The sequence below is a fragment of the Sceloporus undulatus genome, unplaced genomic scaffold (assembly GCF_019175285.1).
Source record: "Sceloporus undulatus isolate JIND9_A2432 ecotype Alabama unplaced genomic scaffold, SceUnd_v1.1 scaffold_16, whole genome shotgun sequence".
Taxonomy (NCBI): domain Eukaryota; kingdom Metazoa; phylum Chordata; class Lepidosauria; order Squamata; family Phrynosomatidae; genus Sceloporus; species Sceloporus undulatus.
Window position 1 is genome coordinate 2933444 of NW_024802938.1, and position 57551 is coordinate 2990994.

The following is a 57551-nucleotide window of genomic DNA, read 5'->3' on the forward strand; positions in this document are numbered from 1 at the left end:
CCAGGGGGTCGAGGGAGGGCTTTTTTAATAAAGGTTTTACAATGGCCAATTTTAGTTCAGATGGAAATTGCCCTTCCCTCAAGGATGTATTAATAATCCGGCGTAACAATAAAGTTACCACCGGTCCCCCCCTCGGCCGCTAGCCATGAGGGACAGGGATCGAGAGAGCAAGTTGTCTTCCGAACACTTCCGAGGATCTTGTCCACATCATCGGTACTTACCAACTCAAACCGATCCAGTTTAATGGAGTCCACGGAGGCTCTGGACGCCTCTACCCTAGGTTCTGCTTGAATGTCGGCATTAAGAAAATAAAATGAAATTTTAATTTTAAAATGGGGGGCTCTCCTCCCTCCCACTGAGTTTTACCCCACTCCCATCATCTCTTAAAGCATTTTAAAGGGAAACAGATGAATGCCACAGCCTGTTTCTGCCAAAATACAGTGGGCCCTTTCCGGACCCCCCCCCCCCCACATATACCAAAATCAATGGCGGCGTGCGTGCCTGGTCTGCCCTCCGCTGCTGCAGGAAAGGCCTGGCGGTGGCGAGGAGGCGTGGAGCGCAGCAGAGCCAGCACCCTTCAAGGCCTCCCACACTGTCACCCGGCCTCCTTGCTGTCGCCACCACCACCACCACGGAAGGGCCGCGTGTCGGTGCTGGGGGGCCTCTTGGCCTCCAACGCTAGTATCTGGCCCTTCCGCAGCGGCGGAGGCATCAAGGCCGGATGCCGCCGCTGGAGGCCTTGAAGGCCTCCGCAGCAGCTCTGCCTCCTTGCAGCCATGGGAAAGGCCCAGTGGCAGTGCTGTTGAGGCCAAGAGGCCTCCAACACCACCATCGGGCCCTTCCACGGCGGCAGCAAAGAGGCCAAGGCTTGGCCTCCACCACCGCCACCCGGCTTTTCCCGCGGCGGCGGCACTAAAAGGTAAGTAAGAGGGAGGGAGGGGAGGGAGGAGAGGAGGGCAGACCAGGGACTTTTGTCCCCAATGGCAGCACGCGTGCACGCGTGCTGCCATTGGAGACAACTTCCGGGTTTGCCATCTGCGTATGCTCAGATCTGCAGATGGCAAATCCATGTATAAGAAGGGCTGACTGTACAGATGGTTGAGGTGTCACCTGGTGTAGTCTGCACCCCACCCCCCCATAACTCCTTAGTGACACCACTGGTCCTCAGAGCTATTAGGCTTTATATGAAACATGGTAACTCTATCATATTTATTTATGAATTATATATTCCTCCTGCTCAACATGGATTTGTGTGGAAAGAGATCTTAGGCTGATTGTGACAATATTTTTTTTATATTATGGGCTTTATAGGATTGAAAATTTATAAGTAAAATTAAAACCAAGGTTACTACAATGCTATCTCTTGTCGTTCAAATGTAGAGGACTAGTAACATACAATAGATGTGATGTGGAAAAGAGAGAAAGGTCCAAAACACACTGCAGAAATAATACAGTTTGAGAGCACTTTAACTGCCCTGGCTAAATGCTAGGGAATTCCAGGAACAGTAGTTTTGTGGGACATTTAGCCTTCTCTGTCAGAGAACTCTGGTGCCCCAATAAACTACAGTTCCAGGATTCTGTAGCACTGAGCCAGGGAAGTTAAAGCCATCTCAAACTGGATTATTTAAGTATTTAAGACCAAAGTCTCAGGATGTTGAAAGGAAAGATGATTTTATTATTGAAAATGAGCCAACACATTTTGGCCTGCAAATATTTTTATGGTCTTCCTCAGGGCATTACAAATTTAAAATCAATCTGTAGGGGTTCAAAAACGAGTGTCTCCAAAGCTTGTGGCATGCATGAAATAATCTTTTCTTTTCAACATCCCGAGGCTGTGTCACTTTTTAACATAAAATACTTTTCCAAGTCAATATACAGTCAGCTTTCTTTCATAATTTTTTTAAAGATATGTAATTGCCTTTTAAAATTAGGTAATTGCGTTTTCAATCTTATTTGTTTCAAGATGTTCTCTTCCCTCTGTTGTGTCTTTGGAGAGAGGGAAAAATGTTAATTCTCAATTTTCTGAAATGGGTCTACTCAATCTAAGTCCAAAAGATAATTTAGTTTTATAGGTAATGCTATCATCAGCATTACTGTGTACACAGTTTAGTTCTACAGGTAATGCTTTCCTCAGCATTGTTCTGGGCAGCTTTGGGAACAACAAAGCTTGAGAATCAGCTTATTAATGGAAATAAGTAAATCCCTTTTAAAATCTCACGGATAACACTTCAGAATTGTTTCCAAAACTTTGAGTGAAAATCTCAGCCTGTCCCCCATTTTGGAAATCTATTTTTCAAACCGGTGCTTGGTATTTTTTAATGTTCCTTTGCAAGGCCACACATGTGCCTTTGATGATAAGTAACCTCTATGCAATGAAAAAAGTATTTGATTGAAACATGAGAGAACTGTCCCCTAAAATGACAAACTGAAATGGTGTGTACATTTTTGTCCTTTAAGTGTTTTAACTGCCATACTGACAGGCATGACACTTGCTTAATAGTTACTGTGTGTGAAATATCCTTGGTTAGACATTGTACAATGCCTATATCAACTCTGTCATCTTTTAGACCTTTCTGGCATAGTTTTCTTTATTCTACTGACACTCAGTGTGAAAAGGACCTTGAAACACTAAAGTAGCAGGAGCATGCTGATATGCATATGAAATTGTATTGAACATTGACAGACTGTCTAACGGATCTGTTAATTGGAAATGAATAGGCATGCAACTGTACTGAAGGTTTCACTTCTTGGGCTGCATGAATGACACATTTGAAGCTAACTAATCTTCAGTGACTGAACCCATTCCAAACTTGTTATTATGGCACTTGGCTGTCCTAGGAAAATTAAAATTTTGCCCCATATCAATCTCTTATTTTTATGCTGGTCAGTATGACAAAGACAGAAACAAACACAGATCTGGAGCAATTATTTAAGAAGCTCAAGGAGAAAAGTGCCAAGGATGGATTAATGCTGAACATTAAAAAAAAACAACAACCAAAATTATGACCATAGAAGATCCACAAGAATTCACTCTAGACAACGAGAAAATTGAACTACTGTAGTCAAAAAGTTCCCATATCTTGGTTCACATATTGATCAAAATGGATGAGGATCATCCAAACCATTGTATTCCGCATTATTATGTATGGATGCGAGAGCTGGACAGTGAAAAAAAGCAGATAGGAAGAAAGTGAACTAATTTGAGACACTGTCCTAGAGAAGAGTGCTGAGGGTACTGTGGTTGGCCAAGAAGACAAACAAGCCGGAACTCTCTCTGGAAGCCAAGATGGCTGTTGTACTTGGCCACATCATGAGGAAAAATGAATCTTTGGCCCTATACAGACAGGCCAAAATAAAGCTGCTTCAGGTCACTTTGGAGGTATGGTGTTTCAATGATGCATGCATCTTAAGAGTCTGGAAGCTGCACCAAAGCTGCACTCCAGTCCTTAGGACTGGAGCATGGCTTTGGTGCGGCTTCCGGACTCTTACGACGCATGTATCATTTAAACAGCATACCTTCAAAGTGACTTGAAGCAGCTTTATTTTGGCCTGTCTGTATCAGGCCATTAGGAAACACAGTGATGCTAGGAAAGCAGTAGAAGGCAGTAGGAAGAGAGGAAGAGTATGTGCCAGATTATTAGACTCATTCAAGAAAGACATGGGCCTTGGCCTGTAGGACCTGAGTAGGACCTGAGTCTACTCAGAGTCAAAGTCTATTCAGGGGCAGCTAACAACAACAACAACAAAGTATGACAGTATTGCATTACAACTATAAACCTTTCTGCCGGAATCCTATATCACCTTTTACTTAACATGACTTCATATTCTCTTAGCTACATAGTAGAGGCACTAAGAAACCCTGTGAATTGTGAAGCATACTGGGACCCTGCACAATAGGACTGATACACATCAGTGCATAATGTTCATTGTGTACATTTTTATGGTTCTGCTACATGGTATGGTAATAGCAGCCTTCTACTGCAGTGGTTCTCAAACAGTGGAGCAGAACTCCTGGGGGGCACATGCAAGAATTGCTCAAGTGGGCTACAATTATTATTATTATTATTATTATTATTATTATTATTATTTATTTAAAAATATTTTTAAAAACCTTACATTAAAAAGGAATTACATTATTACAGTATTAAAACAGATAGTTATTAAAAGTATATAATATATTTTAAAAAGATAAAACTATATATAGAGAAAAAAACTATCAAATTTTTAAAATGATCGAACATCCCAGCCTATCCTTATGCAATTCCTTAAATGCCTGTGTGAACAGGTAGGTCTTCACCTGCTAGCAGAAGGCCATCAAGGAGGGAGCCATCCTGATCTCCCAGGCAGGGAGTTCCAGAGTTTAGGGGCAGTAACCGAGAAGGCCCTCTCTCGTGTCCCCATCAACCATGTTTCTGATGGTGTTGGGATGGAGAGAAGGGCTTCTCCAGAGGATTTCAGAGTCCGAGCCAGTTCATACCAGGAGAAACGGTCTGCCAAATAGTGTAGACCTGAGCCATGTAGAGCTTTATAGGTAATAACCAGCACCTTGAATTATGCCTGGAAACAAACTGGCAGCCAATGAAGCTGTTTCAACAGGGGCATTGTATGGTCTCTGTAATCTGCCCCTGTTAACAGCCTGGCAGCAGCTCTTTGAACCAGCTGAATTTTCTGAACACTTTTCAAAGGCAGATCTATATAGAGCCCATTACAGTAGTCCAAATGGGATGTAACCGATTTTAAATTGGTACATTTTTAAATTTTATATTGGATGACTTTAATGTATAATGCTAATCTCAATCCTATGTTTATGTGTTGTAATATATGTGTTTACATGGTTTTATGTGTTTAATTATATATTGTATTTTAACCTATGATGTACCCTAACTTGAGCCTTGGGGAAAAGCATGTAAGAATTTTTTAAAACAAATTATTATTGTTATTACTATTTAAATATGAAACAACTGGTAAATTCATTAAATTATTAGTCTACAAAATAATATTACTCCCACATTTTGGGAAGTAAAAAAGGGAGCATTTTTATGTGCATATTTTTTAAAGCATGTAAAAAATAAAATGGTAGCAAGGTGGAACATGCCAAGCCACTCTTTTTTTTATAATCTCTAGAGCTAACGTGATACCTTCTGAAAGCAACAGGCAACAAAATATGAATTCCTTTTGAAAAATAATGAGCCACGATCTGTTTGAAAACTTCTTCAGCATACAAAAGACAAAGGTCTGTTTGAATAAAAGCATTCGCTCACAAAAAACAAAACAAAACAAAATGAAGCAAAGCAAGGGTAAAATTAGTCTGACCTCTCTCTTGGCATAAAATTGCAAAGTGTAGGAGCAGCCAATAAGAATCCAAGCATCCAAGAAAAAGATTTGATTCTTGAGCCTCCTGCTATATCAAATGAAAGCTGAGGTTTTGTGATTTTCTCTGAGATCAGCACAGGAAACTTTATAATGCTTAAGAACATTACAAGAGATGTGTAGAACATTAGGCAGGTGGGAACCAAGGCATCTTCCCTGGATCCTTCCCTCTTTAATTCTAAAGCTGTGAATACAGACTCAGTGCTCAGTAGCCAAGCATAAGGGATCAGAGTCACTTCTATGTATTTTTAAAACATATTTCACAAAATGCACACGTATTCCCCCCTTTCTTTGAGTATTAAAGTATTTGTTCCTTTTCGTCAAAACTTGCCAATTCTGGATTTTTAAAAATTAAAATAAAACCTTATGCCTTGATATTAATTGGCTCCCTTTCTGTTGATTATGTCTTTTGTACAGCTGCTCAATTTTTACTATATTGTTTTTCCTAATGCTGTGATTCTAATTATTGTTTTGGGAATCTATTGTGTCCTAATTATGACCAGGTTCTATCTGCTTTGTAACAGCAATAGTAGCAGAAAAAGAATGTGTCTGTACAGAGGAAACTGTTAAGACTATTTGCAGCTCTATGCTGCATTTCTATATGCTTCCTTTTACCATCTGGCATAGGCTTCACACTTCATGTGAGTTTCCTAGACTGTTTGGCTGCTAAACTAACTACTCAGTTCAGGGCCTAACTACTAACTATAGTAAAAATGTAGGATGTCCTTCAACATCACTTTTAAAAAACTTTCAAGCAAGCATAGGTGATTTCAGTTTGAGTCAAGACCAGCATAGGTTAGGGATATTTAAAAAGTCACCACAATATGTTTTTTTTAACTTTAAAGAAATAGGAGCAGGGAGACATGACACGAATTAATATTAAGAAAAAATAATTTTATTTTTGCCAATGGACTCCATTTTACCTCTATGAGTAGTGTTGCCAAAATTCTAGATAAAATCCATATGGGAGAATCTCACACACTTATGTGTCCTGGTCAGTGCCACACAGAGGACCATGGGGTCATTGGACTTTATCTCACCAGCCTGCTGTCCCACCACAGTCACGCTAGTGTAAGAATGGAAGCATATTAGTTTGAAATCATTTTTATCACAGCTTTCCCCATGGTAGTGTTTTGGTGATTCACGGCCAGGTGATCTTTTTTCCACACTGCCAAAAACTGCCTTCTGGGGGAGAGGGAGGAACAAACAATCACAGCTGTCAACTGCTGTGAATTTGCACACAGAAGCCAGCTTTGGGAAGGTCCTGATAGCTGTGATCATTGTAAGGGGGAAGAAGTCAAGGAGAGAGGAGCAGAATCATACCCACTCACACCATATGACTGCTCAAGAAGCAGAACTGCAGCAGAAGGGACCTATCTCACAAAAAGCAGCAAGCCTGAGAGCCTGTTTACAGGTCTTGCCTGTCGATGCACTACAGTAACAAATGGAATGCAAGGCAGAAGTGGAATGGACACAATGTCGTGTGATAAGCAACGTCTAGGGACGCTTTTATTCTGCTCCAATTCTGCTATATAGTCTTGTGTGATTAAGAAATTTATTACACGAGTCTTTAAATCTGCTATTAAAGCTAAAGAATAGCTCCTTTGGCAATACTTTTCACACACACTTGTGGCTGTTTCATTGCAGCTTTGTTGTTAAGGTGTCTCGTTTCATTGGCAGAAAACACCCACCAATAAGCCCCCAAACACACTGCTGTAGCACTTGTCCTCAAGTGTGATAACTTCCTCGTGCGGCCGTTCTGGCATTGGGCAGTGACATGGTGTCAGTGTCAGCTTATCCTTCCCTATTCCACTCCCAGCTTCTCTCCAACTCCAGTGTGCCAAAGAAAGAATGACTGTCTCATTGCAAGGAGACACTCTTATTTCTTTGGCAGATGGGAAAGGAGAGAGGTTGGGAAAGAGAGGTTTGGGTTAAAGGGGAGTGAGCCAGAAAAAGCTTTGGCGGGATACAGACCGCCGCTTTGCGGCGGTCTCCCGCCGGCGCCATTTGCTCTGCGAGGGAGCCGCAGCAGCCAAACCGCGCGGCTCCCGCGCGGAGCAAAAAAGAAGCTCCATTTTGGAGCTTCTTTTTGCGGCGCCTTTATGACGTCGCGAGGCGCCGCTGGCGCATTCGCGACATCATAGGCGCCGCGACACGTCTGGATGCTATGCGTCCAGTACGTAAACATGGCGGCCCCCATGTTGAAGGGGCACCGCCATGTTGTACGTATTCTATACGTACTAGGGTTAGGGGGGTGCGGAAGCACCGCCCCTTCCTAACCCTAGTACGTATAGAAGATGTACTATATGGCGGTTTGTATCCCGCCTCTGTCTTGCTTTTGAAACAAGCTTCATTTATATACAGCTTCATACCACCTAAGCAGAGTCTAAGCGGTTTACAACTGTAAGCTAATTTGCCCCCAACAGTTTTATGGTTTTGAGTGAGTGGCTGCAGTACAGGCATTTAACCACTGCACCACCAGGTTTGAAGAGCGGTGTAGTAGTAAAAGCTCCCAAACAGGCATGTTTTCATTTTAAGAACGTAATTGCAGCAAGATCAAGGTAAGACCAAGGCTTGTGTGATAAAACCCAAAATCCATAGAGCTGGATAGGACTGCAAGGGTCATTTGGTTCAATCCTCTGGACCAAAACCTGAAACCAGGGATGGCCCCTGGTGATGTCATTAAATACAATAAATTAAGTGTCAACCACAGTTGTTCATAGCTTGTCATTCAAATAAACACATGCATATACATACAAGAAACATCCTGTTTAGAAATTAAAATAGAAATCTTAGTTAAAGGGGCTATTTCCACATGGTGAAATCAAGATGAAATTAGGGGACTAGGGAAATAGGATAAAGAGTATTAATCTACTTGCTTCTAGTCAGAAGGTAGATTTAGAGCAGAGTGGAGTGGAGGGTAAGTCCTTGTGACACAACAACTAGTGGGGGAAGGAGAAGTTGAATAAGTAAATACATAGCTGTCTCTCCTCCCGCAAGAATCTTTGCAAGTTTCAGCAACAGATCAAATAAGAATTTCAAATTCTAGCGAACTGTGACAGTTTCGACAGTGCAGACACATCCCATGTTTGGCCATCAAAATGGACATCATAAGAAAAGTGAAGTCTGGTAAAAGAAAAGGACATCCCTGGATGCATTTGGAAGAAGGTTTCAAGTGGTCCCTAGAAGGTTCAAAATGTTTTGTTGACTTTTGCAAAGCTTATTTGACCTAGTTGTTTCATTTCACATGCATGTTAGTTTACAATAAGAGATTTACTGAAACATGTTGGACAGCTCTTTGTTTTTTGTGGTGTAAGAACCTCTCTGTCTTCTTTCTATGTTATTTCTGTCTCTGGTACCAAATGTTCAGTTAAAGAAATAATGCCCAGGATCAACTTTGTTAACTGACACATAGCCGTTCTTGATTTAGACATTTACTTAATCTACTCTATAATCAGTAGACAAGAAAGAGGGAAAGGATTTCAAGCACTGTGAGATATAAGAATCCCTGAGGCAGATAAAGCAAGGTACCTCTTTATTTGTCTTCTACTTGACCTTCGAGGGACTCTCTTATTTATTGTGCATTTAGCTAAGCAAAGTTTGCCTTTCAGCACCTCCCTTCTCTCACCTCCATTCCCCCTGTAGCACCAGGAGGTAGAGTAGTACAAACATTTTGGGACCAGAGGGCAGTTTTAATTGCTGTTTTCCCAGTCCATTTTCTGACCATTTCTTATTTCAAGAAGGCAAGTTATGCACTTGGGCAGGTTAATATCTCACCACATTTTTAGCGCATTTGACACTCAAGAAGCAAGAGAGGCATGTGGGTCTTACACAGAGCTGGTAAAGAAACAGCAGCATTTATTTCTTGCCTGATATGGTTTTCACCACTGCTGCTTGTGTGGAGCTCTAAGCAATCCTTATGGGAGGGTGAAGTATGAATCTTGAGGGTGTTGAGAACATTTTGTCTTTTTGCTAGCAGGGTGCAGTGGGTTAGTGCTGTAAGCTTATGGGTATAAAACAGGAGAAATAATTTTGGATTCTCATAGTCATGTAGAAAGGAAAACTTTATGTACTGCTTCAAGAAATCCATCAAAGATAGTGCAGAGTCTCTAAACTTGGTTGCTGATGCCCCTAAAGCTGACAAGTTTGGACTGGCAGTCCTTATGGAGACTGTAGCTGCTGCCACACTGCAAAGACAATCCAGTTTGATATCACTTTAACTGCTAGTGCTTAATGCTATGGAATTCAGGGATTTGTAGTTTGGTGGGGGCACCAGAGCTCTCTGACAGGGAAGGGTCAATATTGCACAAAGCTACAGATCTCAGAATTCAGTTTCATAGAGCCATGGAAGTTAAAGTGGTGTCAAACTGCTTTATTTTTACAGTGTGCCTGCCCACTCCCGGGGGGGGGGGGCGAGGAGATGAATCAGGATGTGACTTCAAACAAGTGTAAGGGAATAAATCCTAAGAATAATAATGGACACATGGATCTAAAAAAGAAGAAGTGAAAAAAGCAAGAGAATGGAGGTGGCTCCATTTTATCCTGAAACGATGGCACATGTGAATAACAAGGGGGTTACAATGATTCAAAGAGATTCACAAACCCAAAACAAAATAGGAACAACAAACCGATATGCATCCGCATGGCAATCCACATCTCCTTGGGACAAAAAAAGGAATGTGAATAGGCCCAGTGCGCCCCCCCCCCCCCTTGATACTTAGGCTATATAGGCTTGCTTTTTGTGAAGAAACCGCATATGCACTGAGAAATGTGGAGTATGGTGGCATGTCTCATACTTCACTGGAATACAAATTGCAAAAAAGTTGTCCTGGTGAGAAGAATGTAGTAAATGAAATTGCCCTTAGTGACAACTTTTCCTGTGATGGCTTAATAATACTACTAGTAATATCTATCTTTGTATTGCTTAAATTCTTTTTATTTGTTCATTGCCTGGAGCTTTTGTGGGCTGGGAGACAATTGAGAAATATTTTAGATTAATTAATTAATTAATGATACTGATATATAAATAAGAAATAATACTAATATACTAATAATGCTTTAAGGCAGATCAAATCTATTTTGAAGCAGGAGTTTTTACTTTAATACTTATGAGAAAATTCTAGACTTAGTCCTCTTTGCCACAAAACCAGCTGCAGCCTTTCTTTGATGTTTATCGCTTCAAGCTCAGGTGCTGCTAGTGGGGCGTAGACATTGAGAAACATGAAGCATAAAAGCAAAATTACTTGATCATGGTGCATTACAGGAATTTGTTTTTAAAAGTGTTCTTTGACTGAGCATGGATGCTTCAGTGGACTGATAATCATGTTAGCGGAATGGGACCCAGTCAAGATAACTGTAGGGAGGGGAAATGCATTATGGATGCTTTCTAGAGGCGATTACATTTTTCATTTCAAATTCCAGCACGTTTGTTCTGCATGAAAGAATGTTGCAAGGAGTCTTGGTTACCACTAATTGATTTTAACCCCACAACTCTATAGGAAACCACAGATGTTAACTGCTCATTGAGGCACTCAGATTTCCTACGATTCTCACAAAAGACTCAGGGTAATTGCAAGATATGTCTTGTAAGACCAGGGATTACATAAAGCCAATTCCTCTGAGATTTGTTGCATGGAAATCATTAATGTTAGGCATGTAAGCCTATTAAATGAAATGAACCTTTTATATGCCTGGCAGTTCCCTCTCTGCTCGCAAATTTGAAGAGAATGTGGGAAAGTAAGTTAGAACAAAAGGTGAGCTGAAACTCCTCCTGTCTCTTTCAATCAAGGCAGACTGGGCACAGACAATGCAGATGCTTTGTTTTCTTGGAAGATAATAAGAAGCTTGTAGAAACCTAAGCATTCAATATGTCTGTTTTAAATAAATCTTAGTCCATAGGAAACAGCAATCAAAATATTCCATGGACTCTTCATCTTAGCAACCGTGATGTGTTACTATACTGAACATGAAAAGTCATTCTTGTTCTATTTAAACCCATCTATAAATACATACAAACTACTGTAAGGATGCTCTGGTTTTTAAATTGAAGCAAAATATTTGCACATCTTTTCTTTTGTACATAGCATGACTTAAAACCAAAGACGCATGGGATATCCCCTGAAAATAATCATTGCCCTGTATAAAATCATTTTAGCTTCTATTCAAGTAAGATATTCATAGAGATGTTAATAGAACCCTCAAAATCACCAATGATACTAACCATCGACGAAATTTGGCAGGAGCCCCAAAATGTGTGAACTCACCCAATGTCCACCTAGAATACAGAAATGCATTTAGCTTCCCTCAGGTTTTCCTATGGATATTGAACAGGATAGTCTAAATCCACCTTAAAATTCAATTTAGCTGAAACTGATTGGCAGTGCTTGTTCACAGCTTGAAAAACCTACTTTTTGAATTACAACTTCCAGAATAACCTCCTGTACCTCTTTCCTAACCCACAACTTGCCCATATGATGGTAGTAGCTTTCTGTCAGTAAGCAAGCTAGTTTCCATATTTGCCATGGAGAGAATGTCTTAGCTGCTGCCATGGCTTTTTGATGCTCCTTTGGTGCAGTGTGTTCCAAATGCCCCTCCACAGGCCACTTAAAGGGAGAAGAAATCAGATGACATGTTTAACAGAAGGAGTTCATCAAAGGAGGAAATTAGGAGTTTAAACAGTAATTAACCCATAAAAATTACGCAATTGACATTAACACACAATTAAAATGAGATAAGCACAAGAGCCATTATCCCGTGAATAACCAGGGAATAACCAGGCAATAAACAGCAAAAAGTCATTCACAGGAAAATGCCATGAATGATTTGCTGCTGTTTCTTGCATTGTTATTCACTTTAATGGCACTTTAATCAGGTTTTATCGCAATGTCATGTGAAAACCATTAGCGCAATTGCAGGATTATCACGGGTTAATCATCGTTTATACTTCCAATTGTCCTCCATGTGATAAACTTTAACATGTTGTTTGAGCCTTACTAACTAGAATTTTAATCTAGCAATTAAAATCATTTATGTATGTTACAACTGCATCTACACTGCAGAATTAATGCAGTTTGACACTGCTTCAACTGGCATTGCTCAATGCTATGGGATTCTGGGATTTGTAGTTTTCTAGGCTACTTAGTCCACTCTGTCAGTGAGCTCTGGTAGCACATGAAACTACAAATCCCAGAATTCCATAGAATGGAGCCATGATAGTTAAAACTGTCAAACTGCATTTATTCTGCAGTGTAGCAGCAGCCGTATTCAAAGATGAGGAACCTTTTTCAATCTAAGAATGGGATTCAGTTTCCTGTGACTTCTTGAAGCCTCATTTCAGCTTCAGGTCAAAAGCAAACAGGTGAGATCATAGAAAATGCTAACGTAATTTAGTTTAAAGCCATGGGGGAGGGATTTCAAATTTTTAAAATAATGGACCAAGGCTTCACTCAACAGTGGTGTCATAGGAAAGGGGGCCTAGTCACTTGGGAAATCCCAGAGACTGTGTAGATTGGCACTCCAGGGGTGGCATCATGCAAACATATCATTGCATTATGCATGTGGTGTGGCTTTTTTGGCCAATGCATAATGGTCATATTCAATTGACAGTAGGTACACATGTAGTTGCATTATAGGGTAATAGTCATATGCATTGGCCAGCAGTATACGTACATATGCTGTGCTACATTGCTATTCAGTATAGGGGTTGCATAATACAAAGGGTCATAACTTCACTGATGGTTATTTACACTACAGTGGTGCCCCGGGATACGAAATGATCGCGTTACGAAATTTCCGGGATACGAAAAAGTTAGATTGGAAAAAACTGTTCCGGGTTACGATATTTTTTTCGGGTTACGAAATTTATTTCGGCGCGAAATTCAAACGCAAAGCGCGGCTAGCGGCTTTCCAGCGCTAACGGAAAGCCTTTTCGGGTTGCGAAATTATCGGGTTACGAACGGAACGGCGGAACGAATTAATTTCGTAACCCGAGGTAGCACTGTACATGGTACAGTACCAATATAGGATCTCAGTTCAGGAAGATCAGATTTAGCTGCAGGGCCTGAGATTTCCCATTGCTGCATTAGTCACAGCTCCATCAAAACGAAAGAGTTCTCAGTATTTAACATCAACTGCAGGTAAGAGCAACATTTTTCTGCAACTTTATGAAGGTTAAAGCAGTGCTCTAGTTAGCGCTATATCCAGTCTTTTTAGAGGTTGGAGGGCATTCCATATGAACAGTCTTCTAGAGATTTGCTGACCTGTTCGGGATAAATGTTTAATTTTAGATATGCTTTATAGATCTATTCTTTTCCCTTGGGCAAGAAAAACCTGTCCAAAAAAGGCAACATAGATTCAGAGGCACAGTTCAAATAATTTTCTGTCATTGCAAACTGTTAAGGATCAAATGTTTCCTAGGATGTTCAGATCAACAACTAAATAAGGGTGAAATTTGCCTGTTAAAATAGAGCCATGGTGTAACTTTGAACTTTGCTCTATCTAATACATGGTTTATACAGATTTCACTCTGAATACAAAGGGCAGAAATCCTAAACTGACCTTATTAAATTATATCCTGTTGGAGGATGCTTTACTTTATTGCAAAGTATAGGCAGTTTAGGAGTGTAAAAGAATATTTAGTTATTGTTTGATAAAGGGGACATTTTACTATATTAAAAAGTTCAACACTAATCATTCCTGCTGCTATCCAAATTAAGGGAACAGTTCCAGCTCACCAGAATTTGAATTGACTCCAACTTTTGTTTACAAGCATCCTAGGATGCTAGCTTGAATTATAAACATTGTATCATTACAGAGCTATATCTAATGATTTTTGAAATTATTCCACTGATATCCTGTCCTTCTCCCAACATGGGATCCAAGGCAGCACTATGATTTTAGAAGTTGTATGAAAACCATGCTGAAAAACCTTTTCTTTTCCTACCTGGTTCCCTTGTCCTGTTTCCTTCTTTTTATATCTTCTTACCTTCCTTTAATCTGCCCACCATTTACAATAATAGCCTTCTGTCCCAAAGTGCAGTGAAAGTGTTTTTGTTGTTGTAGTAGTTGTTGTTATTTTTCTTGCTGGAGGCTGCAAGCTGATTTCAAATTACAGATCTTTGCACCCAGTTAATTGAGCAGGAACCGAGTCTCGCCCTTCCCACTAGGCTTGGGCAAAAGCAAACTGTTGAAGCTTCTCCTAGCTTTGGAAAAGAACAGACTGTGCTGTGTGACCCCAGATTGCTTCTTGTGGCTCAAGCAAGACAACCAAAGCATTGAACAAAGTGGGGAAGGTGTCCGCATGTGCACACTTGCCTCTCCTTTCCTCTCCTTTGGGTTCACTGTGCCCAAAACTCCAGGGTAGTAGGGAAGAAGGGAGGGACATGTGCTTGCCCCTTTTTCTCTGCCATCTTGTCTCCCTTGAGAGCCATGGCAGCAGAGAAGTGGTGGGGGTGCACACCCACCCACCTTGCAACAGGACCAGACACCAACCAGGTGTCACCCCTCTTCTGTAGTGCCACCCAATGCAGTCTGTACTCCCTGCACCCCATTAGTGACACTGCTGCCTTGAGCTAAAAGTTTTGTACACAATTTCACTCCAGCCCCATTTTTATCCTAACAATCACCCTTGAGAATAGGTCTGAAACTCTATCCTTTAAAGGACGGGCAAAGTTGGGAGCAACAGTCACAGCAGCACAGTGGTGAGGAAGGAAGTGGTTGCAGAGATGCAAATACACACTCTCCTTAGGCCTGTGAAATGACTACTCCTTTTCCTCCCTGGGCTTCCAGAGTGCTGAGCTGCCAAGGAGAGAGTGTGAGAGCAAGGAGGGAAGACCTGGGCAGCATGCATGCAGGAGAAGGGGAGGGAATTAGAGTACCAAGAGGTACACACTCAGTGAAAATGCCCACAGCCCCAAAGAGAAGAAACACAGGGAGGGGAGGATAATAGTAAAGGGGGGCAGGAAGTGGACAAATGGCTGAGTGAAGCCCTGTGCCCAGCCCAGGGATGAAGTGTGATGGTGAAGACTATTGTAACAGTGCCCGTTTACTGCATTACAGCTGTGCTTGGCTGGTGCTTTGCTCGAGTACAAATGCTTCCTCCTCTCCCTTCCAGATTTTCTGCCTCCATCTCTGGAGAACAGCCCATAGAAGAGGTTTACTAGGAAAAGTGAATGAGGGGGAGGTGACATAAGACCTGCCCTCTTTACTATTTCAGGGGATTGTGTGTGTTTGTGCTTCTCTGCCTGCTTTTTCCTTCCTCTCTCAACTGTACCTTGGCCCTTGGTTCTTGTTTAGAGGCATGTGAGTGAGAGGTCACCTTAACCTCCCAATCTCAGGAGATTATCGCACTGCGTTCTGAGAACGTTCTGATCACGTGATGAGAACGGAACGCATTTGAGAATACCGCACGTATGTGTTCCAATCGGGTTCTCAGAACGCTTAAATGTGTTCCAAATGTGTTCCAGGAGGGAACGGATTTGAATGTGTTCTGAATGTGTTCCCAGAGAGCTGAAACGTGATGAAAACGTTCCAAGAAAAGTGTGTGCGGTATTCTTATCCGTTCCCAAATCCGTTCCGTCATTCCTCCGTCTCCTGATTGGCTGAAAGAATGCCCTTCTCTTTTAGTCCTCCAAAGTCCTAGAGCGTACTATTTTTTTCTTTGCTCTCCCATGTATGACGTGCCCCCGTCTTAGAGAAAAGGATTTTATCCTATTCTCTGCATGCACACACGTGTGTGAGGTTTTTTTTTCTGTGCACGGGCAAAAAAAAGCAGAAATGGAGACATTACATGACATAATGCATAGCACTAAGTATAACAGGTTGCATGTTTGCAAACTGTTACCGAGTCGCAAAAGCAGAGGATACAAGTGTCTCCGGAATTGTCACAGAGTGACTTCTGTCGCCAGCATATTGCAATGTGTCTAGACATATTTATCTCTGGAGTTGTGTAAGTGACCCATCTCTGTTGTGTGTTGGCACAATACATCATGATATCAGGGGGGCTGGTGTTTAAAGGACATCTGGGGTCCGCGGATGCAGCGACCCCGAGGGCTGCACAAGGAAAAGGGGGGAAATTTTCTGAGCGGGGGGGGGGGACCTGAAGGTTTATGTGTTTTTTGTCTTTTTAAAACCTCTTTTGGGCTCTGAGGATTTCGGGCTGGGCTCCCTGCGTGCTTATGACAGATGGGGCTTTTTCCAGCTCGGCTTTGGGGCTTCTCCTCCCCCTACAGATGATTGACAGAGGAAAGGGAGGCATTTAGGGGCGAATTTAGACTGGGGATTGGTTGTTCGGAGTCACATGTACGGGGACAAGGAGACTATTGGATGGCCGGATTTTGGGTACTGAAGCCATGGAGGCCATAATGGATGAGGGGTGCTGGAATGCTGGAAAATATATGCAAAATAGCTTTAAATTTTGGACAAAACGAGCTCATAACAGCAAAAGGAGCGGGTTGCTGGCACCAGGACAAACGGTATAGGATCGACCATAGAAAGAGTTGTCATAGAGCAAGGAACGGCGATTCTCGCCATGACACGAAAGACAGTGGAAATGTGTGGGGTCTAGGGTGCTCATGATGCCAAATTGCTCAGTCGTGGCTCCTGTGATGGGAGCTCGACATGCCGCTGTATGCTGTTATCCTTGTAGGTGACACAGACAGGAAAGGAGTTCATTCCAGCGTACAGTATTCTGCAGCAGCAGTAAAGCCTCTCATGAGATGCCCTACTGGCTGTCAGAAGACCGCTGGTCATGACTCTGTTCTCATACTGTGTGACCTACAAGGATGACAGTATATTTCGGCCTGCACAAAAAGGGGCGGGGAACTTCCCCGCCTCACATTCTGGTGAAAGAAAAGAAATAGAAAAAAAACCCTTCCCTCCCCAGTGTCCCCTGAAGGTCTCTTCCATTTTGAGAGAAAGGGTGGGGGCCACGTAGAAATGCATGCAAGGCGGAGTTTCCCACACTATAGACATCCATTGAGGGTGTGCTGGGGATTGGCAGCATGCTGGCTAATATGCAAAAAGATCTTGTTCTTTGAAAAGCATGAGCAGCCTAAAGAAGAGTGTTATCTAAGCCAAAATTACATCTGAGGAAGTGGGTTTATGTGTAATGTTGACCATGGTTTTCATTGCTGGCTGGTACAATTATTTTCAAAGAACTGTTCTCCCTCCAGCATGTTACAAAAGGGGTCATTTCTGGATTTCAGGAATTCTGTTCTTTTTCATCTGTAATCTGTTATGTATTACAGAAATTATTTCATAATCAGAATTTAACTAATATTACAATTTGTTTATAGTACTGCACAATTTGCCAATCAAAACTTACCATTGCTGATGGATCATCAAGCAACCATGTATATCAACACTCTCTGCCTGGATATTATTATTATTATTATTATTATTATTATTATTATTATTATTATTATTATAACTGTGAAGCTTTATTTGCCAAGTGCTTACAGTTTACACAGCAATGTATTTCCATTGTTTTTAATTAGGATAATTTTTATTTTGTAAAACATTTCTACTTGCATATATAGAATAACATGTATGGCCACTCTACCGTGCATTTTTGATTGTTTGAATGAAGACACTTCTTGGTCACAAAGTACATGTAAAGGCTGTCAAACAGAAGCAGTATGATGTGGGCTAACTTTACAGGGGCCTACTGGTAATATGTCATACCACCATCTACCTTGAATGTTTGGAATGATAGCTTTTCAGAGCTAAGCGAATTAGCAATATGGATAAAGGTTGTTCTGTTAACTCTATCTTTATGAAACTATATACCTTTGATGCTCTTGGCAGTGTGTATTTCCTGTACTTTGTGGCATGATATTCAAGAAATTATCAATCTGCCAGTCTGAACAGGTATTTTTATATAGAAGTAAAGGACACTACTGTTAAGCATGGCAACAGATGCGAGTTATTAAATATAAATAGCATTTATTACACTGCAACGAAATAAAACAAAACAATCTTCTCAAAACGTGATAACAAACAAAAGATTACCCAGAAATTGGGGAATAAAAATTTGTAAAAATAACTCTGGTTCCCTTGGAACAATATTCTTTTACCATATCCAAATTTGGATGCAAGTCAACAAAAGGTTTAATAAAAAAAATAATAACAATATAGAAAAAATAACATTTCAGTATAAAATTAAGTGGTGGATGTGTTTTCCAGCTGCACTTTAACAATGTTCTCTAATTTCTTTATTCTTCTATCCATTTTCTGAAGGACTCTTACAATTTTCCTGTTTATGTTTAGCTGAGTCTTCAAGGAAGATTGCACTGTACAGAAAAAAGAAATATACGAATAGCTTTTAATAAGACAGTTTATTGCAATGTATTCTCTGTTTAACACAATATGTTCGTATATTTATTGTTATTTACTGTCTTGTAAGTTAAGTTTTCGTGATATTAAGGTATTTGGTATATAGATATATGTTATTAATAGAAACTTAATCCTTATATGATCACCACTCTTTTTTGAAATAGACAATGCATATTTATTTAAATTCACCTGATTGTTGAAGTTCTGCCAGAGTTTGGGTTTCTGGCAAGATGTCACTTGCTGCAAGGATTCCTGGTGGTCCCGATTGGATTCCACTTGTGCTAGGTTCATCAGTAACATCTGCATTTTGATCCATATAAAAAAAGTAAAGAGATAACTAAATCAGAAATTGTGCATTGATCATAGTAAGAATACTCTAGGAAAACTGTAGGTCGATAATACAACTAAAAATGTAGGACATTAAAATTTCTCCATCTTTTTGCAGATAGAATACATAAGAATACAGAGAGGCAATGCTGTTGTCTAATATATTTCTCCTCCATATCTACACCCATCTATCCCTTCCTATGTTGGAAAGGCATGGCGACCTCAGGGATGGTAGTCCATTTCAGTATTGTTTTCTTTTGGAAACTTATAAGGGAAATAGCATAACATGATATTGATATAGTGACTGTCTTTAGCAACTATTCCTTATGGCTACAACACTGGGAAAATTCCATGGCATACCATGCAACAATGAGCCTTTACTTGTGAAGCTACAAACTTACCCGATGGATTTTTTTCCTGGGAGCCATTGTTCCCGGCCATAAGCCACAGCTCTTTCATTAGGTTGAAAAAGGGTGGTTGTTTTTCTTTGGGGGGTGATGGCCCAAAATTATTCACACTGTCCAAAAAGGTATCACGCGTTTTTTTGAACTTAATGAATACCTCTTCGACGGTGCGGTTGTAGCCATGCTTTTTTAAATGCGCTGCTACCTCTCTATGCACAGGAAGAATGGGCATAGAACGGGACCTCATGAGCATCTTTAATTTTCCGCTCCCCCCTAACACTTCTCAGGAGCAGATCTATCTCCTTATTTGCCCACGTGGAACCCTTCCTACGCGCCATCACTGCTTCCCAAGAACTTCGGCCACTCTGCAAAGGTCCAGCGGGGAGATGGATTTGCAACGTCATCACTGTGCAGGGATTCTTGGCGCGAAAATATAGACTTGCGCCCCCTAGTGCTTTTACTGCTGTGCCGGGAGTTTGGGAGTGGAGAGAGCCAGCAGCAGCAGCTAAGTGATACCGCAGACGTTTGATTCACAACCTCTATAATTAGATTGCAGACAGTATTATTTTATATTTGCTGTCATTAGGAAAGCCATGGATAGCCATGCAGTTACCGAAAGTGGTGCCTCCACACAAGCAAGGGGGAGGGTGTGGAGTGCCAATGAAGTTTTGGCCTTATTAGAAATATGGAAAGAACAAAAATTGCAGAACAAATTAAAAAAGAATTACAGAAATTTGGATATTTTTAAGGATGTAGCTGATGAAATGGCAAAGAAAAACCATGTCAGATCTGCAGAGGAATGCAGAAGCAAATCCAAAAAAATGAGATTTGAGTATAGAAAGGTTGTGAAACATAATCAGAGAAGTGGAAGCAACCCTATTACATGTCCCTTTTATAGGGAACTAGAGGAAATCTTTCATGGGGATGTTAGCATCACCCCTCATAGGTTATCCCGAAGTCTTCATTTTGAAAGGGAGGGTGAAACCACAAATGTGACTGAGGAAACCGCATCCACCTCCATGGCTAACACAGGCGATGGAGGCACCCAGGAAACAACTACCAGACAAGACAGTGATGAAGGCAAGTAGCCCATCTGTAATGCCTGAAGATTTCTGCTATGTGCGTGACAACATTATTATTTTGTTAAAATAACAAATGCTTTACTCTTTTTTTCCCCTTGAATTTTTCAGATTCTGATGACACTTGTCTCGATGACACAATCATTAGTATACCTTTCACCATTTTGGAAAGTGGACCTACGCAAATAGCAGGTAGTAATATATAAATTTATGTCAATTTCTGGATCTGTGTTCTGTTAATAAATATAGTGAACCTGTATATGTGTTCAAAATAAATAACGTTGGTGTTTCATGCTACACTTTGAAGGTGCGACTGGAGAACAATTGGGAGACTTGGAAAGACGTGCAGATGATACAAGCGGTGGAACCGATGGTAGGTAGTATCTGCTTCTCTAAGAAAATTCCTTGTCTAAAACCCTTTACATGATGCTACCATAAGAAATACATTTCCTTACTGTGGGCTTAATCTATTTTCTCAAATTTTTAAATTTCAGTACGTAACGATCCCGATGAGGAACAGGAACAACCCAATGTATTGCTGTCTCCTGGAACAAGACTGCGATCAAACAGGAACAGGAATCGTCGCGCCAGAAGAGGAGAACATATTGCGCGCACTATAATGCAGAGTGCTAGTCGAGAGGCCCAACTTACCCGGAGAACACAGGAACGGTTCATGGAAATTGTACACGACAGCATGAAAGACTGTAGGAGGACAGAAATGGAACTTGTAAATATTATGAAGGAAGATGTAAGGAGAAGTGCACAGGACAGACAGAGAATGTTGCAGTACATGGAGACCATGACTGAACTGTACCGGAGGAAAGTAGATCATGAATGTTCACTTCCAACGGGGCAACATGTTACTATCGCCCAAGGAACTATGCACACATCATTCAGGGCATCTCCGGGTGATATTCCTCCCTCAACACCAGGCCCAGCTGTCTGTACAGATTTCCAGGAGCAACCATCCACATCGTATGTTGGTGGGCAATGTCAAGGGAACAATTCCCCTGAACTCTTTGATGAACTTCCTCCTGCTTATGCTCCTGATGGTTGTCCTGTCACTCCTACTAGTAACATTATAGATGATGACAACACAGTAGAGAACATCAACAGGGATGTTCAGAATGTTGTGGAAGTCACTGATCCCCTTCAGAATGAAGGCTGCATTGGAACCGTGCAATGTGTGAGCAATGCTGGAACATCTTCCTTGCAATGCGCAGTTGCACCTCAACAAAAACAAAATAAACCATGCAGTTCTCGTACTGGGAGGATAATCAAGAAAAAAAAATTATTTTCCCCATAAGGGAAAACATTTATAGGGAAAAGGTTCTGTTTTGAAACCTCAGATATGTTTCAGCATTCAATGTTTACCCTGTTATGTGCCCGATAAAGAGGGACTTTAACCATTTCTCCTTGAACCAAATTAAAATTTAGTTTTCATGTTAAGGAAAACGTTTGTATGTCACCATGTGCATATGGATATGTTCTCACATAATGTATATACAGTTTATATAAATGCCTGCTTTCTTTACATAATGGAAAACAAGTCAACAGACGGTTTTTTTTGTAAAGAAAAAAGATATTTATTCGTGTTTAAAAATGTTAAGTTATATTGTTGACAAAATACAGCTGTGTTATCTGAAATTGGTCTGCCCTCCTTAATATACTTAAACATTTCCACAGCAATAGCAATATTATACAGCAATGGTTTCTAGAACAGCCTTCCTTTTGATTTTAAAGTTTGGTATTATCCTTAAGGTCTTCACAGTCTAACATTGCAATGGTAGGGACCATGATGTATTATTAGAAATGTAATATATACGATCCATTTTTACACCATTGTTTTCCTATATTCCCAAAAATGATATTTGAAACATCAATATAGCAATTGTTTAACACTACAAAATAGATTTCCAAAATTTGGGTAAACAATGAAACTAATCTATAACAGTCGGGTATTTATACCCCACAATAATATATACACCACCAGCAGAACCTGATTGGAAAAAAAAAGTTAAAAGAAAAAAGATTCTAAACAACCGTGATTCAACATTGCCGTCTTGTAAAGTTATTCACATGTTGTACAAGACACCTTGTCAAACACATGTATTTCAACATTAATAGATTGATACAAAGGTAAACCAAGAAAAAACGTTTTGAACAGATCAATGCTGTTGGCATAACCGAGGTGATGTTATAAAACATCAAATAATGTCAGTTTCTGGTGTTACCGACCCAAAATAATGCTAGTTACTGCAGATCTAACAGTTTGACCCTCTTTTTTGTGATCGGTAGAGTGTCCTCTGATGTTATTTGAGAAAGCTGGGAGGACAATTTTCGCAGGTGGTTCAACATCGGGATCAAGGACTTCTCCCCTCGTCTCACAAATATTGTGCAGGATGGCACATGCTGTAACCACAGAGATAAAATTTTCCTCTTTCACAGTTAGTCTACCAGAAAGACAACCCCACCTAGATTTCAATCGCGCAAAACATCTCTCCACCACGCACCTTGCCTTACAATGGGCAGTGTTATAAGCAAGTTTGTCAGGTGTTAATTCTCCACGATATGGTGTCATTAGCCATTTCCTGATTGGGTAGGCACCATCCCCTATAATCAGTGGTGGAATGGCTACATCGTGGACATGCAGGGTGGGATTTCCAGGCACAAAACAGCCTTCATCCATCACTTCACAGATAGCGGAATTTTTAAATATGTGGCTATCGTGAGATCTCCCACAATTCCCTACTTCTATGTCGATAAGCCTTCCACTGTGGTCTGTAGTTGCTTGCAGAACAATTGAAAATCCCTGCTTGCGGTTGATGTATTCCTCTCTGCGTCCCAGCGGTGGGCAAACAGAAATATGAGTGCCATCAATAGCTCCTATGCAGTGTGGGAATCCAAGTCTCTGAAATCCATCCATAATCTGAAAAAAGGCAAAGGTATAATAAATTTGGGATATCAGAAAAAGGGGGTTAATATATTTCATATCAGATAATGCATTATTATTATTATTATTATTATTATTATTATTATTGGTATATGAAACTGGGATCAAAGAGACAAAAGCATAACAAGGACAATAGAAATTATTATGGTTTATATACCTAGAACACACTGAAGGGGAATCCAGATGTTACTTGTTCACATATCAACTCTTACAAACATATCAAGATACATTTTTCCAGAATTGCAAACCACAACAGCACAGCTGGATAAGAGAGAGGCCAGCAGCAGAGATGCACCTCCGAAGTGCATGTCCCAAGCCTAGGACCACCCCCCCCCAGCACAGCTGGATAAGAGAGAGGCCAGCAGCAGAGATGCACCTCTGAAGTGCATGCTCCAAGCCTAGGACCACCCCCCCAGCACAGCTGGATAAGAGAGAAGCCAGCAACAGAGATACACCTTTTAAATCCATGCCCCAAGCCCAGGACCATTAACCCACCCCCATAATTGCAAAGGTAATTGAAAGCCTTTCTTTTTTTCCCACACAATGAAAAGGCAGGATGTAAACATATCTTTATGGTATTACATAAACAAAATCTATATATCTTTAGATATGAATTAATGCATTTGCACCCAGAAGTCTTAGGTTTAAAAGTAATATTGATACACACCGTTTGGTAGTTTCCAAGCTGGATAGTTTTCCTCAGCAGCAGCTTCTCCATAGCAAGGCACACCTCGATGGCAATTTCTGCAGCTGTGGATATTCCAACCTCAAAACGGGAAGCCGCCTTCCTATACATCAGAGGGCTTGAGAGCCACCAAATAGTTAGGGCCACTCTCTTCTCCACCGGGATAGGACTCCAGAATCTAGACTCCCCACGCTCCAGCTCTGGTCTTAAGATGTTAGCCAGATCAAAAAGGGTTTCTTTAGACATGCGGAAGTTAGAAACCCACATGTCGTTATCCCATCGCTGGAGGACTTCGTCACTCCACCAGTTGGTCCGCTCCCGGGGTTGTTGCCACCAACGTGGGATGCGAGGCCAGGTCGCCATCCATGCCAGACAACTGGATTGCCGCTGGCAGCCATAACTGCAATCTTACTCAAAGCAGCCCTCCGGCGCGAAATGAGGACAAGCGATTTGGCAATGCGACTCATTCTTCTCCTTCTTCGCTCTTCTTCTTTCTCTACCATGCTCACAAGATCAAAAAATGCTTTCTCCGACGCCATCTTTACAACCCACAAGGAAGTCATCGGACGACTTCCGGGTCAAAACAACCACCGAGTGGCGACGTCATTGGTACACCGCCCACAAGATCTAATACGCATGCGCTATAGCAAACCGTTCTGAGAACGGTTTCAAGAAAAAGGAATCGCAGTGCGGTAAACTGCCGTTCTGATCCCGTTCTGATCACGTTTTGATTTCTAATGCGGTAATATCCGTTCCAGGGACGTTCTCATCACGTGATGATATGGAACGTTCTCAGAACGCAGTGCGATAATCTCCTCAGTCTTTCCCATCACCCTTTCAATGTGCATGGTAAGGTTGAGATGCAGTCTGTTTTAATCCTCTCTGCCTCTCTATGGATTAGTTTAACACCTGCTTTCATTGTCTAGGGTCTAGGCCTTTTTCTTTCTACCCCCTAAGTAGTGCTTGTCCCTCTTGGAAATGTACCCCCTTACTCCCTCCACCCAGACTGAATTGCCACCATTGCCCTACCCTTGCCGTCACAGTTTAAAGACATCTTGGTTTCACAACAATTATTATTATTATTATTATTATTATTAACCTTTATTTATGAAGCGCTGTAAATTTACACAGCGCTGTACATACAATCGTTTTAGTTAGACCATTCCCTGCCCTCGGGCTTACAATCTAATAAGACATGACACAGAAGGAAAAGGGAGTGGTGGAGGGAAAGGGTAAGAGGTCCAGCAGTTCCTCTCTACCTCCGAGGCCTGGACCAAGGAAGATGGACTGGAGGGAGGGCTAGGCTTCATAATGGATGGTTAATCTTCTTCCAGGGAAAATACATACTCTCAAGTAGGATAATACATATACAGTACATAGCAATACAGGAAATGGTTTGATAAACAGGCACCAAAAGAACATCAAATAGTAAGCGACAATTATGCAATGCCTGGGAAGGCTTCTCTGAACAGGATGGTTGTCAACTCCGTTTTGAAGCTGGTTAAAGAAGTGATGGCTCTTGCTTGTGGGGAAAGAAGGTTCCAGGAGTGAGAGGCAGCAAGTGAAAAGGGGCAAATCCAGGATGGGGCAGAGGAAATCCTGGGCTGAGACAGCAGACCTTGACTACCAGAACGGAGGGCCCGAGTGGGAAGGTGAGGAGAAAGAAGGTCTGATAAGTAAGGAGGGGCCAGTCCATGGAGGGCTTTAAATGTCAACAGCAGGAGCTTGTACTGAATACGGAAAGGGAGGGGGAGCCAGTGAAAGGATGCCAACACAGGAGAGATATGGTCAGAGCGGTGGGTGGAAGTGATAATGCGTGCAGCCGAATGCTGGACAGAGATTAAAGGACGGAGGTGAGAAAGAGGAAGCCCAGCCAGGAGGACGTTACAGTAATCAAGTCGTGAGATCACTAGGGCATGGACCAGGATCTTGGCAGTAGAGGCAGAGAGAAATGGTCGGATTTTGGCAATATTGTACAAAAAGAATCTACAAGCCTTGGCTGTGGTCTGGATCTGAGGGATACACGACAGAGAAGAATCAAAGATAAAACCGGGATCTACCAAGTTCTTGGAAAGAAGCGGACATTTCTGTGATTCTAAAAGAAGGAAAAGATTCAGAATGTCCCAGTAATTACAGACCAATATCACTGTTAAATAACGACTACAAGCTGTTGGCCACTATTCTGACTAAGAGATTAAAAAATTGTTTAGTGGAGACAATTGGGGAGGAACAAAGAGGATTTCTACCAGATAGACAAATTAGAGACAATACAAGACTAATAATTGACATAATAGAATACTACGAGAAGCATAACGAAAAAAAGATTGGTTTACTTTTCTTAGACTTCGAAAAAGCTTTCGATTGGGTTAATTGGGATTTTCTATTGGCAATATTAAGAAGAATTGATATAGGTCCAAATTTTCTAAACTGGGTTTCAAAAATTTATAGTAATCAAACTGCACAGATCAGAATCAACAGAGAGAAAACAAATAAAATTCAAATTAAAAGGGGTACACGACAGGGCTGTCCTCTCTCCCACCTTTTGTTTCTGTTAACAATAGAACTATTAATTAAAAGAATTAGAGAGGAACCAGATATTCAGGGAGTTAAACTAAGAAATTCTAAAATCAAAATCAGAGCCTTTGCAGACGATGTGGTCATTACTATTGAAGATCCGTTAAATAACGTTGCAAAAGTGATAGAGATTATTGAAGAATTCGGCAGATTATCAGGCTGTGCATTAAATAAGAACAAATCGAATATATTGACAAAAAACATCAACAAAGAGGAAGAAACTATCTTGGGTAAATTAATGGAAATCAATGTGGTAAACAGAATCAAATACCTAGGAATAAATATCACAAAGAAATCCAACAAATTGTTCGAAAACAATTACATGAAAGTTTGGAAAGAGATAAAAAAAGATTTGATTAAATGGAACAAACTAAACATTTCTCTACTAGGTAGAATAGCAACAATAAAAATGAATATCTTGCCAAGAATGCTCTATCTCTTTCAAACACTTCCTATTATTGTAGCAAGGAAAATTTTCAAGAATTGGAACAAAGATATCTCGGACTTTATTTGGAGGGGGAGGAAACCAAGAATCAAATTTAAAAATTTACAAGACAGGAATGAAAAAGGGAGCCTGGGTTTACCCTCTCTGCAATTATACTATGAAGCATGTAGTCTGGTTTGGGTAAAGGAATGGATAACATTGGAAAATAAAACACTGTTAGATGTGGAGGGAGAAGACTTGAATGCGGGATGGCATACTTATTTGGTCTATGGAAATAGCACCCAAAATAAATCCTTTATAAAGAAATATAAGAGGCACATTTTACTGAAAATTTGTGGATGGGTCTCTCCTCATGAGGCTATCTGTAGAAAAGAATCTAGTTCAGGAACCAATTGGCTTAAATATTTGGATCTGTGGGTTAAAGCAGGAGGAAGAATAACCTTAAAAACAAGAGAAGATTTAATTAAAGAAAGAGAGGGATCAAATATTAACTGGTTTACGTATAGACAAATTTATGAGAGATTCAAGATGGACGTGAAAACATACGGGTTTGAACTGGATATTTAAAAAGTAGAACTGAGTAAAATTCTGTATCTGGATAGTGTCAAGCTAATTGGGAAAATTTATACAATATTGTTGTCTCTAGAAATGGAGGAGGAAATGGTTAAAGACCAAATGATAAAGTGGGCCACATGTGTTGGCCATCCAATTATGCTAAACCAGTGGGAAAAGGCTTGGAAAGATATAAAGAAGTTAAGGAAATCTTTTTTTAAATGATGTATTTTTGGTATCTTTCACCTTATAAAATGGCCATGATTTACAAAATGAAGAAAGAAAAATGTTGGAAATGTAAAAAGAAAAAGGGGACTTTCACTCATGGTGGGAGTGTAGTAAAGCAAAATTATTTTGGAGGAAGATTAATAATTCAATCAACCCATATAATGGGAACAAATTTAGTGCTGAAACCAGAGTTGTATTTACTGGGAATGACAGATGAAAGAGTTAACAAAGAGGATGAGAGGGCAGTATTTTATATGATCTCTTTAGCAAGAATATGTTATGCTCAAAAGTGGAAATGTGAAACAATTCCAACCAATGATGATTGGTTATTAAAACTATATGAAGGAATGGGAATGGATATCTTGACCCAGGGTCTGAGCAACGTGTATAGGGAAAAACCGTTAGACCATTGGAAAAAGGTTATAACTTTCTTCGAAAAAGAATGGGGTAAAGATGCAACTATAAGTTTAATTTAAAGTCATATTTTTAGAATTACAATATAATTTGAAATCTAAAATTTCCTGTTAAGCTTCTCTTTTGCAGTGGCACGGAGAAATGTATATGACTATCTTGTATCTTTTCTTCTTTGAAAATGATGCTTAAAAATAGGGTATAGAAAAAGATAGCCAAGTGTGAACAATAAGATTCTGTCTGGTAGAGAGGAAGCCAATTTGTTGTTAGGTTTAATGTTGTCTGTAGTAGGGGTTAAAGGATAGCTGTGTAGATTGGGGGGGGGGGGGGGTGATAGGGGAGGTTGATGTGTCTATTGTTGAGATGTAATTTATGTGCTGTGTATCTTTGTTTTTTTAATCTAATAAACTTTACAAATTTAAAAAACAAAACAAACAAAACAAACAAAGATAAAACCAAGACTGCGGGCTTGCTGGACTGGTTGAATAGAAATGTTGTCCACAGAGACAGAAAAGGAGTGTTGAAGGGTGGGCTTAGGAGGAAAGACAAGAAGCTCCGTCTTGGACATATTTTATACCAAAGTAAGTATCTGAAAATGGGTGAGTGGGAACAGATTCATATGTTCTGTCAGTGCCCAGCAATTCTGGGAGCAACACTGGGAACATCAATATGTTGACACATTTGGATATTCACAAAATTCATTTTGCATTATAATAGCATCAACCATATTTTGGCTATTTGCTATAACATCTTTAAAACTATATTAACACCCTCAAAATAATTTTCAGTCATGATTGTGATTCTTTTTTACCCTTCCCAAAGTAAAAACAGAAACTTAATGTTGTAGAACCCAGACATATTATGCAGATGGACAAAGAAAGAAAGAGGGGAGTGACAAGCCCCTTAAATTTAGTGAAGTCCTTGCAGTGGTAGATGAGGCAGTACCAGAAACCTCCAGGCCAAGTTGATGGTGCAAAACAATTTCAAATGCCACATTAAGTTTGACTCATTAGTAATATTTACATATCTCTCATAAAGGTCCTGGTAATGTCATGACAGATTTCCTCTGCTTTTAGTTTGTAGTTAGAGAAAATGGTTTTTTTCTATTATTTTTGTCTTTCTCTCTTATTTTGTAATTAGACAAAGTAGTTTGTCTTATGCTGACTTGGGATGATGATGATGATGATGATGATGATGATGATGATGATGATGATGATGGAACAAAACATAGCAGGCAGCAATCTTTTATGTGTATTCTTTTGCTAGGTTTTTGTGTCTCTTACTCATCACAGAGTACCACTGGAAAACCTCTTTCATCTTTTTGGAAACAGAAAGCATAACAGATCCATCAGTCATGCTTTCTTGATGAAACGTTGCTTTACTGTTTATCTATTTCACATCTTGCTCACAGTCATAAAATGTGAAGCGCTCAGTCTAAGTTTCTTGTTGACATCTGTTCACTGGCTAATTAGACTATTGCCAAAGGTGTATTTTTGGTGTGTATTTGGACCTGACTTCCATCTCACTTCAAAGGTATCATTAAAATATGTAGAAAGACATATGACAAATTGGACGCTTCTTCTGGTCCACTTTACTTGCACCTGCTCATGTCCCTAGACATCTCTGTAATTAGGATGCAAAGTCAATGTGAAAAAGTCATAAGAAATACTCTGGATTTGGAGACCTATTATTCAGCATGACAAAGCTTGGCAAATTCATTTTAGAATGAGATTTTGTTTCAATGTGAGCTCCTTGGGATATAAGATCCTTTTTTCCTACCAGCTCATGGGATATAGCAAATGATATTCAGTGGGCCCTTGGTATCCACTGGGTTTGGTTCCAGGACCCCTTGTGGATACCAAAGTCTGTGGATGCTTAAGTCTCATTCAATACAATGGATAATAAAATTGTGTCCCTTATAGAAAATGACACAATCATGGTTTGCTTTTCAAAATGTATATATTTTTAAATATTTTCAAGCTGGATGCTTGGAAGGGATCCATGGATATGGGGGGCTGACTGTACTAATCCTCTAATATGATCTGTTGGAGATACAAAATCTGCCTGACCTTGAGTCACAAGTTTGATCCAAAAGTCATTATTGCTTGTTTTGATCAGCAAAAGGTCTAAGTTTTCAAGCAGAGGTCATAGCTAGCCATAAAATCCTTTCCGGATGCCCCAAACCCTAGTACGCGCTTGGCGCGTACAAAATGGTGGCGCCCGTTCTACACAGGTGCCGCCATCTTGACGTCGTGGATGCCTAGCGTCCACGTCACATGGTGATAATGGTGCTGCAAGTGTGCCATTGGCGCCTTGTGCCGTCATTAGTGCGCTGCAAGAAGCTGCATTCCACGCAGCAAATGAAGGCACTTTTCAGACAGCCCTTTTGGGCGGTCTGTAAACCGCCTCAGTTTCTCTTGCTAGCAATGATGGGGATTACATGCAGAGAATGAAGAATGATGGTTGTCGTGTAGGTGGAGTGGTAAATCTTGCCCATGTATTACTCCAAACTTTACAGAAGATAGCCAAGGTGCTAATGTCATCATACCCCTCAAGCCTCTGCTATCCAGTTTCCATACCTCTATTTCAGTTAGCTCTGTATGGTGTTGCTGTTTGAATTACTATTGTATGCTTGGTTGCACTTTTGCATATTTCTAAAGAAAAATCTTCTTTATTCACCAAAGCTGAAGGCCCCTGCAGTAAGTACTGGAATAAATATGTGGAAATGATTCTCAGTGTTATCCAGCTTCTCACAAGCCTCTTTGAGCTAAGCAATTCCCTCAACATTTAAAGGAGACGCTGACACAATTGGTGGGACCTCCAGTCCCCCCACCTTTTTTGAATAACACTTGGCAAGGTGCCACAAAGCCTATTTTTGTGAGATAGGGTTCAGCTCCTTGTATAGTTCTTTTTGAGACCCAGCATGGCATAGTGGTTTGAGTGTTGAACTGTCACTCTGGAGACCAGGGTTTGAATCCCTGCTCAGCCATGGAAACCCACTGGATGACCCTGGGCAATTCACTCTCAGCATCTGAGGAAGGAAAAGGCAAACCCCCTCTTGGCAAGAAAACCTCATGATAAGTTCATCTTTCCATAAGTCAGAAATAACTTGAAAGCACAGAACAATAACATTGTTCCTTTAAGGATCTGTCTAAAACCCAGAGTGTAATCACTGCTCCACTGATATGGAATCCATCAGCTAGTGCTGCATGCAAAATCTTCTCCTCCTCTACTCAGCTATGGACTCTGGGTATGGGGCTATTATTTTCTAATAATTTTACTTAATAAAAATGGGAATATTGGTTGCTTGAAACATCATTGGCCTGTTATAGACTGCCAAAATAAAGCTGCTTCGGGTCTCTTTGGAGGTATGCTATTTAAATGATGCATGGGTCCTAAGAGTCCGGAGGTCACGCCAAAGCCACACTCTATTCCTAAGGACTGGAGTGCAGCTTTGGTGCAGGTTCCGGATTCTTAGGATGCATGCATCATTTAAACAGAATACCTCCAAAGAGAACCGAAGCAGATTTATTTTGGCAGTCTGTAACAGGCCATTGTGACTTTGGGAATTCAGGGCACACTTCAGCCAGTATTAGGCATTTTGAAATCTTCTTGATTCAGTATAAATGCATGTTTTGTAAAGGTGCTTAGCTCTGGCTGAATCATGCTGCATGTTTTCTTTTTCCTTTTTAGAATTGTGCCATTTTAGAGCAACTCAAACTTAATCATTTTATCATGTTTTGTTCAGCTGGGAGCTAGTATAGGAAGGAAGTACATCATAGAATGTTTTCAATTATATGCCATCTCTGAAATATAATCTGATTTTATAGTTTGTTATTGGGAAATAATAACACATACTACAGATGGAAATGACAGGTCAACCATTGAAAATTCATAAAAGATTGGACGAAGCTGTAAAGGATCAGGAAAATACTAGGAATTCTCTTATGCTATTTTTCAACAGATACCAGTACTTAAAGTGAAAATATCCCAAATAAAATTATTGGGGTTATCAATGATGTTTATTAATATATGTAAACAATTCAATTTCTGCTGATTACAGCTACATTAGCAAAAATACATCAACATTTTCAATACAAGGCTAAAATGATCAGAGTATATAAATGATTCTGTGTTTTAATGAACAGGTGCATATTAGCATTATATGTTCCAATTATGTGTTAAGTAAGTTCTGTGCTTTGTGTATTTAGAAGACTTACGCCTTAATAACACATTATGCTAAGTATTTTAAAAAGCTTGGATAATTGGGGAAATGCTTTTAAAGCCAGAGGGGGTAAATATAATTTTCAACAAAATGCTCCTTCTTTAAGTAGAAATGTGCAAGAAATGTACCATTGTAAACATCTAAAATGGTAATGACCATTAATGTTTACACTTGTACATAAACCACAGGTGGTTGCATGTTTTAGGAAACTATTCAAACCAAGAAAGTATACAACACAAACCACATTTCTATATTCTCTAATAAATTCTTAACCTCACACACTGAATGAAGTTAAAGCAACAATCTGTAACATATATACACATACATACCTGGGAGGCAGCCCAATTGAATTTAGTTGGAGAAGTGTTTGCACAAAGATGTGTACAATTGCACTGTAACATTGGCATTGTCCCACAGCATTCTGCCCTGGTTGTGAAGTACAACCAGTTTCTTTATTCTCATTATCCAATAGATATTCATTTTCTCTCCTCTTTATCTCCCCATCATGTCTAATATTTTAACATCATATCTCACCATCCACTGAATGATATTCATGTTTCTCAGCTGAGCACAGTGATGTTATTTTTATGCATTAACAAAAGTAAGAGACAAAGAAAAGTTTACACAGTTCTGTCACTATAACAAGTACATATGTGAACAGCATGTTAAGACCTTGCCTTTGTAGGGAATGTTGTTCATACATAGATAAAATCCTGACAGCGTCTTCAAAATATGGAGGATATGTCCTTAAAACTAAGCTATGTGCTCCACACTGCACTACTCTAGCCATGAATATAGTATCTTAAAATAAAATATGAGGACATACAAAAGTAATGTTTTGACAAAGCCTTCATGGTTAGAATAAAAAGAAGATTGAAAAAAATGCACAAAAATGCTCTCCCCTAGAAGTCTCTAGGGTCATTCGAATGCTTAAATATAAAGGGCTAGATTTAAATGTTAGCCCCAATTAGAGCAGACCCATTGAATCAATGGGATTTATACAAGCATTGACTTGACAACACCCATTTATTCAATGAGTCTCCTCTAGATGGGACTAACTGTTTAGCCCAGAATGCTTCACCTACAGACTATATTTCATGGCTCCATCCTACAGTGTAGTTTTGTGAGATACCAGCACTCTTTGGCAGAGAAGGCTAAAGACGTTGTAAAAATACAAATCCCAGGATTCCATAGGATGGAGCTTCAACACATTATGTGGGGTCAAACTGCATCATTTCTACAGTGTACATGCACCGTACAAATCCCCATCCCAGTTCAATGGAGCTCAATGGGGCATACATGGCTTTTCCTTATTTTATTTTCACCACAGTCCTGTGATGTAGGCTAAGCTGAAAGTTAGATTCACAGAGGCAGTCTGAATGTCAAAGGAGATTTTCTTTTGTGTGTTGTTAATGGAATTCAAATTTTATTTCCTGTACTTTATGATTGTCTCCCAGAGCTCACATTGCCAAAAGGAGAAATGGCCTGACTACATGGATATCCCTCCATATCATCCTGAGAGCAATAACAGTAGCAACATCTTGACAAAATGAGGGCCTGTGACATGCATTTTGCATTTTGGTTGGTCCAAGAAAGGTATCACTGTTTTGTCAATTTTGGATGTTATTGTACTATGATAAAAGATAGAGATTGGTCCCAGCTCATCCATTGAGCACCATTATTCTGTACTGTAGGTCTGTCATCTATGGCCAATAAGACTCTTGTGGCAACTTACCAAAGGCTGATTTACTCCATTTATGATGCAGGATTGCAGCCTTTTGAACTAGCTCTACCATTGAAATCAGTAAGCCATAAAAAGTGCTTAGATTTTGTTTGTCTCTTCTGCTACAGCCTGCCTTATCTTAATGAAGTATGTGGCTTCTGCCTCCTTTCTCCAGTAAATAATGCTCTTATTCATTCAGAACAGCATGGCTGGGAATCTTAGATGGCTTTGTTCAAAAAATTAAATCTCAACAGGAGATCTGGATTTGAATAGCTAAATTCCACATTATAATTACAGAAAAACTGCATTCACAGAAACAGATTATCTTGCTATTTTATTTGAACTCAACAGATTTTTGTAATGTGTGAACTTTGGGCTGATTGAAAAATGGAAAGATCTGTAAGGGGAGGGCCATCATAAGGGCATGGCAGAAACCCAAGCACACCTAATTTGCTGTCCTGGTTTCACAGCATTTCCTGAAGGCTAGCCTGTAGCTCCTTCTGGAATAGCGCCAAGGCCAACACTTTGAAAGAGTGACAGGCAGGTGAGTCTCCCTTATTTGCTGCAGGAAGGCCAATATGGAAGCACTGTTTTTAATGCAGCTTCGATAAGCATTTCTTCACTTTTATTTGGATATCTTCCTCATTTAACTTTGCAGGAAATGAAGAGTGAGCATATGTTGCTATCTTTGTTATTTATGATTTTCTAGGCTTCCACTAAATCTGCACTTAGTAAGGTAGCTTTCTCAACTGCCCTTGTAATTTCTTTCTTTCTAATAAAACAATGCTTTGCAATTTTCAGCAGCTGTTTCTTCCTTTTTTTTAAATACACTAGCCAGAATTTGTCAACAGCTGATTGACTTTAGAAGGTATAGAGTGTAATAGAAACATAACGTTGAATGGACTTTGGAGACTCCAGGGATGGGCAAAAGTTATTCTCTTGAAATACAACTGCCCAACCAGTCAGCATGATTAGTGCCATGCTGTCACTGAAAAGTGTAATTTAAAAAAGTAAATTTCCCATACCATAGGTGTGGTTTTTTCTTCTTTGTAAAAGACTGCATCTCCTCAGGGAAAATGTAATCTTCTAGGGACCGCATGCTGAAGTATGTAGGTTAAAAATCAAAAATGGTTGGCCTATCATTTATCTCATTCTCTCTCGGTCTCACACTGTATCCCCCCCCCCCCCACTAGCAGAGGAGGGAGACTCTATCAATTTCTGAGGTTCAAACTGATTGTTTTCAAGGGGCTTGTGAAATCTGACAGAGGGCCACACATATCCTGAGGATATGCCCAGATCTGAGAGCCAGCATAGTGTAGTGGTTTGAGTGTTGGCTTACAACTATAGAGACCAACATTTGATTCCTGGCTCAGCCATGAAACCCACTGGGTGAGCTTGGGCAAGTTACAACCTCTCAACCTCAGGGGAAGGCAATGGCCAATCTCCTCTGAACAAACCTTGCCAAGAAAATCCCATTATAGGTTCACCTTACGGTTACCATAAGTTGGAAATGACTTGAAGGCACATGGCAACAATAGCCGAGTTTAGAGTTTCGAATGTGACTTTTAAAATGAACTACTGTATATAATCATGTATAGGTTTAGAAATTTTAGTCAAAAAATGGACCTAAAAAGCTGAGTCAGCTTATCCACAGGTCAACGTAAGTACTGTACCTTAACTCTTATTTCAAAAGGAACCACCCCCTGGTGAAAGCGAAGCATGTAATCTGTCTTGAAAGCACTGACCTCCCTCTGCTCTCTCATCCACTCAGTTTTTAGGGTTAGCACTGTTGGGGTATAGAGAGATGTAATAGATTTTCAAGTCTGGTAGGGCACAGCCACCTAAAGCTTTATCCTTCTTTAAGATGTTCCTCTGTATTCTTGCTCTTTTCCCTCTCCAAACAAATTTGGCTAATGTGTTTTCCCATACCGTAAACGTTTTATCATTAGTAATAATTGGCAAATTTGTAAATAAGAACATAAATCTCGGCAATATACTCATTTTAATAGCAGCGATTCTACCCAGTAACGATAAGACATAATTATTCCACAAAACTAAATCATTGCTTATTTGTTTCCACAGGTTTTTATAATTATCTTCAAATAAATTTAGATTCTTTTCAGAGAGCCATATGCCAAGATATTTGACTTTCTTTTCAATTCTTATGCCTGTTATTTTAACTAATTCCATTTTTTCTTTTTCTTTTATATTTTTTGTTAAGATTAGTGTTTTGGTCTTATTTATCTTAAAACCGGAGACCGAGCCAAACCCATTCAATTCTTCTAATAAATAATTAATATTCCTTTTTGGATCTTCAAGAATGATGACCATATTGTCCGCGTATGCTCTTAGTTTATGTTCGTGGCCCTTCACTTTTGTCCCTTTGATTTTAGTATTAGATCTTATAGCGTTGTTCAAAACTTCTAGGACCACTATGAACAAAAGGAGGGATAGCGGACATCCCTGTCTAGTCCCTTTATTCACCATAATGCCATCTGATTTTTCTCCATTAACTGTAATCCTTATTTTCTGTTGCTTATATATTTGTTCAATATTTGATACAAACTTTTTACCGAAGTCCATTCGTTTTAGTAATTCTATCATAAATTTCCAATTTATGTTGTCAAACGCCTTTTCGGCGTCCAGGAATATCAATGCAGCTTTTTTTTCATTGTGTATATTGTAGTATTCAATAATGTTTAATAGTGATCGTATGTTATGCCTAATTTGTCTATCTGGTAAAAAGCCGTTCTGATCTTTGTGTATGATTTTTGTTAAGATTTTTTTAGTCTGTTTCCCAATATCCATGCATATATTTTATAATCTTGATTGAGTAGAGCTATTGGTCTATAATTTGCTACATCAGCTGTGTCCTTGCCTTCTTTAGGTATTAGGGTTACATCTGCGTAATTCCAAGAGTCCGGTTTCCCTTCTTCTGCCACTTTATCAAAGGTATTACACAATATTTTACTTATTTCTGTTTTAAAGATCTTATAAAACTTTGCTGTATACCCATCCGGGCCCGGTGCCTTTCCATTCTTTAATACGTTGATTGCTTCTAATATTTCTTCCTCTGTGAAAGGTCTATCTAGTAACTCTTTTTGACTTTCATTAAGTTTAACTATGTTGTCTTTCTTTCTATCTAGATAGCTTTTTATCTTCCATTCTTTCCCTGGGTTGTCCTCTTTTTCTTGAGATAACTCCTGAAAATATTCCTGAAATGCTTTTATAATTTCATTTTGTTTTGTTATTTTTTTACCTTTTAAATTAATTTCTGTGATCATTTTTTATCCTTCTCCTTCTTTAATTTATGTGCCAGCCACCTGCCTGTTTTATTTGCTTGTTCAAAGTGTTTTTGTTTGGCTGCCTTGAGTTTTTTTGCTATCACTTCTGTATTTTTTTCTTGTACAGTGGTGCCTCGGGATACGAAATGATCGGGTTACGAAATTTCCGGGATACGAAAAAGTTGGATTGGCAAAAACTGTTTCGGGTTACGAAATATTTTTCGGGTTACGAAATTCATTTCGGCGCGAAATTGAAATGCTGCAAAGTGCAGCTATAGGCTTTCCAGTGCTAACGGAAAAGTGTTTCGGGTTACGAAATTTTCGGGTTACGAAAGGAATGGCGGAACGAATTAATTTCGTAACCCGAGGCACCACTGTATTTTCTTTTTCAGCGTTTCATAAGTCTTCTTTAATTTTTTACTATTCGGATTTTTATGTAAGCTTTCTTCTATTCTTTTCAGCTCTATTCTTATTTTTTCCTCTTTTTCTAATCTATGCTTTTTTTCCTCCACAGCCTTTTTTATTAGTATCCCCCTCATTACTACCTTACACGTATCCCATATTATTTTATCTTTTATTTCTTGTGTACAGTTCTCTTTTAAAAATAGCTTAATGTCCTTTTTCAAATCATTCACCAATTTTTCATTATTAAGTAAATCCTCGTCTAACCTCCACATCCAGCCTGTTCTTCTTTCCCCTAATTCTATTTCCAGCTCCATCATGTTATGATTTGATACTTCCCTTGGCGCTATATCCATTTTCTTTATTTTAGATAACAGTTTTTTTGTAATGAGGAACATGTCTATCCTCGAGACTGATTTACAAGAGTCTGTGGCATATGTAAATCCTTCCTTATCTTTATATAGATATGGCCATACATCTGTTAAGTTATATTCCTCTATCATCTTAAAACAGCTGAGCGGCAATTTTCCTTGGTTATTTTTAACCTTTTTCAATGATTTTCTGTCCCTCTTGAGTTTAAATACCCCATTGAAATCACCTGCAAGTATCAAGCTATCTCCATCAGTTTTGTTGAGATCCTCACCCAATTTTTAAAAAAATGCATCCTTTTTTTCTATTGGAGCATATACACAGATAACATCTACTTTCTGGTTCTGTATGTATATTTGTATTGCAATATATCTCCCTTCCGCATCTTTAAACAATTCTTTAGCTCCATATTTTTTATTTACATAGATTGCTACTCCTCTCCATCTTTTCTTTTTATCCGATGAGTAGAAAAGATGTCCTAAACTATTATTCCTCAAATATTTTATTTCCTTTTCCTTTATTTTTGTTTCTTGAATACATACAATGTCACAGTAATTTTCCCCCAAGTAATGAAATAAAAGATTTTTCTTATATTTTTTATTTAATCCTCTGACATTTAATGAACCAATTTTAATCCTCATTTTTTCTACTGCCCCCCACCCACTGTAATTCTACTCTATTGTCTTCTTAGTGCTAGGATTCTCCTACAGGCTCTGTATTTGCTTTGTCTTTCTCCTCTTCTTTTGAGTCCCCTGAACTTTGTGTTTCTTTCTGTTCCCTGATATCCTGAGGGTCTTCTTCCTCTTTGTCCTCTTTTGAATCTTTTTTCTCTTTTGTCTGCCCTTCCTCTGTCTTCTTTCTTTTTTCTAGGACCTTTTAATGAAATTCTTTTCCTTTGTCTATATTATCTATTTTGTATCTTTTTTGTCTGTATGTAAAAATTACACCTTCTATCATATCCCACCTGTATTTAATATTATTTTTCTGCAATGCTTGAGTTAAGAATTTGTACTCCTGTCTTTTTCTTAAAATCTGTACCGGAATGTCCTTATATATTTCAATCTCCTTATCCTCTATTATTAATCTCTTTTCAAAGCTCTGTTGACAGATTCTGTTTCTAATTCTCACATTATTAAAACATATTGCTATGTCTCTATCTATTTTTTTTCTTTTGCTAGTCTCGAGTTAATTCTGAATATTTTTTCTGTTTGTAGGTCCACTACTTCTTCTGGGGTCTCTATGTATTCAGCCAGCTCTGGGATTATTCAATCAAATTGTTGTTCCTTATCTACCTCTGGGAGGCCACGTAGTTTTATGCATCTTTCTCTGTACCTTAATTCATGAGTTAGTAAATTTATGTTGCCGTTTTGTTGTTCATTTATTATGGTGCTTGTTTTTTTATCAAGATCTTTTGTTTGCAACGTCAACTGGTCTACCTCTGTTCTTAGGTCTTTAAATTCTCCTGTTATTCTGTCAATTTTGCTTGCTAAGATCTCTATTTCTTTATGCATGTCAGATCTAATCACCTCTCTCTAGTCCAGTGTTTCTCAAATAGTGGGGCGCGCCCCCCAGGGGGGGCGCGAGGCTCCGTAAAAGGGGGCGCGAGGTTCTTGCTGTTCAGGCTGCCTGGCCAATGTCTGGACAGCCTGCTCCTGCTGCAGGAGCCTGCCCCAGCTCCAGTCATTGGCCAGCCAGCCTGAAGAGGAGGAGCTTCCTCTCTTTCGAGCCTCGCGCGGGCCCAAGGCTGGAGCCTGGAGAGGGCTTTGCAAATTGCAGGCAAGCTGCTTCCTCTTTCCCCCCCTGTTTCTCTTCCTCTTTCCCTCCTCCTCCTCTTATTCTTTTTCCTCCCCTCTTTCTCTTCCCCCTCCTCTTCCTCCTATTTTTCTTCCCCTCTTTCTCTTCCTCTTTCCCCTCCTCCTCCTCTTCTTCCTTTTCTTCCCGTTCCTCCTCCTCTTCTTTTTATCTTTTTTCCTATTCTTCTTCTTTCTTCTCCTTTTCTTCTTTCTCCTTTCCCTTCTTTTTTCTCCCCCTCCCCCTCCTCCTCTGTTGTTGTGTGCCCAACTCCCCCCTTGGCCAGGCCTGCATTTCCCAACAAGAGGGAAGGCAGGACTTGTGGGGGCCATGGGGGGGGCTGAGGGGGAGGCAAAAGGGAGCCCAGGAGGGAGCCCATCACGCTGCATCCACATTGGAGAAGTAACCCAGTTTGGCTGGCAATGCTTTAAATCTTTTCTGACTCAAGGCTATGGAATTCTGGGAGCTGGAGTGTGTTGTGGGGACCAGAACTCAAAGCCCGACTCTTCTATGTCTCAAGGCTATGGAATTCTGGGAGCTGGAGTATGTCAGAATTTCTGGCTTATGGCAACCCTGTGGGAAACCCTCCAGGAGAATGCCTGTTCTGTTTCAAATGCTAAGCGTGCTTGTGAGTGGGACATGTAGTTTGCCGGCACAAGAGGCTGCCTGTTCTGTTTCAAATGCTAAGCGTGCTTGTGAGTGGGACATGATACTATTTACAGTCGCGTGGGGGGCGCGAAATGTTTTCTTCTTCCTAGGGGGGGCATGACAGAAAATAATTGAGAAGCACTGCTCTAGTCTTTTAATTCTTCTCTTATTTCCTTCTTAAAAGCTTTTTTGAATTCTCACAGTTCTTCTAGTATAATCATACTAACATCTTGCTTACTTGTATATTCATAAGAACCCCTTCTTGTATTTGAGAATTGTCCTTGTGTCTGGTTTCTAGATCTTGTACCCGAGGCCATTTTATTCTAGTGCTTTCTCAAACAAATTGATTTAATTAAATATAGTTTATCTTATATCTTTCCTTAATTTGTCCAATCAGCCAAAATTGTTTTTGTTAAATTGGATACATTACCTTTAAAGACCACAACTTCAGATAACCATTAAGGATCCAATACAATATAACTATCCTATATATTTTGTGATATATATATATATGCCTTCTTTGACAGTGTTGGGTAGATGAGTGAGGAATTATCCAATTTTCCTCTGTCGTATTCCCTTATTTGTGTATCATTCAAACTTTCATCAATCCAGTTCTACAGTTTTCAGGATACCCTTTATATCTGTTTTAAAGAACATAAAGACAAAACAGAAGAGTGATGTAGCCTTAAAATATAGTCCTAACAGCCTATCTTTTTTCTTGCTCTTCTATGTGGTTTTCAGGTTAAGACTGTTGTGGGATATTTGTTGTCCTTATTCTGATTTAGTTCAATATTTAAAGAAAGAAAAACTTTTTCTATATGTCAACACCAAAAAAGGGTTTTCTGCAAGCTAGAACCAAAAAGGTACCTCCTTTGGCAATGGTTGCCCTACGATTTCCTACCCCACCCAAAGTCCCACCCCCGCTCTCAAGAGGAGAATAGCACAGGGGGAGGGGTCCAGAGACCCCCAGCGAGCCCCAACATACTACGGTGTTAGAGATGCTCCCTCTTCTCTCCTTGGGAGAGAGGGAATGCCAAAGAAGGAGTGGATTGGTGAAACATGACAGTTTCACTCCCCCAAACCGCTTGCTACTAACCCCAATCAAAGCGGAATTCCATCTTGGTAGCAGTGAGCTGTTGGTAAATTGGCCTTTATTGGCCTAGGAAAACCTGGCGTCCTTGCTCCTCCACCGCCGAAATGCCGCCTTTGAGGGGCAGATGGTGGGTGGGCTTATGAAGCCCCTGGAGAGCCTGGCGTTCTCGCTCCTCCTCCGCCAAAACGCCGCCTTTGGAGGGCAGATGGTGGGTGGGCTTATGAAGCCCCTGGAGAGCCTGGCGTCCTCGCTCCTCCACCGCCGAAACGCCGCCTTTGGAGGGCAGATGGTGGGAGGGCTTATGAAGCCCCTGGAGAGCCTGGTGTCCTCGCTCCTCCTCTGCCAAAATGCCACCTTTTCGGAATGTGACTTTTAAAATGAACTACTGTATATAATCATGTATAGGTTTAGAAATTTTAGTCAAAAAATGGACCTAAAAAGCTGAGTCAGCTTATCCACAGGTCAATGTAAGTACTGTACCTTAACTCTTATTTCAAAAGGAACCATCCCCTGGTGAAAGCGAAGCATGTAATCTGTCTTGAAAGCACTGACCTCCCTCTGCTCTCTCATCCACTCAGTTTTTAGGGTTAGCACTGTTGGGGTATAGAGAGATGCGCTGTGTCCACTATAACCATGTGCAGAGTTGATCCACGCAGGCAGGACACCACGAAAAGGCTCTTGGAGAGACGTCTGCAAGGGCTTCAGGCAGAGAAGGAAAAATTCCTCCCATGCAGGATTCAGCCTTGACTCCCGGCTTGCAGAAATCAGTCACTCAAACAAGAGGGCTTTAATTCACTTGTTGCAAACTATATAAAAGATCCACACAGAGTACCAGACAGCTGTCTTGGATACTCACAGCTCTATATACAAACGAAGTGCTTCGCCAGTCACCGACCACAACAACCCAACACCGGAGATAATAACCTTCTCCCTTTTATAGGTGGTCTTGTGTGAAGTCATGTGGTGTCTTGCCACCAATGAAACCTTGTTGGTTTCATCCCCAGGGCAGGTTGCATCATACCATTTCCCATGATGCACCTCTGGCTGACTTCACCAGCTGTGCATGTTGCATCATATGTCCCATAATGCACAGCTTCCAAATGCTGATTCATGCACACCTGCCACTTGAACTGCAGTTATCTCTGTTGTAGTTCCACCTAGTGGCCACATCCATGTCATTTCCAGGCCAAGTGTGCCACATGGTCTTTACATTCACAAACAGTTATGCCTGGTGGAGTTTTGTAAGTTCTTTGGCATAATTTTTCTTTGCTTCATCCTTTAGATCCTTTTTTACATGCCCCTAGGTTTTACCCTGAATTTATCCTCGGATCACATCAAAATCCATAATTTTGGCTCCAAACGCTGCCCTCGATTTATAGGAGATTATCTCACAGCTAAATAAAGCTTCTTACCACTGCTGAATTCAAGCTTCATTCGGGCTGCACCCTGGTGTTATGGCACGCCTTTGTCCTCAAAACCGCCATCCAGGTGCAGCCTGGCTCCAATGCTTGTCCCTGAACTCACTACGGCAGACATTTTTCAAAGTTGGAAAGCTCCCGACTTTGAAAAATGGCCACCGAAGCGAGTTAAGGGACTAGCATTGGAGCTGGGCTGCACCCAGATGGTGGTTTTGAGGACAAAAACCATGCAGCCTGAATGAAGCTTGAATTTGGCAGCAGTAAGAAGCTTATTTAGCTATGCGAAAATCTCAATACACAACGTCGATTTATAGTTGAGTATATACCGTAGTTACTTTACTCTTTATTCTGATAGGGCATTATATGTTACTGTCACTGCAGGGTAACTCATTGAGCTAGTTATTGCTAACAAGGTAGCAGTGCTGTTACTCTACTATTATGCCATTGGGAAAGTGCCATTGTGAAGTGAGGAAATGATGCCAGAGGCAGGTGAGGGTTGTATGGCTGCTTCACCTTCTCTACAGGGGGAAGGAGAGGCAGCCACTCACTCAGCAAAGGTGCAAATGCTGCTTTCCTTTCCCTGAGTGGAATCTGGAAGCTTAGGTTTCAAAATGAGTTTTTTTTACTGTCAGCTTTTAAAAACTGAGAGTTTGTTGCCATGTGCAATAATAATAAAGATTTGTCGATCTCAGCAAACCAACACGATTTAATTTGTTATTTAAAAATGCTAGTTTTCAGCACATACTAAAGATTACAGAGAAAAGCATGGAGGTTTTCTTTCACTGTTGACCCCTAAGGCACATTTTGCTTACTGCCTGCTTCAAAAGTCTTCTTTTTGGTGTTTTCAAATTGTTTCCCCCTAAATCTGGAAATTCCCCTCCGCCAGGGATTACTAAACCCATCATGTGACTGTTTCCCATTTGAAACCTGACATGTCGGGGAAGGCTATCCTCAAGCATGAGATCTCACCTTAAAACCTGTTCAGTTCCATTTTCTCACAGATCTGCAGCTCTCTTCTCTTCATTCTATTGCCTCTCTCCTTGACAGCATATACACTTTACTTACCACGATCCATGTGATTAATTCAATGACTTAAAACTAATTAATTTGTTGAAGTGTGATTAACTTCAACATTAATCACGAAACTCATGCCGTTAAGCCATGCCAGGGAAAAAAACCAAATGAGTTAATAATTTAACGAGTTAATTAATGAAGCATTAATCTATACTACTAGCTCTCCTATTTATAATTTAATACTTGAAGCATATCTAGCACTACCAGGTCTGTACCTAATACCCCAAATAAGCCCGTGAGTCCTCCTGTTTTTCCACTCTCCCCCTTTTTAACCTTTTACCAGCAGTGTACCAGAGAGCTGTCTCCTATTTCCTTGTCATATGTTTAAGTTGCAAGATTCTTAACATTGGTGATGCAGTTTTCTTGCCCTTAACAAGAATAATTCCCAGTGAGTTATGGCAGGTTCTCTTTTTGCTTCTAGGAAACCCCATCTTGATAATTTAATTTGTAACTGATCACTGGAACTTGGATGAATCCCCTGAAACACTGTGAAATTTTGTGGTATATTCCATAACCCAATGAGTTATGGTAAGTTCCTTTTTTTTCCTAGGAAAGTCTTCTGTGGTTGGATCCACACAGCAGAAATAATCCACTTTGACACTGCTTTAACTGCCATGGCTCAATGCTATGGAATTCTGGAATTGGTAGTTTGTTGTTGCACCAGAGCTATCTGACAGAGAAGACTAAATGTCTCACAAAAGTACAAATCCCAGAATTCTATCGCACTGAGCCATGACTGTTAAACTGTGTCAAACTGAATTATTGCTGGAGTGTGGATGCAGCCTGTATGACATTTCAGCATTTTGGCTTTTAAAAAAAAATAGCTTGGACAACAACCCAAAACATTCAGATTTTGGCTGTCTATTATAATTTTGTCACAGGTTTCATCTGTCAAAGACAGAAAGGCACTCTCTTTTTTAAATATAGATTTCTCTGTGTTTGTCACTGTAACTACCTGATTTTTCTTGTACAGATCTGTTAGCAATTGACTAAGCATAACTGATCTGAGCTGGATCTGAGTTTGGGTATCTGGCTATATAAATACCACTAAGCAATGGGGTATTGAGACCAGAACTGTACTGCTTACAGAGAAATAATTGGAGGTGACTATGAGCCCATACAGACAGGCCAAAATAAAGATGCTTTGGGTCACTTTGGAGATATGCTGTTTAAATGATGCATGCATCCAAGAGTCCAGAAGCCATGCCAAAGCCATGCTCCAGTCCTAAGGACTGGAACATGGCTTTGGTGCGGCTTCTGGATTCTTAGAAAAGAAGCATCATTTAAACAGCATACCTCCAAACTGGCCCAAAGAAGCTTTATTTTGGCCTGTCTGTATGGGGCCTAAGACTATCTAACTACAACACACATTCTCTGCCTTGGACCAATGTTTGCTCCCTAATGCTTGTGGGAAGTGTTGTCCAGTGAAACCAAATGAAACACTCACCATTTTTAAAGTGAAAAAAGCAATGCAGGTGGATTAAAAAGAGTGACAAAACAGCTAAAATGTTAGAGTAATGAAAAGGTGAAGAAACTATGGCCCTCCATTTGTTGTTGGACTCCAGTTCCCATTGACCACACCAGCCCAGCCATGGGAAGGGTTGATGGGAGTAATAACTGAATAGCAGCAGCCAAGGCCACAGCTTCCCCACTCCCACCTTAACATTTGTTGAGGAGAAGATACAGAAAAGGGATAACAAACATCAAAAGGGTGTCAAGACCTGGAGTTTGGGCCGTTTCTGAGTTTAAATGAACTAATGTGAACCCAGTTTGTACTGAGTCTAAATTAACTTTGTTTTATGCTACTGCTTTGTTTTAAATCAACTTTAAGGAAGAGTATGACGGGTGTCCACCTCTTTCTTAATTTACAGAATGTTTCATCCCCCTCCTGCAATAATTGTCATGCTTTTTAAATGGTTGGGGGGGGGGGAATCCACCACCCCACAAACTAATTTATTCCTGTTGTTGTTGTTGCTGCTGCTGCTGTGTGCTTTCAAGTTGTTTCCAATTTACAGCAATGCTAGTGTGAACCTATTATGGGGTTTTCTTGGCAAGTTTTGTTCAGAGGGAGTTTGCCATTGCTTTCCTCTAAGGCTGAGAGAGTATGAGTTGCCTAAGGTTTCCCAGTGTTTCCATGGCTGAATGGGGATTTGAACCCTGTCCTCCCGAATCACAGTACAATGCTCAAACTATATCATGCTGGATCTCAGTTTATTCCTACTACTTCAGATTTCCAGTATGGACATACCATATATACTGACTATAAGTCGACTTCATGTATAAGTCAAGGGCAGGTTTTGGGGCCAAAATTATAGGTTTTGATATGACCCAGGTCAAGGATAAAACCTAGGGGCATGCAACAAGGATCTAAAGGAAGGAGCAAGGAAAACAATGCCAAAAGATTAACAAGATTCCAGCAGACATACACTGTTTGTGCTCATGCTAAAGCCTGAATGGATGAGAGAGTAGAGGCAGGTCAGTGCTTCCAGGACAGATTTCATTCTTGCCTTTCACCAGGGGATAGTTCATTTTTAAAAAAGAGTTAAAGTGCAGTACTTACATTGACTCATGGATAAGTTGACTCAAGTATTTTTGGTCGATTTTTCGACTAAAATTTCTAGACTTATACATGAATATATACAGTAGATTTATTCCTGCTCCTTTAAACTGTCAGTAGAGACACAGCTTAAATATTATGGTGACTGCTGATCTATAAATACCTTTGATAGATAAATTGAAAATTGCTCTGCACTTGAGTTGGGCTAACACACTTCCTCCACTCAAGGATAGTGAAAATGAAAACATAAGCTACAAGGAGAACAATACAGTGGTGCCTCGGGATACGAAATGATCGCGTTACGAAATTTCCGGGATACGAAAAAGTCGGATTGGCAAAAACTGTTTCGGGTTACGAAATATTTTTTGGGTTACGAAATTCATTTCGGCGCGAAATTCAAATGCTGCTATAGGCTTTCCAGTGCTAACGGAGTATTTAGGGTTACGAAATTTTCGGGTTACGAAAGGAATGGCGGAACGAATTAATTTCGTATCCCGAGGCACCACTGTAGAAACAATTTTTTAAAACTCAAGGGATTGCAATAAGAACAGCAATAAATTGGTGGTTAGAGTGAACTCTAAGAAAAGGATTCGTTTCTATAGTTTAATAGTGAATTACCCCCGTCAGCAAGCTGATGGGATAGTATTGCTTTTGGCATCCAAGAAGCAATTTATTCTGCTTAAACATACCAATTCTGTATTATTTTAAGTGTTTGAGCCCCATGTAGTTAATCTGTTTTGGATTTTCGTCTGAAGAAACTGCCCAAGGTTCCAAATCCTATCCCTCAAGTAGGTCCAGTGCTTTGAAAAGTTCATTTAAAGTTTGAACTAGAACCCAGAGCAGATTTATTAGATGGTGACACTGGAGCTACCAGCCGCTACTGTTTGAGTCTTTTTCCAGCTGTCAGTATGCACACTGAAAGGCAGTAGTGAATGCATTTTACAAGGTTTTAAAATTGATTCATAGCCTTTGGCTCATGCAGGAAGACGGATTTATAACTGGACTTCCATCTGCTAACACTTTACAAAAATGTATTATGTGAATACACACATCCTCTCTCGACAGAATATGTAGCCTTCCTTCTACCACATTTTTAAAATAAAGTTGCACACACTGGAAACTGTTTCCCTGCTTTTCCATATTTTAATTGTGTTTTCCCACAGGGAAATATCATTTTAGGCTTTATAAAATGTGAGTACAGTATGATACCTTCCCTTAGTTTCTGCTCTTGGAGTAAAAATTCCTGGAAGGCTGGTTGCAGGGCGTCTCTTTTAAAATTCATTCTGTATTTTTGTTTTGTTTTTAATTGAAAGTAGATGGGATTTCTTTTTTAAAGTCGAGCAAAGAGGAAATGACAACCACTAGGGAAGAATATATGGGGCAGGGGGTGCAGTGAATGAAAACTATTCGGAAAAGGAATAAAAGTAAACGAGAAAGACTTAAAATTAATCTATTTTTATTTTTATTTCCATAAAATGCTATTTGTAATACCTTTGTCCTTCTTTGTGGCTCCAGCTCTTTAACTGCTCTGATTAAGTGTCATTTGGAACTAGAAATAAAGTTGTGCCTGTGACTTAGTGTGAACTCCTGGGATCGAATGAACTATAAATTTAAGAAAGTAATTATATTGCTCTCTTGCATGCACTCTTTGCTGATTTCGGTTGTAAATTAACCTTAAATAGTTTTAGAGCTTATGGCATTGTGTTAGAGATAATGACAATTGTGAAAATGAAATGATTTGGGTTATTTCTTCATTTGTGACCTGCATTTTGAGTTGCTATGTGTTTTCAGGTCTCTCCTCATTGCAATAACATGCCATTTATGACATTCTCTTTCGACTGGTTACTTTGATAGCCTTCTCAGCTTTTCAATTTCAGATTGTAATCCATAGAGAGTGTTTCATTGGTTTTATTTAGAATGAATGAATGAGGGCTGGAGGTATATTATTGACTAAAATTCAACTAGACTATTGTCCTTTATGCAAGTCTGTTTTTCATAAGTCAAGTCTGAAAGAAAGACGGTCCCATTTGAGAGAAAGGTTTTTTTTAAAAAAAATACATACATACATACATCAGGTCTGCTACCTGATGGAATATTTCTGTGGGTATCACTAGACATCTTGTACCAATCCTTAAGTGTTACCATTTTGTTTCTAGGTGTCTAAGGTGGTGTTTTATTTTACTGAACATAGTGAAAAGATCTCCTCCTACCCCTCCTTCTCCTCCACTTTCTCTCTAATGCTATGATCAACAAAGATATCTCTTAATAATGCAAGCCATACAGCACTTTTCTTGGTACCTGTCTCACATGTGTGGAATTATCTTCTCCTAGATATTTTCCATAGCTAAATCTGAAGCAAAGATCCTGCATCACAGAAACATAGCATAATTTTGGACTCACTTTGTTACAGGACTGTGATGTTGTACAATCAAATGTGTCTTGCACACCCATGGACAACCCAAGCAATCAATGTATAGTGTAGTTATCATAATGTGCAATGTAAAACACATACAAATGAGCATCGGCACAGCATTCAAACCTCTACTTTCAAAATCTTCAGATGAATATGAATATTACACATCTACCAAAAAGAACAACAAAAACATTGTACTTATGTAAGATGATAAAAGGGTGCTATTTTATTTGGGCTCTCCTTCATGTAATTCATTTGACTACAGTTCCATTGTTGGGGCTAAAGTGGTTCAGAATGGCTTCCCCTTGCTGCCCAAATCTCTGTTTGTTTGTTTTTTATTTAAAAAGTGGTTGTCAGAGTAGGAGTGAAAGGTTAAAATCTGAAGAATGCAGCGGTAGCCATGCTGACCTTTAAACAAAACCCAGGATACACAATGATGTTTAGTCCAATTAGATTGTGGAATAAACATAATGACAGCTTTTGGAGATCACTGGCTTCCTCCTGAGGCAAAGATGTGTTAAGGTATTAAAGGTGAAAATGTTCAGATGTGGCAATGGTTGCAGAAGCCTAGCTTGGCTACAGATGGAGACCAGAGCAGCTGCCGGAAGCTCAAGGACAAATGTGCTGGACTAAATGTAAATATGCTACGTCTTCAGTCTGAAGTGGGATTGGTGTCTATGGTGCATAGCAACTTGTATAGGAAGAGGTTGAGCTAAGTGATGGCCTCATGGCAATTGTGTATACAAGCCCAAACGCTGTGTGGGATAGTGTGGTGTGTCGGTTGGTGTGACATTTTGTACAGTAATGTTTAGCTCGTGTCGTTTGAAACTAAGAACAAATAAAGCCCTCGTAGGAGTGAACTGCTGGAGAGTGTTTCTTTGATCTAGCAGCTGTTTCTCCAGGCACTCTTCAAAGAAAGCCGAGACTTGTGTTTGAAGCTTTGCTCTGACCCTGTGGTGGAGAGATAACCGATGTCCGTCTTCATCCATTTGCCATCAGACCAGAATCATTGGCAAGATTCATCAGCAAATATCAACAAGATGGTAGGGAAAAAAGCATTCAGGGGGGGAAATTGACATTGCCAGAGTCAGAAATGTACTGTTCTGCAACTTTCTTTTTGTGATGCCACCAACAGAAGAACAGCCTGAGCTTTGTCTCATGCAGAAACTAGGAAGATCAAAAAGCTAGCATGGTGAAGTGCCATAAGCAGTGTGTAAAAATCAGCTGTACAGTGTACATTCAGTCAAAGGTTGTGCACACAGCTAATCTAATTTGTTGGCAGTGTTGCTTGAATATTTTGTCTTTTTTGTTTTAGAAGTGGAATTACCAGCACCCATACCTGAGAGAAACCTTAGCTGAATTGCTAGTTTCCTTCACACCAGCAAACACTGCCTGAGGCTTCCCAGCATGTGAAATTTGATCTTTTTCTTTGGAACATTCTGGGTTTTCTGTATATTGCCCCTGAGAAACTGTTCTAACTGCAAGAGTAATATTGTTTGCAGTACACTCCTTCTACTTTTACAGGGGGAAAATCCCAGTAGAAGATGTGGCCTATTTACTACATTTTGCTTACCAGTGCACATTTGAGGTTTTGTTTTCGCATTGAAAATTGGTTTGTAAATAAAGCCTTTAAAATCTGATATTAGTGCATAGCTTCGGTTTTCTAGCTTATCTATCACAGCCACAGTAATTGAGGTTCTTTGCAGTCCAAGGTCATGTGCTCATTTAGAAGTAGTTTATATGTCAATTTTTCAATTCTCTCTTTCTCTCTCTCTTATTCTCTCTCTGTGAATTGGTAAACATCATCAACCTCAAGAATAACAGAATGATTTCTATCAGAAAACATTGTGGATATTCAGATGTTGCAATGGGATCTGAAAACCTTAGCAGAGTGGTTTCCCTCCCATAAAAGTATTTACCCATTTTTTTCGAGTGAGTACTTGGGCCCTTTAAGAGCCTCAAAAATGGAAGTATAAACCTGGTGCGTTGCTCTCGAACATCCCCTGCAAACCTAAGGTTTCTTTCTTTCATTTTTTCATTCTTGGTGGGGGAGGGGGGTAATAACCTTTCTGGTGTCAACCAAAAAAGAGCCCTTCTTGTTTTAGCCAGCAAAGGTCATAAAGGAAGTAGATTACTTGTTGGCTAATTGTGATATGCTGACTAGGAGCTTTATTGCATTTCAATCAAACCTGACAGGCAAGTGGAGAGAAGCTTGTTTCTTTTTCTGTCTCCACATAACATCAAAACACTTTCATTTTTTCCCACTTGTAAAAGTGTGAGAGGGGGTCATAAAAACATCCCTTTTGCCAAACAGATTTTTCCAGTTTGGCAAAAAGGACACTTTTACAATCCTCACCCCGTTTTTATGACTGAGAGAGACTGAAAGTGAATGGAAGAGAACTAAAGTGCTTCAAAGTCATGTGGAGACAGAAATAGAAACACATTTCTCTTTGCTTGCTTTTGTCAGGTTGGTTTGTAATGCAATAAGACTCTTGGAGCTTTAGGGCCACTCTGAGAACGGCCTGGCAGGAAACGGAATGAGTGGGGGACGGATTTTACTGCACACACCCATCCCTCACTTGTTCCGTTCCCCCTCTCTTCCTTTCTCATTCCGTTCCAGAGGAAACGCTTTTTGAGAACTGTTCAGAACAGTTCTCAAAAATTTCCCCGTCTGGAACAGATTAAGAACGGAAGAGAGGGGGAACGGAACGAATGAGGGACGGGTGCGTGCGGTAAAATCCGTCCCCTACTCGTTCTGCACTCGTCCCTGCTCCTTCCATTCTGTACTCAGAACGGAACGGAAGGAGCCAAATGCGATAAAGCTCTTGATTTCTGACATCAGAAATAGGACATCTTACACTATTGGAGAAATCAACGCACAGCCCCTGCAAAGAGGGCTTTTGCTGAACTCAGATTCCCATGGAAGTATTGTTCCTCAGTCCTCAGGGGCATTCCTCTATCCAACTGGAGGCCAAGATGCCTACTTTCAGAGTGTCCCGTCTGCATGTTCTAAAGAACTAGGTTGGCTAGGTGAAATAAGGAACAGGGCTGATATGTTGTGTACCTTCAACTTATTTCCAACTTATGAGGACCCTAAGGTGAATCTATCACAGGGTTTTCTTGGTAAGATTCATCAGAGAGGTTTTGCCATTTCCATCCTCTGAGGCCGAGAGAGTGTGAATTGCCCCAAGTCACCTAGTGTGTTTCATGGTCGAGCAGGGATTCAAACCCTGGTCTCCAGAATCCTAGTCCAGCATTCAGACCACTACACCAAACTGGCTCTGAACAAGGCTGCTATCGCCTTAATTGTTGTGTTGAAGAAGGAATGTCTGCAAGTGTCGCTTCTCATGCAACTAGATAACAAGTGACTGAAATTTCCTGTTCTATACAACCATTAAAGAGACAGGAGCCCTGTTTCTTATTTCAAAAACCCAAGAGTTTGTTCAAGAAGGTGATTTTAAAAATTTATATAAATAAATAATAATAAATAATAAAAAAATTATTTTTATACCGCCCTTCCGTAGATCAGGGAGGTTTACAACATATTAAAATACAATAAGTACATCAGTACAGAACAATAAAACAACAACAATATAAAACCCCCGTTAGCCCATCCTCTTTGCCACAGAAGAGGAAGGAAGGCCCACTGGACTTTAGTCGGGGAATGCACGATGGAAAAGAAAGGTTTTCAAGTCCTTTCTGAATTGGGCCAGGGAGGTGGTCGAGCGGAGCTCTGTGGGCAGCGTGTTCCAAAGGGCCGGGGCAGCGATGGAGAATGTCCTCCTTGTAGTGGAGGACAGCCTAGCCCCTGGCACCCTAAGGAGTTGCTGCCCAGATGTTCTGAGGGTGTGGGACGGAATGTACGGGGAGAGGCGGTCCTTCAGGTATCCTGGGCCCAAGCCATTTAGGGCTTTATAGGTCATCACCAACACCTTATATTGTGCCCGGAAGCGAATAGGCAACCAATGCAGATTTTTAAGCACAGGTGTAATATGGCTGGCCCTGGAAGTTCCAGTGACCAGCCTCGCTGCCATATTCTGTACCATTTGAAGCTTCTGGGTTTGGTATAAGGGTTGCCCCATGTAGAGTGCGTTGCAGAAATCCAATCTCAAGGTTACCAGAGTATGTACTACCGTTTCAAGGTCCCTCTGGGCCAGGTATGGGCGCAGCTGGCGAATAAGCCGAAGCTGATAACAGGCGTTCTTGACCGTCGCATTCACCTGAGGAGTCAGGTGGAGCAACGAGTCAAGAAGCACCCCCAGACTGCGCACAGAGTCCTTCACAGGGAGCGTGACCCCGTTCAGGACAGGTGGAACTACCGCCATTCCTGGACCAGGGGGACCTATCACAAGTACCTCCGTTTTCTCTGGATTCAATTTGAGTCAGTTTTCCCTCATCCAGCCCATTACTGACTCCAGGCACGCCACGAGAGGAGAGACGCCATCCTCAGTCACTGCATCAGCCGGAGACATAGAGAAAATTATTTGGGTGTCATCAGCGTACTGATAACCCCGCGCCCCATGTCTCCGGATGATCTCTCCCAGCGGTTTCATGTAAATGTTAAATAGCGTGGGAGACAGAATGGCTCCCTGAGGGACCCCGTTTTTAACTTGATGGATTTTATTTGGAATTATTTGTGAGCAATGGCTCCGTTCTCTTGTTTTCTTCATCTCCCCTGGCAATAAACTTCTTTGTATAGAGAAATTTGGCTGTGTGGTTTTAAGAGATAATTTCTTGCCAGGTGTTCCTTATGTGAAGAAAACTACATGTACCTGCAAAAAGTCCACTTGATTTTGAGGAGTTTCACAAAGTTTGCAGTAAGTGTTTTGTTTGTGGACTTAGAGCAAGAAAACTAAATGTGCTTTTCTTTTCATCCCACCCCCACAGAGATGAGTTGGAAGGAAGGCTCCTCAACAACAGAGATCTGAAACCCACAAGAGCAAGACCAATGAATGTGTGCTAGGAGTAAGCTCGCTTACAACATACCCTGCAGGTATGTACATTTCACAGATGAAAATTAGGATACCTATGTCTGAACAGTATCAGACTACGGTCAAGATGGGAAAAGCTATTAATTATTATTATTATTATTATTAAACTTTATTTCTAAAGTGCTGTAATTATACACAGCGCTGTACAAAGTTAATGTGGGGAAAAAACACTTACATTTAAGCTAGGAAAGGCTGTAGCAGTTCACTTTTGCCTGAACCTACTGGGAAGGACAAGACTTTGCCCCACCTCTCCTCTTCATCTGCTTAATGGTGTGCAAACTATGTTTGCAGCAATTGAAGTAAGCTGATGTCAAAGGGGATACTGAGAGAAGGAGAGAGAAACAGGAGCAATTTAAAAGTTCAGTCAGTCCTCCATATCCACATATTCAAGCATCCATTCCTTGAAAATATGTTTAAAATTTATAAATTCCAAAAAGCAAACCTTCATTTTGCCATTTGATAAGAGACACCATTTTGCTATGTATATAATGGGACTTGAGCATCCACAGATTTTGTTATCCATGGGGAGTCCTGGAACCAAACCCCACTGGATACCAAGGGTCCACTGTAGATGAATAAATGGCACAACAGTGGATTAATTGGGACTGTCCCTTGCAAAGCTGAAAAGTTTGAAGCTATATTACTGGTGATGGCTTACTGATAGTTCTTTTATGCAGGGGAAGACTGTGCTGGTGTCCATTTATCTCTTTTCTGTCATCAGTATGAGGATTTCCTCCTGTACTACCACCATGGCATCTTACACACGGTTCCTGTGTAAGATTTAATTCATATTATCTCCTCATTGCACATCCTCACCCTGAATTAACTGCTGCCACCACAGACACCATTTCTGAACGAAAACTTTCAAATATGTAGTGTGCTCTCAGAGTCAATTGTATAATGTAGAAATAATTATTTATTAAACAGAAATTGAACAAAATAGCACATGTTACTTATTTAACATATATTCTGACTAGCAGGCTAACTCTAACACACACCTCTCATTCTCTCCATTACTCATATCCTAATTCTCACTCTGACTCCTCTCTCCTGACTAACTCTCCTAACCACTCAGACTCCTAAGCCACAATCTGACAGACTCAGTTCTTACATGCTAAGCACCAAATGCCATACACCAGCTTTTTCAAAATCTCCTCAGACATTCCACTAATCACCATTCATTTCCAACATCCCATTCTCTCACCGTCTCCCAATAGATCCTTACCTTATAACATCAACTACACAGTGCATACATACAGTAACTATACTTTACCTTACTTTATCTAATAAAGGCAATACAATTTTCTGCCTAAGTCCAGAACATCGCAGAGACCCCTGTATAAATGGAGTCCAACAGTAGAGGAAGTTACCACCAATCTATACAACCAACTCTTCTTCAACTTTTCCAACTACTCTGTTTGTAAACCATATCTCTCAAGGCTATGCCAGACATTCCAGATTAAAATTAGTGAAACTATAGTTCTGCATATGCACAAAAGAGCAATTGACAGACAGACAGACAGGCGGATAGATAGATAATTGGCTAACCCAAATCCCTGCATCTTCATTCAGTGAATGCCAAGTTGTACTATTACCCGTGCTTCAACCTCCCCCACTTTTTCTTTGTCTTGCTTCCGCCTTCATATTTAGTTCTGTGTAAAGGAGCCATAGATTTTAATTGCCCTGAATTCTCCTTGTTATACTGCTAGAGTGAACTATTCAGATATGCTCCTTATATTTCAGTTTATTAAACGTTACCAGGGAAGGGGGGGGGGGGAACCAGTCTTTCAGCCAGTGATTGACAGTTCTTTGGGTTCCATTCTTAACCATGGCTTTAGTTCCCCAAATACTATTTTCTTATAGTGTTTGAAATAGGGTGCAATTTAGAGAGATTACACTGCCAAAATATTAGTATCACATAAATTGGACTTTAAATATTAAAAATTAAGCCAAGACTTCATGAAATCACCTTCCTCTGTTTCTTCAAATGATTTCTCAAAACTCATGTGGCCATCACAGAATGCCTTGTTTTTGGCCTCAGAGGAAGTAACCTGTGGCAGTGGCAGATGGCACAGCAGAATGCCCATATTGTACTGGAGTGCCAGGTAACAGGGGCGCATTGGGGCAGCTCTGGGCCCATAATACAATGGGCCCTTGGTATCCACTGAGATTTGCTTCCAGGACCCCCTCCCCCCGCCCATGGATATCAAAATCTGTGAATGTTCAAGTCACATTAAATATTGTTGTTTGTGGTTAGCTGCCCTCTAGTCGGTTATGACTCATGACAACCCTGTGGATGACACATCTCCAAGAATCCCTGTCTTCCACTGCCTTGCCCAGATCCTGCAAGCCCTTGCTCATAACCCCCCTGATTGAGTCTATACATCTGGTTTGTGGTCTTCCTCTCCTTCTTCCACTCACCACTTTTCCTAGCATTATTGTTTTTTCTAGTGATCCGTGTCTTCTCATTATGTAGCCTAAGTACGATAATCTCAACATCATCTTTGCTTCCAATGAGAGCCCTGGTCTGACTTGTTCAAGAACCCATTTGTTTGTTCTCTTGGCTGTCCATGGTATCCTAAGTACTCTTCTCCAGCACCACATTTCGAATGAGTTGATTTTCTTTTTGTCTGCTTCCTTCACTGTCCAGCTCTTGCATCAGTACCTGGTGATTGGGAACAAAATTGCTTGGATGATTCTAACTTTAGTGCTCAGTTGTACAAGTATGTCTTTGCTCTTCAGTATCTTTTCCAGTTCTTTCATAGCTACCCTTCCCATTCCTACTCTTCTTATTATTTCTTGACTGCAGTCTCCATTCTGGTCAATGTTTGATCTAGATATGGGAATTCTTCAACTATTTCAGTTTCATCGTTGTCTAGATTGAATTGTATCCATTATATCCATTAAATATAATGGATAGCAAAATGCTGTTCCTTATATAAAATGGCAAAATCGTGGTTTGCTTTTTCAGAATTTATGCATTTTTGAATATTTTCAAGCCATAGATGCTTGAATCCGTGGATAAGGAATCCATGGATATGGAAGGCTGACTGTACTCCAGGCTGCTTCTGGAATATACTGGTCTGTGAGGACACAGACTATGGCTGATTCATATTCATAATCCCTTTGTATTCTCTAGTTTAGGGAATACATAAAGACCGTGAAAGTTTCCCAATCCTCACTTAACTAATTGTATTAGGCGG

At 40.2% G+C, this 57551-nt stretch overlaps 2 protein-coding genes across 2 annotated transcripts; one reads left to right on the top strand and one right to left on the bottom strand.

The window, feature by feature from the left end:
- Positions 1-20054: 20054 nt before the first annotated feature.
- Positions 20055-22316, top strand: LOC121917385. The gene is made up of 2 exons (XM_042443323.1): positions 20055-20885; positions 21007-22316. Exons 1-2 carry the CDS (start codon positions 20804-20806, stop codon positions 21816-21818), a joined length of 894 nt encoding a protein of 297 aa, XP_042299257.1. The 5' UTR covers positions 20055-20803; the 3' UTR covers positions 21819-22316.
- A 32-nt stretch (positions 22317-22348) lies between these two features.
- Positions 22349-24314, bottom strand: LOC121917386 (protein ALP1-like). Its single transcript, XM_042443324.1, has 2 exons — positions 24133-24314; positions 22349-23441 (listed from the first exon to the last, which is right to left on the bottom strand). Exons 1-2 carry the CDS (start codon positions 24259-24261, stop codon positions 22743-22745), a joined length of 828 nt encoding a protein of 275 aa, XP_042299258.1. The 5' UTR covers positions 24262-24314; the 3' UTR covers positions 22349-22742.
- Positions 24315-57551: the final 33237 nt, after the last annotated feature.

Bases quoted from the DNA above. Each gene is read 5' to 3' on its own strand.
- LOC121917385 (XM_042443323.1), top strand. From the start codon at position 20,804: ATGCTACACTTTGAAGGTGCGACTGGAGAACAATTGGGAGACTTGGAA. The intron at 20,886-21,006 runs GTAGGTAGTATC...TTTAAATTTCAG, and splicing joins TACAAGCGGTGGAACCGATG to TACGTAACGATCCCGATGAG.
- LOC121917386 (XM_042443324.1), bottom strand. From the start codon at position 24,261: ATGTATAGGAAGGCGGCTTCCCGTTTTGAGGTTGGAATATCCACAGCT. The intron at 23,442-24,132 runs GTGTGTATCAAT...GCCTTTTTTCAG, and splicing joins AGCTTGGAAACTACCAAACG to ATTATGGATGGATTTCAGAG.